The 71,673-nt window shown below is 46.1% G+C and overlaps 1 protein-coding gene across 1 annotated transcript; it reads left to right on the top strand.

Annotated features, from left to right (window-relative positions):
• On the top strand, positions 20,947 to 66,958 carry NOX5 (NADPH oxidase 5). Its single transcript, XM_018053590.1, has 17 exons — positions 20,947 to 21,078; positions 33,925 to 34,048; positions 35,600 to 35,750; positions 40,190 to 40,400; positions 41,670 to 41,904; positions 43,290 to 43,443; positions 43,621 to 43,799; positions 44,976 to 45,158; positions 46,798 to 46,930; positions 50,451 to 50,593; positions 53,492 to 53,686; positions 55,551 to 55,595; positions 56,008 to 56,132; positions 56,420 to 56,504; positions 57,077 to 57,176; positions 64,533 to 64,699; positions 65,655 to 66,958. Exons 1-17 carry the CDS (start codon positions 21,029 to 21,031, stop codon positions 65,784 to 65,786), a joined length of 2,412 nt encoding a protein of 803 aa, XP_017909079.1. The 5' UTR covers positions 20,947 to 21,028; the 3' UTR covers positions 65,787 to 66,958.

Here is a 71,673-nt window from a genome sequence, read left to right as displayed (position 1 = left end):
GGTGGCAGGAGACGAGTATAGGGCCATATTTCTTACATATTTCCCGGGGGCCACTGATGCTTCTTAAAGAAGGCAGGGGTTGTCAGATGAGCTTTCTGGTCTGGGTCACCTAGATGGGACGTGGGGGATATGTCAACCAGTAGCCTCTGGGCTTCACTTTCAGGCACAAAATAGCTTTCCCTGGCCAAGCTTCATAGATCTGTGCCCATGGAGTGCTGAAAACCAACACAACCTTCAGAATGCCTAAAATATGACAACTTGGGATCATAGGATACCCTAACCCACCAGCCCACAAGGTTGTTTTTAAAAAACATCAGCATGAAATCTCCTAGACTCTCAATGTGTTAAAATTGGAGGAGATCTACAAGCGAGGCTGACTCTAGCCCCTCATTTTACAGATGATAAGACAAGACATCATGAGAGGGGAGACCTTGCTCAGGATCACCCTGCAAGCCAATGGCACAACCAGGACTGCCCCAAGTCCACCCACTGCCCCACCACCAGTTTGGGAATGAAGGTCAGCACATTCTCCTTTTCTTATTCTTGCTGCTCCTTGAAGCTCATCTTTTGAATTCTGCGCCCATGTTCTTTCTTATCTAGTCCTACTACCAATGCCTTAATTAAAGTCTCTTTCCTCTTGCCAGGATGGTGATGATGGTGAAAACAATATTAATGATAGCAGCTTACACTGGATGAGTCCTTCCTGCTCACCGGGCCCTGTTCTAAACTTCACAAGTATGAATGCTTTAAAACTGAACAGCCCTTTGAAGGAGATAATAATATCACTTTGATCTCATAGATGAAGAAACTGAGGCACAGAAAAGCATGAGGTGGGCTTCCCTAGTGGCTCAGTGGTAAAGAATCTGCCTGCCAACGCAGGAGATGTGGGTTCAATCCTTGGGTTGGGAAGATTCCCTGGAGAAGGAAATGGCAACCCACTCCAGTATTCCTGCCTGGGAAATCCCATGGACAGAGGAGCCTGGCAGGCTACAGTCCATGGTGTTGCAGAAGAATCAGACACGACTTAGCGAATAAACAACAGAGATGGTGGTTAAGTGGTGAAGCCAGATTTGAATTTGAGCAGTTTGACTCTGGAGTTTATGCTCTTAACCGTTTTATTAAAGTGCCTTGAGTGTATATTAGCATAATGGATAACATTTCAGACTCCTGTATTACAGACCCCATTTTACAGACCAAGAAACTGCGTCTTGGTGAGATTAAGCAAGGTCACAAAGCTAGTAAGGAGCAGAGTTTGTTCTCAAACCAAAGCTCTGGCTCTTAAACACCAGTTATACTTCCTTCTTGTCATCATGACCTCCCTGCCACCATCAACCTGACAAAATCTAAACCTCCAACAGGAGGGCCCAAGAAGCTGTGTTTTTAACAAGCAAACTTAAGAATCACTGATATCAGGACTGCTATATTTAAAAATAGATAACCAACAAGGACCTATTGTATAGCAGGTCTCTGCTCAGTATCATGTAACAACCTAAATGGGAAAAGAATTTGAAAAAGAATAGATACATGTAAATGCCTAACTGAATCACTTTGCTGTCCGCCTGAAACTAACACACTGTTAATAACTATATTCCAATATAAAATAAAAAGTTTTCAAAAAGGAACTACTGGGATCAATGGTCAAGATTAAGGAATCAAACAACACAGAGTGTGGGATCCTGGGCCTATCACTTTAACCCTTTTAAGCCTCATTTCTCTCTCCTCTAAAATAGGGGTGTTAGCTAGCATTTTAAACCACAGCTAGCATTTATCATCTGCTCACTGTTGTCCAGGCCCAGTGCCTCCCACGCAGTTTCATCCGATCACGCTGCTGTCCCACAAAGTTGTAGAGGCAGGTAAGTGAGACGACACCAAGCATTGAGCCAGTATGGGTTCACACTCAGCAGACAAATAAATATCATCTTAGCCACGATTATTGCTCTTCATCCCTTTTGGGTCTGCCTCCCCTCTGAACAGGAAGATTCTCAGTTATGACACGTGTCTCACTCATTTCTGTGTCTGAACAGGATCAGTCTCATAGCCAGCTTCCAGTTAATCTGTAGATATCTGTTGACATGAAGGCTGAGAGCGTGTCCTCTGCTTGGCTTCCAGACCCTTATTGACTTTTTTGGCTGAAGTGAGCCTCTTGCTTTCCATTTTCTTCCAACTAGTCCCTATTCTTCCACAAACCGGAGCTATGCATGCTTCAAGTGATTATGTTTTTACTTTAGGGATAAGGACAGCACAGGGTGGATTTTTGAGACTTGCAGAAAAGGATGGAAAATCCGGGCAGTTTGGACCAGCCTTCATCACAGTGTAAAGTAAGATGTGAGCTGACATGCTGGTGGCCAAGGTGACCGGTGATCTCTCCACCTCATCTGTCTGCATTTGAGTTCTCAGAAGGCTTATTGCTGCTGCTAGGAGTACATCTCTTGACCCCGTAAAGTGGGGTGACCACTGCTTTGATGCATCACAAGGTCACGGTGAAGATCAGATCAAGTAACCACATGCTAGTGGAGGCTTTTTGCTAACTGTAAAGTTTTGTACTGGGGCTATGCTTCAATCAGGTGGGCATCTGGTTCTTGGTGAGTCTCCCCTCCCCTTGGTGGGGACGTCCCTCTCCAAGACTCAGGGCCTTGCCTTCTCATTGTTCTCTCTTCCTGCTCCTCTGCTCACTTAGATCAAACCAGGCTGGGCTTTCCTCACTTGCTTCTGAATCCCTTTCAGACCCATCTTCCTTATCCTTGTCCCCTTGCTTTCAAATTCTTAACTGACATTTTCATTTTTCTACAGGAACCAGAGTCTTTCCAGCATTCCCGTCTTACTTTAGCAGTGCCCTGTGTCTGCTGGTAAGTGTTATTTGGCAGTCTTGGCTCATGGACCACTGCCTGAGCATGCAGCTGTCTGATGAGCTCCTAGCCATTGGGGGGAGGGAGTCTGTTCCTGTCTTCCTTTATTACACACATACAAGCCTCCTGTCTCCTGGAGCATCCTGTCACATTGCTTGTCTCAAGCCAGGATCTCGCCTTTCAACAGAACCTCATTCAGTTTGTTTTCTTACTGACATCATGTTGTTCCACCCAGATGATCTTCTGGTCTCTTGGTGGCCCTTTCAGTCTCTCCAGCTGGTGGGATCTAACCCAGACTTCTGAGAAATCAAACCTGCTGTTGGAACCAAGAGCTAACAGACGGGGTGCTGTGAGTAGGCCTTGTGCCTGGGACACCTGGTACAGTCCCGGCAGGCCCCACAGAAGGTTCTGCTCCCCGCCAGTCACCCTCAGAAGCCCCGTGCAGAAGGTTGGAGGGCAAGTACCACCACTGTCCAGGTAAGGGGACCAACTGACCCAGGTTGCTTGGGGCCAGGGGTTTTGCAGGGCACGAAACATTCAGTGCTAAACTGAGAAAGTCCTGTTCTCCTTATAGTTGGGACAGTTCAGCCTCAAGAGGCCAAAAGGGGGTCCTTTCACTTCTGTTAAATTTAAAAAAATACAGAACATGAGAGCTGTGAATCAAGTTTTATCTGGGGCAAAATGACGACCGTACCCCGAGAGACAGTGTTTCAGATAGATCTGAGAAGCTGCTCCAAGGAGGTGAGGGAAGGAGTCAGGATATAAAGGAGTTTTGCAACAAAGGGCAGGTAGTCAGAACATCAAAAGATTATTGTTAATTAAAGAAAACTAGATATCCCAAGTTAAGGAATTTAGCACTTTTCAAATGTGTGGGAAGATGCAAGAGTCTGGGCTCACTGAAACTGTTCCTTTGATTTCTCAGCTATCTGGGGCCAGTATCCTGTGTTTTCACATCCTGATTTTTCTCAGGGCTCACCAGCTCATGGTGGAGGATTGGAATCACCAATGACTGTAACATTCCTGTTTACTGATATGCAAGAAATGTTTCACTTCTCACTTCCTATTTGGCTTCAAGACCCATTCATTGATTTTGTTCAGTCAATGAGGATGTAAGCAGTGGTTTTGCCTGAGCCTGAAACCTCTGTCCCAGTCCAGATGAATGGTGATAAAAGGCAGGTCTGGGCAAGCCCATGTTGGCCCCCAGCAGCCTGCTTGATGATGTGGGGAAGTGAGGCTCACGGGAAGAACAGAGAAAGAGCACATCTATTTTAGTTCAGGTGGTAAGCCTCCATCAAGACAAGAGAAACCCCAGGAAATAATGATGCAGATGATTATCAGCTAAGTTTGCTGTTGACCAATAATGCCCATGTGTGGGGTCCTGCAGAATGTACAAATCAGACATTTTCTTCAGGCAAATACAGTGGGGGAAGGATTTAAAAATGTGTTCTTGACGATATAATTCAACTGCTTCCAAATCTTCCTGCCCACCTACCACCTCTTAACACACAGAGGCATGTGCACACACACACGCATATGCACACACACAGCCAGCTTCTTTTCCCCTTACACATCCTTGCAGATCCTTTGACTCATGCTGCTTCTGTATCTAGGCCATGGCTCCCGCTGTGCTTCCAGATCCACAAAGAGAGCTGAGACTCTTGGGCGATGACTTTCAGTGCTAACAGCCTCCCTGGCCTCACAGATGTCCCTAATGTTGCCTGAGGGATTGCTGCCTCTATTCTCCTGCCCTAATCATTCCAGGGTCAGGTACCAGACAGCTCAGGATAGCTCCTGTGCCCCAGAGCCTGCTAGAATTATTTTAAAAACCAGCCCTAAGCCTGCATACCCTGCCTTACCCATCTTTCCCATGGAAGCTGCAATAAAGGTTCTTACCCAGTTTCCTCTGCTGTCTCTGCCTTCTGACTGGGCTCTGGTATTTCCCCGTGTAGACCTCCTGTTTCTAGGGATCTGTGAGTATTACACACTTCTTCCCTTGTGAAAGTTGTTTCTGTTTCTGCATGTCATACCCTACCTGCCAAAGCAACAGGTACTTTTGTTACAATCAGGCACACATCCAAACACTCACTGTGCATGGATCATCTCACTAACCCTCAGCACAGTTTGTGTGTGTGTGTGCGTTAGTCGCTCAGACGTGTCCGACTCTGCGACCCCATGGACTGGGTTCCTCGGTCCATGGAATTCTCCAGGCAGTTGAGGTGGGTTTTATTATATTTTGCAGATGAGGAAATGGAGACCTGAGTACATACAATTAAAATAACAGAGCCAGGATTAAGAAATCAGGCATGCCAATCTGAAAGGCTGTGCTCCCAACTTCCCCTCTGATCTGCCTCAATCATTATTGAGTAGCTGTCTTAATATTACATTAGCAGGCAGGTGCAGGGTAGTCAGAGCAGAGGTCAGTTGGGAGAAATGAGCTTTGTATCTGGTTCTGGTCCTAAGTGGCCCCTCTTGAGAGCTTTAAAAGGCCCATAGAGGAGCTGGGTACTAGGTGGGAGGCAACCTTCTGGGGCATCCTGTCTTGATGGATTTGAAAGGCTCACTCGTCCAGTGATCTGTTTACAATCACCCTCTACCCCCACCATCTGTCAGTCAAGGAGGTTTTAGGTTATGAGCAACAGATACCAGCTCTGGGTAACTTAAGTGACACTGATCAGAAGACTATTGGTACATTAACAGAATCAGTAGAGAAGTTAGAAAACTGGTGTAAGAATCATCACACACCAAAAGGAAACTGGTGGCTAGAACACAGCAAATTCACCTTCAGGAACAGTGTGATCAGGATGCCACCTGCGGCCCGTGTCCCAACACACTCACTGTGGCTACTCCCACATTGCTGTGTCTTCTTGACACTGATTTAAGAATCACCGTCAGTGGGCACTTTGGGGGGTGATGGATATGTTCACTTTCTTCACAGTGGTGACAGTTTCATGGATATATATACAGGTCAAAACATATTGCACATTTGAAATATTTGTAGTTTATTGTATGTTGCCTTAATAGCACTTTTTAAATCATGGAGTCTGAAGACAGCTCTGGTGCCTAGAGCTGGGGGGTGGCAGGGAGGGAAGTGGAAGATAAAATGGAGAATGAGGGGCAAAGGCTGACAGGCCAGTTTCATGAAGACAGGCAAACTGTGGTTTCTCTTCCTCGGTCTTCTAGAGTGTCCCAGATCTCTTACTGGGTCATCGTTTGTCAATAGCAAGTTAAATTTGCAGTTGATGTCAGCTTTGATAGAATAACTACTACTTTTTCCTTCTTAGGCCTTGTTTTCAGCTCCTCTAACCATCTTTTCCTCACCAAACTTCAGCCTGGGAGGGACAACCTCCCTTCCTTTAGGAGCAGCACTGAGACAGGTCTCAATGGCTAGAACCGTTGAGGGATGGCGTTGCTCAGATGGGTTATCCCAAAGCAGATAGTGAGGCATGAATTTGTATTAAGTTCCCAGGGGACACAGGTAAGGGGATGGGGAAGCAGGACAAAGCCTGGGGACCTTCTGATAAAGGCCTATGAGGGCAGCTTCTGCCAATCCCACAGGGTAACCTGGAGTATGAAGAACACATCAGATGCCCTAGACTGGGCTGGGCTCTCATGCTGCTGCCCACCACTCACTGGGAGAAGAGGAAGAGGACACCTACTTCCAGGAATGCCCTGAATTCTTCACTTTAGCATGGGGCCACTTCAGCAGCCAAAGACAGTTTCCCTCAGGAGAGGTGAGGGTCTACCGTGGGAGGAGGGCAGAGGCCCGGGAATGAGGCCAGGTGGTCAAAGCGCAGCACCATCACCGTCCACGACATGCCAGCGTCTCCTTTAAATCCCAGCAAGTCCAGCTTGATTGATAGAGGTGATGGAAAGGCAACCTCATTTGGAGGAAGGTGAGCTTGAGAGCCCAGAGACCCTAGACTTAATTATCACACAATTCTCTTACTTGGCTGTGTGTTTTCAGCCGATAGAGCAAAGCAGGCTTAGCTACACACGTCTGACACATTCTTCCACTGCTCATGTCAGAGGTATTCAGGAATATCAGTTTTCAAGAAGTGCTACACCTTCTGTTTTAGTCACGCTGTATTCTTCTGGAGATGTACAGGGTCTCTGCCCAAGGGGGCTGTGGGGTGAGAGGGAGGGCAGGGGGAATGTGGGGGTCAGTGCTTAGAAAGGCTCTGTTGACTGATCCCAAGGCAGGACCATATGCTGCCTGCACAGAACAGGACATGGAGACTGGAAATGTGAGGATCGTTTAGTTCAGGGGCCTCACTGTACAGAGGCCCAGAAAGGAGAGGCTGTCTACTCCTTCAGTGCCTCTCTGTGCCAGGGCTTGTACCAGAACCTGGGAATAGAATGCCAGGATGTCACAGACCCCAGGCTTTTGGCTGTTCACCTTGAAATAATTATAGATTCACGGGAAGTTGCAACTATGGTACAGAAAGGCCCCATGTGCCCTTCACACAGCTTTCCCCAGTGGCAATATCTGGACTAAAAACCACAGGGTAATATTAAATCAAAGAAACACATAGGCACAGCCACACAGTGTTCACATGTACATGTTCATCTGTGTGTGTTCATGGTGTGTCTGTAGGGGTGTGTGTGTGTGTTCTGTGATACACAGAACTACGTGTCGTGATGTCATGCCCATCATGACGATTGTGATACGGAGCTTTTGTATCACTGCAGAGGAGCTCTCTCTGAGTCTGCTTTATAGTTGTCCCTACTCACCCCCACCCCCACATTCCTGGGCCACTGCTAAACCACTTTCCATCTCAGCTCTTGCTGTTGGTGGGCTCACTCCTTAGGAGGGATAGAGATGCAGATACAAGTCTTGGTAATGCATGGAATATTAAATACCTGCGTAAGTCTAGGAATGAAGTTGTACCATGGCACTCAGCTGCAATTAATGTCACACTCCTGATGGTGTCTGAGTCAGGTTGAATCCATTGAAAGGGGACCAGAAATTTCAGTCACTAAAAAGAACAAGTGGCACTGAGTGAGCTGACGTAGAACAATCTTCAAAGCAGATGACAGAAGGCAAAGTACAGAACAGTACATTCTGGCACACAGGGGTGTGTGTGTGTGTGTGTGGCAGCTGTCATGTGTATACCACCAACGCCACTCACGGCATCCCCTGCGGGAAGTGAGGCAGCAGCTGAGGTGGGAGGGATGATCCTCTCCATGCTTATTCTCTTGTGCTTTTGCAGTTTTCGCTAAATGTATGGCTTGCTTTTATTAAAAGGAAATGGAATTATTTTGGACCCTCCTTAAGTCGGAGGAGTGCATCCTGTATAGTCATATCCTCATATCCTTATATAGTCATATCCTTGCTTTTTCCTCTCCCCCGGGTTTACAGAAGGCCCTCTAGGGACTTTGCATTCTTAAAAGCGGGTTTTGCAGCCTCCAGTTGCCATGGTAGCTGTTGCTCCTGGTGACACAAGAGGCAGGCCTGGCCCTCCTGGCCCTCTGTGCAGGGAGCTTGGAATCCCCACCCAGGGACGATAGCACCCCCACATCACCCTGGGTCCCAGATGTTTAAAAGATGTCTCTATCAATGCTAGTGTGGGAATGAGTCAGCTGTGTCATTTCAGGAAGACATTGTGTTCAGTGATCTGTGCTGCGTGTTGTACTCTTTCTAAAGACAAATTCTCCTCACCTAAAAACACATTTACCTCTATCTTAGAGCACCAGACCCATTCTCCTCCCCTCCAGGCTAATCTGGTTTAACTGCCTCCAGCTAAATATAAGAGTCCTGTTTAGAGGTTGTAGAAGGGCAGCCCATTCTCACACCAGGGTTCCCTCCCAAGCACACTCAACTTCCTCTCAGACCCAGAAACAGGAAGAATTGTTTATTGCTTCTTAAGGGATGGGAGAATGCTTACTGACCATAGGAAGAAAACTGGGTTAACTTCCAGTGGGTGGGATGCATCAAGATAGTTATTGTTCTTTCCCGGTAAGTCAGTAAGAGCTATATATGACGTAAATTAATTTCTTAATAAATGATTGTAGTATATTAAATTCCCATGAAATTCTTCTCCTTCAATAACAGAAAGGTCTTGCTTTTCATAGGTGACACGGTTAGTGGTATTTGTGTGTGTACACATGATATCTGATTACAGAACTCTCTCTCTCTCTCTCACATGCACACACACACCCCCCCCAGAATGTGCCATTCAACATTGTGTGTTGACAGAACAAAAGTAAAGTTCAGTGAGACCTGGAGGAGAGAACCAAGTAAGCTCTTCTCTTGGGGAGGAGTGAGCTGGGGAGGGGAGCATTTGTGGTGGCCCTTGAGGTGGGGTAGGATTTCACCAGGTGGAGATATAAGGAGGAGAGCTATCACATCCTTGGTGCTAAAACTAGGGTCCTGAGTCTGTCCAGAGATTTTCCAAACTATGTCATGCCTCCATGGCCCTGAACCCTCTTCATCTCAAGGATCAAAGGCATAGGTTCAGGTGAACATAAAGCCTGGAGAGAGGCAATGCGTTCTTGTCACCTGACCAGGATATGTTCAGTCCAGATGGAGCCTGCAATACGCTGATGTGCACTGAATTGCCAGACTCCACTTCTTCTCTAGTGGAACCAGTGTCCTGGGGACAGGCTGGGGCTGCTGCCCTAAAGTAAGGCTTTGTCATTCATGCTGTGATTTCTGTGGGTGCAAACTAGATAGGGTTAAAGGAAGGAGAGGGAGGGAAGAAAAGAAAGTCAAGGCAAGGTGGAGAAATCAGGGAAGGCCAGGCAAATCTACTTTGCGGAAGGTCTCAAGCCACGACTCACAGTAGGAACCGGACAGACATCCTTCAAGGCCTGTTTTTTGAGGCCCACATTTCCTCCCTCTGGGATTCCCAAAGCCTAATGGTTCTTGGCACCTCTCAGAAACAAAAGGCAAAAATAATGTTTTAATTTCCTCCAACAAAAGTTTGAGTTATAAATACTGATCTTGTTCCAAGAACCAATTCTTAGGAAATGGGATTAAGACATAAATTAACCGAGTTCCTGGATTCTTTTCCCACTTCGGCCACATGTGCTCCACTCTGCCTTTTTCCTGCCTGTGTCTGAGATACAGAGCCCAGCCTCAGGGTTTGTAATCACCCCCTTAGCATGGAGCCTGGTGGGAAGAGTCTGCGTTAGGGCACTAGGACTCTAGTTCCATCTCCACCAACTCCTGAGTGACTGCCAAGAGGCCACATCCACTCCGAGGACTCTGTTTCCCCATCTAGAAAAGAAAGGTCGGTACTTCCTTGATGTTCTAGTGGTTGAGAATGTGCCTTGCAATGCAGGGCACATGGATTTGATCCCTGGTCAGGGAACTAAGATTCCACAAGCCATGGAGCAACTAAACGCATGTGCCACAACTAGAGAGTCTGTGCCCCACAGCGAAGATCCTGTGTGCTGCAGCCAAGGCCCGAGGCAGCCGGATAAAGAAATGCATGATTTTTTAAGAAAAGAAAGAAAAGTTTATGCTAGATCTTTCATAGAAAAAATTCTGCATACACAATTTTAGGGAGGTGAGTTGGTTAAAAATTTACCCAAGTAAGTAAAAATTAATTTTAAGTGTTTGGAAGTCATGGAACAAATCATCTTCAAGGCTATGTGCTGTGCCATGTTGAGTTGCTGTCATGTCTGACTCTTTGCAACTCCATGGACTGTAGCCCACCAGACTCCTCTGTCCATGGGGATTCTCCAGGCAAGAACACTGGAATGGATTGTCATGCCCTCTTCCAGGGGCTCTTCCCAACCAGACCAGGGATCGAACCGTGGTCTCCCGCATTGCAGGCAGATTCTTTACCATCTGAGTCACTAGGGAAGGCCAAGAATACTGGAGTGGGTATCCCTTCAGTTCTCCAGGGGAACGTTTCGATCCAGGAATCAAACTGAGGTCTCCTGCATTGCCAGACAGATTCTTCACCAGCTGAACTACCAGGGAAACCCCTTCAAGGCCATATCCAGATCTAACTTCTATACGTCTTTAGACTTCTCCACCCTCAAAAGTGGAAGCAGAGTGGGGAGGAGGGAGGTGGCTTGTCTTCCACAGTCAGGTCCCCACAGCAACCCTCCCACCATTGCTCTCTTTTATGAAAGGAGAGTGTCTCACACATGTCTTCTGTCTCTTGGGCTGGAGTGGTGGTGGTAGCAGCAGCTGGCCCTTGTTGCATGTGTTTCTGATGGCTGGAGCAGTGAAGGCATTTCCTGTGCTAAGGGGTGGGAAGAGAGTGGGGTAGCCGAGGACAAGAGGTTCTCGCCCAGCCTCTAGGTCTTTCCCCACCCTCTCTGAAGAACAGCCCCCTCCAGAAAGGAGAAGGAAGGGAATCAGGAGCAAGTAACCTGTGGGACCCCCTGGAATATGTACTTGCAGGGTCTCAGTGGAGCCACAGAACCTCACAGGAGTAAGTCTGGTGTTACTGAGTCCAAGCTCGTCCTGCTTACTGCACAACGGGCCAATCAATAGAGAGATGAGTTGTTAGGGCCAAGAATAGCAATTTTACTCAGAAAGACAGCAGACAAGAAGATGGGGGACTGGTGTCACAAAGAACCATCTGGCCCAGGTTTGGGTGCTGGTTTGTTGTTTGTTTGTTTTTTTTCTTAAATAGAACAAAGAGGGGGAGGTAAGGAGGTAAAGTAAAAAGAAGGTGGTAAGTTGTTGCATATGTTTCCTGGTTCTGGCCAGACTCCAGAGGGAATGTGTTGTTTCTTCTTGCCTGCAGCCATTCACAGGTGGGTCTGGTCAGGGGGTTTCCTGTGAGCTAAGCAAAGGTATTTTAGTTTAATGCTCAAATGTTCCTTGGCAGAGTTCCTTGTTGTTATTTACTGGCTAAGTTGTGTCTGATTCTGACCCTGACCCCCATGGACTCTAGCCTGCCAAGATCCTCTGTCTATGGGATTTCCCAGGCAGGAATGTTGGAGTGGATAGCCATTTCCTTCTCCAATGGGATCTTCCCTATTCAGGGATTGAACCCGTGTCCCCTGCATTAACAGGTAGATTTTTTTTTTTAACCACTGAGCTACCAGGGAAGCCCACAGGGTTCCTAGAGATGGGCAGTTATGTATACTTTAAGCTACAGGCAACATCCCTTTAATAGCAAAAGCAATACAATGCAAAGGTTAAAGTGAAAGAAACATCCAATATGGAGTCAGATTTGTTTTTCCCTATCTCATGAGCAGTCCCTTTCTACAGGTAAGAAAAATGAGGAACAGGGAAAGGAAGCATGTTGGCTTCAGGCATCAAGTGGTGAGCCCAAAATACCCATTCTGAGGGTGGCTGGATGAGCAGGCGCATCGGGACCATGACCCCTGGAGGAGGCAGTTGGGGTCACATGCACTCACCGATTCCTGCTTCAGAACGACTAGCCAGGATGCTTTTTCCGGGAGTTAGGAAACAAAGGAGGTGGTTGGGAATAATGAAAACAGCCTTCTGAACGAGTGAAAATGAACTGAGTGTCTGTTCTGGGACAGGTGCTTCCTCTTATGGTGCTTCATTTAGTCCTCAACCATGTGATCTGGTAGGCAGGGCAGACACACCTCCACCCGCCCTACACAGAACCCTCAGAGAGGGTCAGAGGGCTTCCAGGGAGGGCAGAACTCCAGTTAATCTCAGCCCCTCTCACTCACAGGTCTCGCTCCTATCAAGGGGCCCACTGGCCACAGCTGCCAAACAGCTGATCATCCTGTGTGATTTCCTGGAGTACAGTCAGCCTGCCCCCCATCCCATGCCCAGTGCTGGGTATGGAGGAGACGCTCAGAATCAGAGCACAAGTGTTTTCCAGCCTATTTAAAAGTAATGGAAGCCACTGTTGTGAATTGGTCTCCCCATGCCTCTTTCCACCTGCCAGAGTGTGCCAGAGTGACTTCCAATAGCTAAGTGGGAAAATAACTCTTTCCCTTTTGCAGGAAATTATACCTCAGGGGGTCCTAGGAAAAGAGCATTGTGCTGGGAGTCCTGCACTGGATCAGCCATAAGCCTGCCGGGTGCCTCAGTTTCCCCATCTGGGCCACGAGAGTGCCTTTGGTATGCCTAAAGGCCTCTTCAGAACACACAGCACTGACTCTTTTGTGGTTGGAGCTTCCAGTCTCTCCCAGAAGGAATTCCCTTCTAGGCTTGCCGTCCAGAGGCAGCCCTGCTCAGGCCCCATCTCTGTGGTCCTTCCTGCTTTTCTACTTAAAAATAGTCTTCACTAGGCTATGACCAGATAAAAGAGATGCACAAGAGCTGGAACTCGCTGGCCAGAGAGTGTCACTATTAACTCCTGCCTGCTGGTTACAGATGGATTATAGCAGGTCCCACGGGGAGCCAGAGCAGGCACATAAAGAATAAATGGGCTTCCCCAGTAGCTCAGATGGTGAAGCCTGCAATGCAGGAGACTCGGGTTCAAACCGTGGGTTGGGAAGATTGCCTGGGGTAGGAAACGGCAACCCACTCCAGTATTCTTGCCTGGAGAATTCCATGGACAGACCATGGGGTCACAAAGAGTCAGACACAACTGAGCAACTAACACTGTCGCGATGAAAGAATAAGTAAGGAATATGCGTTCTGCGAGGGCAGCAATCGTGGATCATCTATCGCAAGGATGGCACAGAATATTTCTTAAAGGAAAAACTTGAGTGTACTAGTGAATGAGTGGAGGTGATTCCTACCTACAGCTGATAGGCATGTTGGGGAGAGAAGAGATATATACATGAAAAGTTAAATAATGACCTAAGGACCAAATCCTCCCCCAACCCCCCACCCATACAAAGCAATGGTATGAGATGTTGCAAGACAGCATGTGTTCAGCCAAATCTATGGGCAGAAACACAGTGTAATTAACTCTGGGTTGGGGACAGAAGGAAGAGTCTCCAGAAGAAGGTGGACTTTGGGCCAGCTCTTGAGGGATGAGCCCAGTTTGAGGGGTGTGGTGTCTCCAGATGCTTGCCCAGAAGACCAGGCAGTTCCTGCAAAAGTTCTGTGTTGAAAATGAGCAAAACATGCTCAAGTTTTCCAACAGAGGTTGTGTCTCTGCTTCAAGAGTTGGGATACTGGGCAGGACTGATGGAGCTTAGAGTATTCTGTTCCAGACTCTGCCCCTTAGTTTGTCTAATAGATGGATCTCAGAATATCTGCCCCACTGGGATCTTGTTGGGATTTCCTGGGATGTATTTGCACAAGCATTTTGTGCTGGGAAATGTTTCATAAATACCCATTGTAACCCCAAGGGGAAACCTGTCTCCTGAGGCAGGCACACTGTTGGCTCTCTCCACATTTCCCTCAGGCTGAGGGCAGCTACTCAAGGTCCCAAATGCTGACCAAATCGGTAACCAGCTCGTGGAGCCCCACGGTTGTATACGAGAGGAAGGAAATAGGTCCCACCCTTCCAGAGCTTAAAGAGGAGATAAGAAAAGCTGGTGAAAACTTAATATCCTCTGAGATTTTGCTTATCAGTTTAAAAGAATGATAGAACTTGCTGGAATGATATTAGGTCAACTTAACTGCCCTGTTTTCTATGAGGTCATTTCAACCCCAGAGGGATGACACTAGGGTGGGGGTGATAAGCCATATTCAATCTCATTAAAAAGAGACCTAGTGACATTAGCAGGGAGACAGAGCCTCTGTTTACTTCTCTTGGCCCCAGGAACAGCACCTCATTAGCCTCTCTCCCAAACACAAGCACACAATGTGGATGAAATGGAGTGTTAGTCACTCAGTCATGTCCAACTCTTAGCGACTCCATAGACTGTGGCCTGCCAGGCTCCTCTGTCCATGGGATTCTCTAGGCAAGAATACTAGAGTGGGTTGCCATTTCCTCCTCCAGGGGATCTTCCTGACCCAGGAATTGAACCTGGGTGGTCTGCATTGCAGGTGGATTTTTTACCATCTGAGTCACCAGGGAAGCCCAATGTGGATGAGGTCAGTTTTAATGGCTTTAAACGTGTATATCCCTGTGACTGCTCTAACAGTGTGTCTCAAGGCAGGGAGAACAGGAGAACATCTCCACTGAGCAGATGAGGGACTGGATCTGGAACAGGGGATGTGACTTTCCTAGGCCAGAAAGTGAGTTAAGCTGGCTATGGAAGCCCCTTCTCCTGATTAATGCCTGGAGCTGGTTCGGTGCCTGCTGGCCCTGGTTAGAACTGAGTTGGGCATTGGGAATGGTTGACTGAAGTTGGAGGATTCCTCTGTGGGATGCTGATGTGGCTAGCCCACTAAGCTGCATGCTTGCTTAGTCATGTCCGAATCTTTTCAACCCCATGGACTGTAGCCTGCCAGGTTCCTCTGTCCGTGGGATTCTCCAGGCAAGAATACTGGAGTTGGTAGCCATTCCCTTCTCCAGGGGATCTTCCTGACCCAGGGATCAACCCCAAGTCTCCTGCATTGCAGGCAGATTCTTTACTGCTTGAGCCATTGGTGAAGCTCAGGTTTGCTAAGTCATTCACTAAATATGGACTGACTGACTGTTACAGTCCAAGCACTGCTCTAGTGTTGAGATTCGTTCAAGAATGAAACAGACACAAGTCCCTACCCTCATGGAGCTTAAATTCTAGTGTGGGGGGAGGCACACAAGAAACAATAAGAAAGCACGTTATATAGCACACTGGAAGATGATACATGTCATGCGAAGAAGAGGGTAGATCAGGGTAATGGGAACCAGTAGTTTGGGGTGGGTGAGGTTCAACTTTAAGACAGGATGCTCAGAGTAGACTTCATTAAGAAGATGTGAGATGAGTAAAGGCTTGAAGGAGGTGAGTGAGTTAGCCAGGTAGATCTCTGAAAGAAGAACGTTCTGGGCACAGGGAATGGTCAGTGCAATGGCCCTGGGGCAGAAGTGTGCCTGGTATGTTCAAGAGATACTGAGGAGGCCAGTGTGGCTGGAGCTGAGTGAGCAAGGGGAGAGCCTGAGATGAGGGCACATGGGTCATGGGGTCATGTCATGGTGGGGGTTATGGAGGGCTTTGTGGTTATTCTAAGTGGGATAAGAGCAGTTGAGTACTCATCTAACTTGCATTTGAACAGGATCCCCAGGGCAGCCAAATAGAGAATAGACTCGAAGGCAATGATGGTGGAACAGAGGGTGAGTTAGAAGGCTGTCAGCATGGTCCAGGTGAGCAGTGATGGTGCCTCTGGCTAGGCTGGGACCTGGGGAGGAGCCATGAGATTCTGTATCTATTTCTAATGTAGAAGTGTAAGCTACAAGATTGGCTTGCGGGTTAGATGTCAGACATGTAGGAAGGGAAGGAATAGATGAGTACTCCATAGCGCTGAGGGGGATGGGGGAGGGGTCACTTACTGAGATGGGAATACCAGCTGGCTCGGAGTTAGGAACTGTGAATCCAGTTTTGGATGTGTTAAGTTTTAGATGTAGATTGACAGCCAAGTGGAGATAGTAACTGGCAGCTGGAATTACTGGACCACAGTTCAGGGCCAAGGTTGGGGCTGGAGACATGCTCTTGTAGATGAGCTAGTTAACTTAACAAAGAAATTATTAGTTTAGATAGAAAAGATAGGCTAAACCCAACTTACAAAGGCCACATAAAAGAGCAGAATCTAGGGACTTCCCCCGTGGTCCAGTGGTTAAGACTCCACACTGCCAGTGCAGGGGGCCTGGGTTTGATCCTTAAGTCAGGGAACTAGATCCCACATACTGCAACTAAAGATCTCACATGCCACAACTAAGACCAGGCAGGGCCAAATAAATATATATTTTTTAAAAAGAGCAGGGTATATCAATAAGTTAGGATACTGAAAGGGAGACAGTGAGTGAGAAACCAGGAGAGGGTGGGATTCAGGAAGTCAAGAGAGGACAGAGGTTCAAGAAAGGAACTCACCTTCATCAAATGCTGCTGTGAGCCCTGAGCTTGGAGGGACAGAAATCTGATTGGAATGGGTTCCAAAAAAAGGGGGAAAATGAGACTGAGTATAAGCAACTCTTTCAAGAAGCTTTGCTATTAAGGAGAAACTGGGCACTAGCTGGAGAAAGAACGATCTAGCCGAGAAGGGAAAAACGCTGCAGAAAGCATGGGGTCGCCATCCTCGAATGGGCGAGGGGATGCAGGCTCCAGGGCACAGGGGGCCACAGGGAGGAGCACAGGCACGTGACCTATTGTCTTCCCCACGGCTTGTCAGCGTGTCAGCTGCTTTTCCTGTCTCATCCAGGCGGAGGAAGCAGTGTTCCCACTCTACAGCAAGCAGAGAAAATCCAGGTGCTACAGACTCAAAACTTAACATCAGCCCCAAGAATTAAATCATATGTTATAGGGCTGGAGTGAAGACATCATGCCTTTGACAAAAAATGTAGAAGAAAAATGCTTTCTGGCAAAAAGCAACCAGTTGGGAGCATGGCGTGTAATGAAGTGCTGTGTCCCCTCTACAGGAAATCATGTCCTACTTTACTCAGAAAAATGAGAGAAAGAAGTTTTCATATTTTTCCTTCCATGATGGTGTTTCACTTTGTTACTAATCAGACTAAGGCAAATAAAAATTGAAAGCAGTATTTTTTTGCCAAATGGACAAATATTTTAAAGAATAATTCTTAGTATTCAAGTGTTTGGTAAAATAGACATTTTCTTCAAACATGGGTGGGAGTGAAAAATTGGTTTCAGATCTTTGAGAAGCAATCTGGCTATCAGCTGTAACCAAAAGACTTAGACAGTTTCATACTTAAGTACTTCCTCTTTTGGGAATGCAATCTAGAGAAGTGATTGAAATTTGGACAAAGATTTAATAACAAGATTTCTCAAATTTGTTTATAGTAATGGAATACAAATACGAACGTTAACTGTCCAAACACAGAAAACTAGTTTACAACATTTTGACACGGTCATGTTTAATGGTATGGAGAAATGTAAATGCTGGTATGTGAAAAGAAGTTACAAAATTATTCCAAGTGAATTATTCAATACTATCTTAGGAATTGTACATCTACTCTTCAATTATGTATAGACTAAAAGTTATCTTATTTATTGAATTATTTAAATTTTTAACAACTATATTCTTCTCCACATTTCTAGTTGTATTTTCTAATGGATGTTTTTCTTTCCTTTCTTTGAGGATTCTAAATATGCATAACATCTATTATTTTCACTTCTTATAGAATGAAATCCCCCCACTGTTGGTTTGATTGGCTGTCTTTTTAGTACAGTGCTTTGCCAAAAGACTTACTTTTGGTTTTAGGTTAAGAGGATTCATCAGCAAAACACCACTCTGCACTTAAGTAAATAAGAAGTAAGTATTATTATACTGATAGCCAGACATCCTGGAATGTTAAGCCAAGTGGGCCTTAGGAAGCATCACTGTGAACAAAGCTAGTGGAGGTGATGGAATTCAATTTGAGCTATTTCAAATCCTGAAAGATGATGCTGTGAAAGTGCTGCACTCAATATGCTAGCAAATTTGGAAAACTCAGCAGTGGCCACAGGACTGGAAAAGTGAGTTTTCATTCCAATCCCAAAGAAGGGCAATGCCAAAGAATGTTCAAACTACTGCACAATTGCACTCATTTCACATGATGGCAAAGTAATGCTCAAAATCCTTAAATCCTTCAAGCCTTCAATCCAGGCTTCAACAGTATATGAAACAAGAACTTGCAGATGTTTGAGCTGGATTTAGAAAAGGCAGAGGAACCAGAGATAAAATTGTCAACATCCACTGCATCATAGAAAAAGCTAGAGAATTCCAGAAAAACATCTACTTCTGCTTTATTGACTATGCTAAAGCCTTCAACTTTGTAGATTACAACAAACTGTGGGAAATTCTGAAAGAGATGGGAATACCAAACCATCTTACCTGCCTCCTGCGAAACCTGTATGCAAGTCAAGAAGCAACAGTTAGAACTGGACATGGAACAACAGACTGGTTCCAAATTGGAAAGGAAGTACATCAAGGCTGTATATTGTCACCCTGCTTATTTAACCTATATGCAGAGTACATGATATGAAATGTACTGGGCTGTATGAAGCACAAGCTAGAATCAAGATTGCCAAGAGAAATATCAATAACCTCAGATATGCAGATGACACCACCCTTATGGCAGAAAGTGAAGAACTTCTTGATGAAGGTGAAAGAGGAGAGTGAAAAAGTTGGCTTAAAACTCAACATTCAAAAAATGAAGATCATGGCATCCAGTCCCACCACTTCATGGGAAATAGATGGGGAAACAATGGAAACAGTGACAGATTTTAAGGGCTCCAAAATTACTGCAGATGGTGACTGCAGCCTTGAAATTAAAAGACACTTGAACCTTGGAAGAAAAGGAATGACAAACATAGACAGTATATTAAAAAGCAGAGACATTACTTTGCCAACAAAGGTCTATACAGTCAAAGCTATGGTTTTTCCAGTAGTCATATATGGGTGTGAGAGTTGGGCCATAAGGAAGGCTGAGCACTGCAGAATTAATTGATGCTTTTGAACTGTGGTGTTGGAGAAGACTCTTGAGAGTCCCTTGGACAGCAGGACGATCAAGCCAGTCAATTCTAAAGGAAATCAATCCTGAATATTCATTGGAAGGACTGATTCTGAAGCTGAAGTGCCAATACGTTGGCTGATGTGAAGAGCCAACTCACTGGAAAAGACCCTGATGCTGGGAAAGATTGAAGGCAGGAGAAGGGGATGACAGAGATGAGATAGTTGGATGGCATCACCGACTCAGTGGACATGAGTTTGAGCAAACTCTGGGAGATGGTGAGGGACAGGGAACCCTGGCGTGCTGCAGGCCACAGGGTCACAACTGAGCAACTGAATAACAAAAAAGCTCAAATATTTCAGTAAAACTTACTTTTTTAAATTGAGTGAACTCTATGACCCCGAAGTCTCTCCAGTCCTGAGTTTAAGAAAAGCAAATCAAATCTAATAAGCTAAAACCAAAAGACTGAACTCCTAGATTGTTGTCATCACATCATAAAACCTGGACAGTTCCCCCTGAAGGAAAAACAGATGCTCTTTATCCTTTCTGATACTCTGTCTTAAACCATTTGGACCCAATAGATTTGATCTCTTGTCACATTGGAAGGGAAGCACTTGCCAAGGTCACCAGATAAGTTCCACAGAACTCGTCTTCCCTTGGGACTTAGTCAAATGAGACCTGCTGAGCCTGTGAGCAGAGGAGCATGTGGGCTACAGCAGAGGGATTTGAGGGAGCATTTTAGGTTCAGAGGCTACCTTGACTGTCACTCAATGAGCCCTTTAAATATCCCGCCAGGGGCCAAACAATTGGAGAAACTTCTTTAAAACAAAGCAATAATTATTTCCCTCATTTTGGAAATGAACCAGGAACATCTGAGATAACCAATAGGAGGTCCTAATGCGCAACAGATGTCTAGGAATATCAGCCTGAACTGACATCTTACAGACAGGAGAAAAAGTGAAAAGCACTTGGCATTTTAATTGCAGGGTGGCCTTATCTAAATGACTGCACAATTTCTTTCTGTGTTTTAACAGAGCTTACAGACCACCAATTTCCCCCAGACCCCTTGGACAGAAACCCCTTACAGATGACTGTTCCAACACTGGGTCCAAGTTGCACACCCCACATGGTTAAATGCAGTCTCCAGATCGAATTCTTGCCGAGCCGCCTGGGCATGTTACCTCACTTCTCTGAGCTTCACTTTCCACATCTGCAGAGTGATGATGCTAACACCCCCAAGTAGGGCTGGGTTACATATTCAATCAGGCACCATGTGTGAAGTCCTCAGCATTTTGGTTGGTAACTGATGGGACTGTGGGCCATGAAGTCTCATGGAGCACTTTTTTTCATGGTACATTTCTAGATCTCCTGCCTGTCCAGTCTCCTTGAGGGAGGGAAGGTGGAAGGTACTGGACTAGATGGAACATAGCCAACATCATTCCTAGGAAAGGGCTTGCCCCACTCTGTACCACTTGAACCACTTGCCCCACATTCCCAGGAAAAGGCTTGCCCCACTCTGTACCACTTGTACCACTTGAACCACTTGCCCCACATTCCCAGGAAAAGGCTTGCCCCATTCTGTACCACTTGTACCACTTGCCCCACTCTGTACGCCTTCTTAAATTTCTCTGAAACAAGCTGGCCACCAGCCAGCACATGGCTCAGTGAGCAGCTGTGGGCGTGAGCAGCTTTGTAGGAAAGGCAGGAAGAGTAGCTGGGGAGAGATAAACTGTGGGCTTCAGGATGCGGGCTGCTGTACGGACAGCAGCCTTTCCGGGACCAGTGGTCTAAAAGATAGTGAAGAAGATGAGTGCTCTGGGAGACACAGCCTGGACAGACTCTGAAGGCTTCAGAGGGTGAGTGGCTCATTTGTCTCACATTCCATGCCAGGGACAAGGGAAAGGCAGGAGTGCTTATTCCTTTGGGGGTCCACAAAGGGTAGACTACCTGTGGCAGAAGTAAGTAGACTCGAGCATGCTCTTATCTGGTTACTAGCAAGCTGTACAGTCTTGAGCAAGTCACCTGCCCTCTCTGGGCCTGTTTTCTCATCTATAAAATAAGGAATTGGCCAAGTCTAATAACCAGACTAATAACCATACCTAACATTTGCGCAGTGTTCACCAGTTTCACTTTTGAAATAGAATCTCATTGGGTTCCCGTGGCAACCCTTGTTTGAAGGATTGACTGTCACATTTACAGGTGAAGAGGGATTCCCAGGTGGCACTAGTGATAAAAAAAAAAAAAAAACCCACCTGCCAATGCAGAAGACGTAAGAGACACGGGTTCAATTCCTGGGGTGGAATGATCCCCAGGAGAAGGAAATGGCAACCCACTCCAATATTCTTGCCTGGAGAACCCCATGAACAGAGGAGCCTGGCAGGCTACAGTCCATGGGTTTGCCAAGGATTGGACACAACTGAAGTGACTTAGCACACACGAACACACAGATGAGGAAACTATTACACACTGGGGCCAGTGGACCTAAGAACCGGGTCTCCTGGGGACAGTTCTGGGCTCTCGTCAGCACCAGCTTCCCCTTGAGCTCTGAAACCTGCAGATTCCCGGTTCCTTGTCGAGGACCACCTTGTTTTCCCCACCCTCCCTCACTCTTTACTTCCCACCAGTTGTCTCTTCCCCAGCCCCTTTGCAGAGTTTCCTTTCTCATCCTGTAGGCCAGGCACACTAATATTTCTGAGACGAGGGAGGTTAATATTTGATACCCTGCCCCCATGCTCCCTGGGTTAGCAGTTGTGTGCAGCCTGTTTCCTAGAATTCGCTCTGCTTTGTGGAATGTCTTCCTGTGGGGTCCCAAGAGAAGTAGTAGGTGAGGCTGTTTAATCTTTAGGGCCGTGCTTCTCCAGGTGTGAGCCTGGGCCACGTTGTGTGGGTCACAGACAGTCAGGGTGCTGCTTACATATGCAGATTCCTGGGCCCCACCCCAAAGTTGGTTAATATGCAGATTCCTGGGCCCTGCCCTAAATTTCCTGAGTCAGAATGGGCATTTCACCAGCTTCCCCTGTTTCTGACAAGCACTAACCAGGGTCTGAGAACCATGCTCTTAGGAGACTGCCCTGTTGGGCTGCAGAGGGCTGTTGATAGACTTCTTAGAAGTGAGCCACACTTATATTACTAAAGTAAGTCCTTCCTGATGATGATGATAATTGATTTTTACTTTCTGGCCATGCCATGTGTCATGTGAGATCTTAGTTCCTCGATCAGGGGTGAGAACCCCCTGTAGTGGAAGCTTGGAGTCTTAACCACTGGACCACCAGGGAAATCCCTAATTTTTAAAGTAAACTTTAAGAATTAACTAGGTTATATTTTAGAGTTTTGCATCTCTGTAAGTGAAACTTGTCCAGAATTTTCTCTTTTTGCATGCTGTCTTCAGTGGGATTGGGTAATGATAGCTTATAAACTAGGGATCTTACCGTCATTTTCTACAATCTGAGATGGTTTGACATTGGACTTATTTTCTGAAGATTAGAGAAAGCTCAACTGTGAAAACAAGCTGGGCCTGACATTATTTTATTTTATTTATTTATTTTTTTAATTTTTATTTTTACTTTATTTTGCTTTACAATACTGTATTGGTTTTGCCTTACATTGACATGAATCCACCATGGGTGTACATGAGTTCCCAATCCTGAACCTCCCTCCCACCTCGCACCCCATATCATCTCTCTGGATCATCCCCGTGCACCAGCTCCAAGCCTCCTGTATCCTGTATCGAACATAGACTGGCGATTCGTTTCTTACATGATAGTATACATGTTACAATGCCATTCTCCTAAATCATCCCACCCTCTCCCTCTCCATCTGAGTCCAAAAGTCCATTCTATACATCTGTGTCTCTTTTGCTATCTCGCATACAGGGTTATCATTACCATCTTTCTAAATTCCATATATATGTGTTAGTATACTGTATTGGTGTTTTTCTTTCTGGCTTACTTCAGTCTGTATAATCGGCTCCAGTTTCATCCATCTCATTAGAACTGATTCAAATGTATTCTTTTTAATGGCTGAGTAATACTCCATTGTGTATATGTACCACAGCTTTCTTATCCATTCATCTGCTGATGGACATCTAGGTTGTTTCCATGTCCTGGCTATTATAAACGGTGCTGCGATGAACATTGGGGTACACGTGTCTGTTTCGATTCTGGTTTCCTTGGTGTGTATGCCCAGCAGTGGGATTGCTGGGTCATCAGGCAGTTCTATTTGCAATTTTTTAAGGAATCTCCACACTGTTCTCCATAGTGGCTGTACTAGTTTGCAGTCCCACCAACAGTGTAAGAAGGTTCCCTTACTCCACACCCTCTCCAGCACTTACTGCTTGTAGACTTTTGGATCGCAGCCATTCTGACTGGTGTGAAATGGTACCTCATTGTGGTCTTGATTTGCATTTCTCTGATAATGAGTGATGTTGAGCATCTTTTCATGTATTTGTTAGCCATCCACATGTCTTCTTTGGAGAAATGTCTATTTAGTTCTTAGGCCCATTTTTTTATTGGGTCGTTTATTTTTCTGGAATTGAGCTGCATAAGTTGCTTGTATATTTTTGAGATTAGTTGTTTGTCAGTTGCTTTATTTGCTATTATTTTCTCCCATTCCGAAGGCTGTCTTTTCTCCTTGCTTATAGTTTCCTTTGTTGTGCAGAAGCTTTTAATTTTAATTAGATCCCATTTGTTTATTTTTGCTTTTATTTCCAGTATTCTGAGAAGTGGATTATAGAGGATCCTGCTCTCAGAGAGTGTTTTGCCTATGTTCTCCTCAAGGAGTTTTATAGTTACTTATCTTACGTTTAGATCTTTAATCCATTTTGAGTTTATTTTTTTGTATGGTGTTAGTGATCTAGTTTCATTCTTTCACAAGTGGTTGACCAGTTTTCCCAGGAACACTTGTTAAAGAGATTGTCTTTAATCCATTGTATATTCTTGCCTCCTTCATCGAAGATAAGGTGTCCATAGGTGTGTGGATTTTTCTCTGGGCTTTCTATTTTGTTCCATTGATCTATATTTCTGTCTTTGTGCCAGTACCATACTGTCTTGATGACTGTGGCTTTGTAGTAGAGTCTGAAGTCAGGCAGATTGATTCCTCCAGTTCCGTTCTTCTTTCTCAAGATTGCTTTGGCTATTTGAGGTTTGTTGTATTTCCATACAAATTGTGAAATTATTTGTTCTAGCTCTGTGAAAAATACCGCTGGTAGCTTGATAGGGATTGCATTGAATCTGTAGATTGCTTTGGGTAGTATCCTCATTTTCACTATATTGATTCTTCTGATCCAGGAACATGGTATATTTCCCCATCTATTAGTGTCCTCTTTGATTCCTTTCATCAGTGTTTTATAGTTTTCTATATATAGGTCTTTAGTTTCTTTAGGTAGATATATTCCTAAGTATTTTATTCTTTACATCGCAATGGTGAATGGAATTGTTTCCTTAATTTCTTTTTCTAGTTTCTCATTATTAGTGTATAGGAATGCAAGGGATTTCTGTGTGTTGATTTTATATCCTGCAACTTTACTATATTCATTGATTAGTTCTAGTAATTTTCTGGTGGAGTCTTTAGGGTTTCCTATGTAGAGGATCATGTCATCTGCAAACAGTGAGAGTTTTACTTCTTCTTTTCCAATTTGGATTTCTTTTATTTCTTTTTCTGCTCTGATTGCTGTGGCCAAAACTTCCAGAACTATGTTGAATAGTAGCAGTGAAAGTGGACACCCTTGTCTTGTTCCTGACTTTAGGGGAAATGCTTTCAATTTTTCACCATTGAGGATAATGTTTGCTGTGGGTTTGTCATATATAGCTTTTATTATGTTGAGGTATGTTCCTTCTATTCCTGCTTTCTGGAGAGTTTTTATCATAAATGGATGTTGAATTTTGTCAAAGGCCTTCTCTGCATCTATTGAGATAATCATATGGTTTTTATTTTTCAATTTGTTAATGTGGTGAATTACGTTGATTGATTTGCAGATATTGAAGAATCCTTGCATCCCTGGGATAAAGCCCACTTGGTCATGGTGTATGATCTTTTTAATGTGTTGTTGGATTCTGATTGCTAGAATTTTGTTAAGGATTTTTGCATCTATGTTCATTAGTGATATTGGCCTCTAGTTTTCTTTTTTTTTTAGGCATCTTTGTCAGGTTTTGGTATTAGGGTGATGGTGGCCTCACAGAATGAGTTTGGAACTTTACCTTCCCCTGCAATTTTCTGGAAGAGTTTGAGTAGGATCGGTGTTAGCTCTTCTCTAAATTTTTGGTAGAATTCAGCTGTGAAGCCGTCTGGACCTGGGCTTTTGTTTGCTGGAAGATTTCTGATTACAGTTTCAATTTCTGTGCTTGTGATGGGTCTGTTAAATTTTTCTATTTCTTCCTGGTTCAGTTTTGGAAAGTTGTACTTTTCTAAGAATTTGTCCATTTCTTCCACGTTGTCCATTTTATTGGCATATAATTGCTGATAGTAGTCTTTTATGATCCTTTGTATTTCTGTGTTGTCTGTTGTGATCTCTCCATTTTCATTTCTAATTTTATTGATTTGATTTTTCTCACTTTGTTTCTTGGTGAGTCTGGCTAATGGTTTGTGAATTTTATTTATCCTTTCAAAGAACCAGCTTTTGGCTTTCCTGATTTTTGCTATGGTCTGTTTTGTTTCTTTTGCATTTATTTCTGCCCTTATTTTTAAGATTTCTTTCCTTCTACTAACTCTGGGGTTCTCCATTTCTTCCTTTTCTAGTTGCTTTAGGTGTAGAGTTAGGTTATTTATTTGACTTTTTTCTTGTTTCTTGAGGTATGCCTGTATTGCTATGAACTTTCCTCTTAACACTGCTTTCATAGTGTCCCACAGGTTTTGGGTTGTTGTGTTTTCATTTTCATTCGTTTCTCTGCATATTTTGATTTCTTTTTTGATTTCTTCTGTGATTTGTTGGTTATTCAGAAGCGTGTTGTTCAGCCTCCATATGTTGGCATTTTTAATAGTTTTTCTCCTGTAATTGAGATCTAATCTTAATGCATTATGGTCAGAAAAGATGCTTGGAATGATTTCGATTTTTTTACATTTATCAAGGTTAGATTTATGGCCCAGGATGTGATCTATCCTGGAGAAGGTTCCGTGAGCACTTGAGAAAAAGGTGAAATTCTTTGTTTTGGGGTGAAATGTCCTATAGATATCAATTAGGTCTAACTGGTCTATTGTATCATTTAAAGTTTGTGTTTCTTTGTTAATTTTCTGTTTAGTTGATCTGTCCATAGGTGTGAGTGGGGTATTAAAGTCTCCCACTATTATTGTGTTATTGTTAATTTCCCTTTTCATACTTTTTAGCATTTGCCTTACATATTGCGGTCCTCCTATGTTGGGTGCATATATATTTATAATTGTTGTATCTTCTTCTTGGATTGATCCTTTGATCATTATGTAGTGGCCTTCTTTGTCTCTTTTCACAGCCTTTGTTTTAAAGTCTATTTTATTGGATATGAGTATTGCTACTCCTGCTTTCTTTTGGTCTCTATTTGCGTGGAATATCTTTTTCCAGTCCTTCACTTTCAGTCTGTATGTGTCCCTTCTTTTGAGGTGGGTCTCTTATAGGCAGCATATATAGGAGTCTTGTTTTTGTATCCATTCAGCCAGTCTTTGCCTTTTGGTTGGGGCATTCAACCCATTTACATTTAAGGTAATTATTGATAAGTATGATCCTGTTGCCATTTAGTTTACTGTTTTGGGTTCGGGTTTATACACCCTTTTTGTGTTTCCTGTCTAGAGAATATCCTTTAGCGTTTGTTGGAGAGCTGGTTTGGTGGTGCTGAATTCTCTCAGCTTTTGCTTGTCTGTAAAGCTTTTGATTTCTCCTTTATATTTGAATGAGATCCTTACTGGGTACAGTAATCTGGGCTGTAGGTTATTTTCTTTCATCACTTTTAAGTATGTCTTGCCATTCCCTCCTGGCCGGAAGAGTTTCTATTGAAAGATCTGCAGTTATCCTTATGGGAATCCCCTTGTGTGTTATTTGTTGTTTTTCCTTGCTGTTTTTAATATTTGTTCTTTGTGTTTGAACTTTGTTAATTTGATTAATATGTGTCTTGGGGTGTTTCTTCTTGGGTTTATCCTGTTTGGAACTCTCTGGGTTTCTTGGACGTGGGTGATTATTTCCTTCCCCATTTTAGGGAAGTTTTCAACTATTATCTCCTCAAGGATTTTCTCATGATCTTTCTTTTTGTCTTCTTCTTCTAGGACTCCTATAATTCGAATGTTGGAGCGTTTCATATTGTCCTGGAGGTCTCTGAGATTGTCCTCATTTCTTTTAATTCGTTTTTCTTTTTTCCTCTCTGATTCACTTATTTCTACCATTGTATCTTCTACTTCACTAATCCTATCTTCTGCCCCCATTATCCTACTATTTGTTGCCTCCAGAGTGTTTCTGATCTCATTTATTGCATTATTCATTATATATTGACTCTTTTTTTATTTCTTCTAGGTCCTTGTTAAACCTTTCTTACATCTTCTCAATCTTTGTCTCCAGGCTATTTATCTGTGATTCCATTTTGATTTCAAGATTTTGGATCATTTTCACTATCATTATTCGGAATTCTTTCTCAGGTAGATTCCCTATCTCTTCCTCTTTTGTTTGGTTTGGTGGGCATTTCTCCTGTTCCTTTACCTGCTGGGTATTCCTATGTCCCTTCATCTTGGTTATATTGCTGCGTTTGGGGTGGCCTTTTTATATTCTGGTAATTTGTGGAGTTCTCTTTATTATGGAGCTTCCTCACTGTGGGTGGGGTTGTATCAGTGGCTTGTCACAGTTTCTTGGTTAGGGAAGCTTGTGTCGGAGTTCTGGTGGGTGGAACTGGATTTCTTCTCTCTGGAGTGCAGTGAGGTGTTCAATAATGAGTTATGTGATGTCAATGGTTTTGGAGTAACTTTGAGCTGCCTGTATATTGAAGCTCAGGGGTGTGTTCCTGTGTTGCTGGAGAATTTGCCTGGTATGTCTTGTTCTGGAACTTGTTGGCCCTTGGGTGGTGCTTGGTTTCAGTGTAGATATGGAGGTGTTTGATGAGCTCCTATCGATTAATGTTCCCTGGAGTCAGGAGTTCTCTGATGTTCTCAGAATTTGGACTTAAACCTCCTGCTTCTGGTTTTCAGTCTTATTTTTACAGTAGCTTTAAGACTTCTCCATCTATACAGCACCGATGATAGAACATCTAGGTTAAAGATGAAAGTTTCTCCACATTGACGGACGCCCAAAGAGGTTCACTGAGTTACATGGAGAAGAGAAGAGGGAGGAAGGAGTTAGAGGTGACCTGAATGAGATGAGGTGGAATCAAAAGAGGAGAGAGCAAGCTAGCCAGTAATCACTTCCTTATGTGTGCTCCACAGTCTGGACAGCTCAGAGATGTCACGGATTTATACAGGGAAGAGGAGAGGGAGGAAGTAGACAGAGGTGGCCAGTAGGATAAAAGAGAGAAATGAAAAGGAGAGAGACAGATCCAGCCAGTAACCAGTTCCCTAGGGGTTCTCCATTGTCTGGAACACACAGAGATTCACAGAGTTGGTTAGAGAAGAGACGGGGGAGGGAGGAGACAGAGACAACCTGGTGGAGAAAACGGAGAGTCCAAAGGAGGAGAGAGTGGTCAAGTCAGTAATCTCGCTCTCAGGTAAAATTGGGTACTGAAGATTGGGTTTTGAAATGTACAAAATTGACAACAAATACCAAAAAGCAAAGATTGAAAATCTAGAGTAGAGGTTGGATTTTCAAAAATACAGTATTAAAGAAAAGAAGAAGAAGGAAAACACAAAGTCACAAGAACTATTTTTTAAAAAAACAACAACAACCACAAAAATATATATATATACAGTGTTTGCTTTAAAAATAGGGTCTTTTTTTTTTTTTATTTAAGTAATAGCCAGTCTGTCAGTCAGTCACTCAGTCGTGTCCAACTCTTTGCGACCCCAGCATGCCAGGCCTCCCTGTTCATCACCATCTCCCGGAGTTCACTCAGACTCACGTCCATCGAGTCCATGATGCCATCCAGCCATCTCATCCCATGTCGTCCCCTTCTCCTCCTGCCCCCAATCCCTCCCAGCATCAGAGTCTTTTCCAGTGAGTCAACTCTTCGCATGAGGTGGCCCAAGTACTGGAGTTTCAGCTTTAGCATCATTCCTTCCAAAGAAGTCCCAGGGTTGATCTCCTTCAGAATGGACTGGTTGGATCTCCTTGCAGTCCAAGGGACTCTCAAGAGTCTTTTCCAACACCACAGTTCAAAAGCATCAGTTCTTCGGTGCTCAGCCTTCTTCACAGTCCAACTCTCACATCCATACATGACCACTGGAAAAACCATAGCCTTGACTAGACGGACCTTAGACGTCAAAGTAATGTCTTTGCTTTTGAATATGCTATCTAGGTTGGTCATAACTTTTCTTCCAAGGAGTAAGCGTCTTTTAATTTCCTGGCTGCAGTCACCATCTGCAGTGATTTTGGAGCCCCCCAAAATAAAGTCTGACACTGTTTCCACTGTTTCCCCATCTATTTGCCATGAAGTGATGGGACCAGATGTCATGATCTTCATTTTCTGAATGTTGAGCTTTAAGTCAACTTTTTCACTATCCTCTTTCACTTTCATTAAGAGGCTTTTTAGCTCCTCTTCACTTTCTGCCATAAGGGTGGTGTCATCTGCATATCTGAGATTATTGATATTTCTCCTGGCTATCTTGATTCCAGCTTGTGCTTCTTCCAGTCCAGCGTTTAGATTAAAAAAATAAAAATTAAAGGAGAAATGGAGGCCTTAAAATTTTTTTAGAGTTAAATTAAAAAAAGAAGAAAAAGAAAAGAAGAAAAAACAATCAAACAGCAACATCAATTTAAAAAAAAAAGAGAATGATCGTAAAAATAGTAAAGATATATCTGGGACTTTCTCTGGTGTTGTGGGCAGTGTGGGGTCACTTCCAAGGCGGTTCCCTCTGCTTAGCTTCTTCTTGTTTTCTGGTCTCTTCAGTGTCTGATTTCCGCCCCGACACAAGGGGGATGGTGGTGGACACTTTTTTTTTTCAGGCTCACTTGTTCAGTCGCGCTGTTGGGAGGGAGGGATACTGCAAACAAATAACACTGGCGTGTGCTTGCAGTGTTTCAGCCACACATGCTCACGGTGCACACCGCTCAGGCTCTACTTTGCTCCGCCAGGAACCGTCTGAGGCCAGCCCTAGGCTGCATGCACCTCCCTGGTCTAAGCTGCTCAGGCTCGGCGCTCAGGTAGCCCTCAGAGGCGCAGATTTGGCTGGGCCTGCGTTTTGGGCCCTTCCAGGTCCGAGTAGCTCAGGTGTTTGGCGAGCGCGGTCGCTGCGACTTATCGCCTTCCCTGTGCCTGCTGCTCAGTTTTCCGGGTGGACCGCTGGCGCCCCTTGTCAGGCGGATGGTGACTGTCAGGACCCCAAGAAGTCTTAGCAAAGAAGCCTTCTTACAGTTTGGTAGGAGATGTCTCTCCGGGGCTGTGATTGCTCCCTTCCAGCCCTTGCGGCTCTGGTTGCCTGTCACCAGAGGGGGATGGTCTGCAGCCAGCTATTTCTGTTCCGTCCTTTGTTCTGTGGGCGGTCCTGGCGGTGTCTTATGTTAGCGCTTTTCGCGTGGTAGCTGTCCCACCGTCTGGTATGCTAGCCCAAGGTAGTTCGCTCTGGTTACACTCGCAGCATTCTGGCCCGATTCTTAAAAAGCACTGCAGCTCGCGCCTCCCTGCCCAGCCCCCACTTGCTAGTGACGGATGCAGGCATCTGCGCTGCTTCTTCGCTGGGGGAGTTACCGTTGGGCTCATAATCTGTTGGTTTTAATTATTTATTTTTCTTCCCTGTTATGTTGCCCTCTGTGCTTCCAAGGCTCGCCACAGACTCGGCAGCGAGAGTGTTTCCTGGTGTTTGGAAACTTCTCTGTTTTTAAGACTCCCTTCCCAGGACAGGACTCCCTTCCTGGGACGGAGCTCCCGCCCTATCTCCTTTGTCTCTTTTTTTGTCTTTTATATTTTTTCCTACCTGTTTTTGAAGACAATAATCTGCTTTTCTGGGTGCCTGATGTCCTCTGCCAGCATTCAGAAGTTGTTTTGTGGAATTTACTCAGTGTTGAAATGTTCTTTTGATGAATTTGTGAGGGAGAAAGTGGTCTCCCCGTCCTATTCCTCCGCCATCTTCCTGACATTATTTTAAATGTTCACATTTAACCCCCTTACTATTTAAATGATTATTGGTCTGTTCAGAGTGTAATTTCTTGAAATTAATTCATTTCTCTATGTTCACCAATTGGTTTCACACAATACTCATATTTCTGTAGCTGTTTTCTGGATTCTATTGCCTTTCTCAATATTAATATTTTATTTTTTCACTTTCTCTAATCATGCTTTTTTACTTAGTATTATCATAGAACCAACTTGTTTTTTCACTATGTGCATGCATGCTTAGTCACTCAGTCATGTCCGACTGTTTGTGACTCCATGGACTGTAGCCTTCTGGGCTCCTCTGTTCATGGGATTCTCCAGGCAAGAATACTGGAGTGGGTAGCCATTCCCTTCTTTAGAGGATCTTGCTAACCCAGGGATCAAACCTGGTTCACCTGCATTGCAGGCAGATTCTTTATCACCTGAGCCACTAGGGAAGAAGCCCTTTTTTCATTATACTGAGGCATAATTGATGTACAATTATTAAAATGAACAATTTGATGAGTATTGACATATGCATGCATCTGTAAAACCATTGCTGTAACCAAAATCAGTTTACCATTTTGACCTTCTTTTTCCCCCAGTATTCTAGTTTCTTAATTTCAGATTTTATACTTGAGTCTATCCTTCTATTTGTGTATGTGTGTGTTTTATTCTTTTTCTAGTTTCTTAAGTGAAAGCCCATTTATTTCATTTTTCTAAAGGTTATACTCCATTTATAGTTAAAAATATTGGCTACATTCCCTGTGTTGTACAATATATCCTTGTAGCTTATTTTATACATTGTTTGTACCTCTTAACCCCTTACCTCTATCTTTCCTCTCCACCTGTCCTCTCTCTATGCGTAAACACTAGTTTGCTCTCTATATCTGCGGATCTGTTTCTTTTCCATTATGTTCATAGTATGTTTTAGTTTTTACATTCCACATATAAGTGGTATCATAAAACATTTGTCTTTCTCTGACTCATTTCACTTTAACTCATTTATTTTTAATCTTATTTATATATACAATTAATTCTCATTTTTTGTGGTAGTTGTATTCTGTAAAGTCACCACAAACCCTGAATGAGGAAATTCTGTACGTTTATTCCTAGGGTAAATAAATACAGGATTGGATTCCTACCAGCTGATGAGCACAAAGTTTCATATAATGATCAATACATGATTTTGCTTTATGTGTGTTTCTGGTTAAAGACTCCTTTAAAAGCAGAAATTGTTGACTCGTTAACATAGACTTTGCGGTCAACAGCACTAGAACTCGTGTCTGAAGAAAGTTTATCTAACAATGTAATTTCTGCATAAGGCAGATCACAGCCTTTTGTGCTGAGGAACACTAGACAGTGCTTTGTATTACTCCTGGGGGCCACTTTACAGAGTGAAATCACCAATGAAGAGTGCAAAGATGTGAAACACACAATGCTAAATAGATTGTGGGAAAGCCATTTGTTTATAGTCTGAGAGCTGAGACAAGTAGGCAGACTGTTGCTTGTGTTGACCTCAATAGGAAACATGCGCGTCGAGCGACTCAAATGCATTCCCACCTTACCCATGTCCACGGTGACCTCAGAAATGCTGCAAGTATCGATTTGGGGTTACAAATAAATTTAGCAAGTAGGCTTATTTCCATATATGGAATCTGCAGATAATGAAGATTGATTTAAAGTTATATTAAACTCATGAGATATAGACAAAAGCCATTCTCACAAAGGAAGTTTAGAGAATAAGATGACATAAATTCTCACTCACTGACTCATCATTGACTCAAGTTTGGATTGCTGGGTTCTGATGCCACAGAAAGTGTTAATCTCTATTCTCATCACAGTATAGTTAGCCCATCTGTGAGGGTTTAAGATGACTGATGCCCTTGTGACATTGCTGATACATCCTGGACCTGGAGAGTCAAGCTCTCGGTCTCAGCCCTTGCATGGCTTATACTTGAAATGTTCAGGCAGAGGGTGGAGGTTCTTGGGTTTGATGGGAAAAGCACTGGCCTTGGAGCTGACCTGCTGAATAAAGTCTGCTAAATAACTGAAGTGCTCTGAGCCTGTTTCCTCCCTGTAAAATATCTTAGGGAGGAAGGAAGCTCAGAGCAGCCGAATATTTTACATTCGATAACAAGGACCAAAGCAAAGAATGAGTGAGAAGGACTCGGAACACAGTAAAGAGCTGGGTAAATGTGAGGTGGGATGTCACTGTCACCATATTAATAATATCCATGGAGTGAGCCATTCCCTGAACTTAAGCCCATAGTCTGTGGCCCAGTTCACTGGGGCCCTGTCATCCCAGAACTTAAAGAGACTTAAGCCTGGGTCAGCCAATGCCCTAGATAGAAGGAAGAGACTTAAAGACATCAAGAAGCAGCTGTGGGGAAGCACTGCTCCCACCCTGAAGCTAGTTCAACCACATGGGAAGCCCGAGACCCCAGCTGTAGGAAGACAGAGGTCCTGGGGCCACCGTGAGGCCCCCTGAGCCCTTGAACGCCCCAAAGCCACACACCTGTCTCCTTTGTCTTCCAGCACCATGAATGCCGAGGAGGACGCCAAGTGGCTTCAGTGGGTGACGCACCAGTTTAAGACCATTGCAGGAGAAGATGGGGAAATCAACCTGCAAGATTTCAAAAAAGCCCTGAAGGTGAAAGAGGCAAGTGTCTGCTGCAGAAGTGGGTGCTCTGTGCTCATATTTTGTAGAGGAGGAGCAAGCTGGTTTGCAGGACACAGTACCTCACAAGGAAGGAAAAGTTGCTTCTCAGATTCCTTTGGGCTTGAGGCTCTACTCCTTAGCAGGGCCAGAGGATATTTCTGGCCAGGGCCCTTCCATCCATGGTGGTAGCCATGGCCTCCTGGGATCTTCCAAACAACACATGAAGTTGGAAATCAGTAGCTTGTCAAATCTTAAGAAATATTATTGACCTTACATTTACCGCCAGCCTCATGGGCAGAGGTGATGCCAAGACTTAAGTTTCCTGCCAAAATCCAAAATTTTCCATGGCTTGTATCCATTAAAGTCCTGTTGGCACTGCCACACCATCCCTAGTCCTCTCTCTTGGTGTCCTCTGCCCATCCCCATAACATTTGAATGCCCCTGTTTGGATAGGAGGGCCCCTCACTTGCTGGTGGTACCAGGGGCACTGCTTTGAACTCTAAACACTGTCTCCTTTCATAGTCAATATGGGGAAGGGAAAAAAGGCCTTCTGCCTAATAGGGGCTGTAAGATATCTTAAGATGAAGGCCATTCAGGATGGTAGAATGATATCAGGAGAGTGACAAAGGCATTACTAAAGGGACCCAGGTGAAGAAGAGTGAAGCCAAGGCAGGGTTGACTGGCCACAGAAGACCTCATGCTTGTGAATTAGATCAGACACTAAAGCCCTCAGGCTCCTCTCCCTGCCTCAAGGAGTGGATCTCGGCCTGGCATATCTGACACTGACCCTGCCTGTCTTCTTAATTTCTGTGTTTTCAGTGCCTAACACAAAGCCTGCCTGGCAAGCAAGGGCTTGTGCTGATATGATTCTTGAATGAATGAATGGTTGAATGATGAATGAAGTGAGTGCACCAGCAACTGAGAACAAGTGCTGTTAAGAACAACTCTACATTAAGAACATTTACCTGTAGGCTATAGGCAGCCCAAATGAGGCAAAGACACAGGTATTCAAGTGGCACCTTCTTCATAAATCCTTCCTGGCTTCACTGTCACCGGGGTCACCTTAAGGGGAAAAAGACAGGACCTGGGAGGAGCCTGCAGGGGGACACTCAATCTGACCTTTTCCCCATGTTGAGTAAGGGGCCACCAAAGGTCTGGACTGCAAGGCTGATGAGAGCGGTGGGTTGTGGAGATAGGGAGCCTTTGCAAATTGCCAGGCCTGAGAGCCAGAAGGGGGCCCAGGACCCAGACACAAGCCTATCCTCGCTACAGGGATCTGAACAGTTCTCCTACCAGAGCCCAGAGTTGTTCTCAGCCAACAGGATGGGCCATGGACACTGTCCCCTAGTGTGGCTTCATTGGGCAGATCGCAGGCTATTTTCAGTCACTTGAGTCCTCCCTGAATCCCGCCACCCCATGGCATGTACACACACACACACACACACACACACACACACATGCATGCACGCACGCACACACAGAGTGAATGAATTCAAAGCCCAGGCTCCATGGCCACATCTGTACCCATCTCCCGTCCTCCTCTGGCCACAGTCTTTCTTTGCTGAGAGATTCTTCATCCTGTTTGACTCGGATGGAAGTGGCACCATCACACTTCAGGAGCTGCAGAAGGCACTGACCCTGCTCATCCACGGCAGCCCCATGGACAAACTCAAATTCCTCTTCCAGGTGTATGACGTCGACGGTAAGCATCTTTTGTGGGATGGGAGGAGGACTCAGAGGGAGGGACAAAGGGAGCGGGCCCATCTCAGTGACTACCCAGCACTGGGCTAATGTCTCCAGGGGACGCTGACAGCTTCCTCTCCCTCTCTCTGTGGGTTCCCTGCCCAGTTTCTCGTCCTCATCCCCCTTTTGTTGGGGGAGAGGGTGGGACACTGGCAGGCAGACAAATGCCCTTGATTCAACTCACGAGAAGCCAGAACTTTCCTTTGTTATTTTCCATGTTTGAAAAAAGAAATTGGTTTGTTGCTTTTTAATAATAGTAATAGCCCACTATGAACATTTTAGGCAATATAGAATGGTTTTAAAAAGAAAGCAAAAATCACCCATTGCATTTTTCTAAACTACCTTATAACTGATCACATATACATATTCATCACACGTTTTTTAAAAACAAAATGGGATTGTAATACTATATACACTGCCTTTCTTCACTCAACAATATAAACAATTGTTCATATAAGACTGTATTGCTTTACAATGTCATTTTTTATAGTAAAATAGTCATAATATTAAATTTATCACTTTAATCATTTCTAAGTGTATAGTTCAGAAGCATTACGTAAATTCACATTGTTGTGCAACCATCGCCACCATCCATCTGCAGAACTTGTTCATTTTTCCAGACCGGCACTGTACCAACTAAACAATAACTCCTTACTGCCCCCTTCTCCAAGAATTTGACTATTCTAGCTACCTTATCAGAGGCAATGGCACCCCACTCCAGTACTCTTGCCTGGGAAATCTCATGGATGGAGGAGCCTGGTAGTCTACAGTTCATGAGGTGGCTAAGAGTTGGACACGACTGAGCAACTTCACTTTCACTTTTCACTTTCATGCATTGGAGAAGGAAATGGCAACCCACTCCAGTGTTCTTGCCTGGAGAATCCCAGGGATGGGGGAGCCTGGTGGGGTACCGCCCATGGAGTCACACGGAGTCGACACGATTGATGCAACTTAGCAGCAGCAGCAGCAGCAGCAGCCACCTTATATAAGTGAAATTGTATAATAGCTGTCCTTTTGTAACTGGCTTATTTAACTTAGCATAATGTTCCCAAGGTTCACCCATGTTGTACCGTGTGACAGGACTTCATTATTTTTTTAAGACTGAATATGACCTGTTGTATGTATATACTACATTTTGTTTATCCATTCATTTATCAATGGACACTTGGGTTGCTTCTACCTTTTGGCTATTGTGAATAATGCTGCTATAAATATGGGAGCACAAATATCTCTTCAAGACCCTGCTTTTGGTTCTTTTGGGCATGTACCCAAAAATGGAATCACTGGATCACAGGACAATTCTTTTAGTTTTTTTGAGGAACTACCTGATTGTTTTCCACAGTGGTTGCACCATTCTACATTCACACCAGCAATGAATAAAGGTTCCAATTTCTCCAATACTTATACTTTTCCTTTTTCTGTTTTTCTTTTTTTGATAACAGCTATCTAACAGGTGTGAAGAGGAAACTCAATGGAGTTATAGCAGCATTTGTAGTGACTGTGTTATATGCTACTGTGTGACTTTGACCCACTGATTCCATGAAGCACAGCCTAGTAGTTAAGATCTCTGACTCTGAGACCAAGTTACCCAGGTTCAAATCTCAGCTCTACCAGTTGTTGACCCTAGACAAAGTGCTTAACTTTTCCATGCTTTAATTTCCCCATGTATCACATGAAAATAATGATCATCATAAGAGTACGTACTTGTGAGGTTGATAGAATTAAATTAGTTATGTAAACTCAAAACAATGCCTAGCTCAGGACACACCTTTACAGGGGTCAGTTGTTGCTTATTTACTCAAACACCATTTCCAAAATGGAGACTTCCATTGTTCTCCGTCCTTACTTTGGCATCATAAATGACACTGCAATAATTATCCTGGTTCTTACATCATTGGCAACTTTGTGGCTTAAAGAGTCTCTGAAAGCCCAGAATCATCAAAGGAAGGGCGTCTGAGTGGGAAAAAGGCACTCAGTGAGACTGGGGTGGTTGGTGAAGCCAGACTGGGCAGGTCCCAGAGGTCATGGTTTGGATCTCAGTACAGTGAGTAAGTGGGGAGCCACTGATGAGCACTGAGGAGTCACAGGGCTGGATTTGCACCCGGGAAAGCTCAACGCAGCTGCTGTTGTGCTCCTGGGCACGGCCCTCTGGCCTATGGGGTTTCTCTAGCTCCTGTATGATTTTGGCTACGAAAAAAGGCCTGTTATCACTTTGGAAGGACTTTGGAATTCCAAATAAAGGAACTGTCTCTTTTAAAAGAGACATACAGACATCCATAGCCTTTTTGGATCAGATAGGGAAGGCTTCAACCCATCCTGTGCAATAGTTGGCCTTGGGGTTGGGGGGCTCCCTCTTTCCAGGTTTTAAGAACCTGGTCCTTGGATTTCTTTGTGAAGGAACGGCTCCTTCCTTTGCATTTTTAGTGGGAGCTTGCAGTGCCTTTTGGGCATAGTCATGGATCGCCTTCTGAATGTGTCCAAGATTAATAATATCTGGACACACCCTGGTTCACACCCTCATCCCTTAGAATTCGTCAGTAGTAAGAAAAGGCCTCCATAGGTCATTTCAAATGGGCTAAATCTCAGACTCCTCCTGGGGGCTACATGGATCCTGAGGAGTGCGATAGGAAACAAGTTGGTCCAGGGTTCACAAGTTTCTTGGCAGACCATTACTAAGGTTTTCTTTAAAGTATGGTCCATGATGGCTCTTGGCTTGGGCTCTTGCCTGAGCTGAAGGACAGGAGGTGTGACTGGAGAGTGGTGTGTTAGACTCTGCACTGTACTGTGATTACAGGCTTTGGCTTTGGCCCAAGTATTGATCACAGTACCAATAAGACTTTCATTTATGTGTCGCTGCTTTCTTCCAAATACTGCATTGTTGTTGTTGTTGTTCGGTTACCCAGTTGTGTCTAACTCTTTGTGACCCCGTGGACTGCAACATGCCAGGCCTCCCTGTCCCTCACCATCTCCTGAAGTTTGCTAAGTTCATGTCCATTGCATTGGAGATGCCATCCAGCCATCTCATGCTCTGATTCCCTCTTCTCCTCAATCTTTCCCAGCATCAGGGATTTTACCAATGAGTTGGCTATTCGCATCAGATGACCAAAATACCAGAGCTTCAGTTTCAGCATCAGTCCTTTCTGCTTTATAATTATCTATTATCCTTGAACCAACACTGAAAGGGAGGAATGCTGCTGCTACTGCTGCTAAGTTGCTTCAGTCGTGTCCAACTCTATGCGACCCCATAGACGGCAGCCCACCAGGCTCTGCCGTCCCTGGGATTCTCCAGGCAAGAACACTGGAGTGGGTTGCCATTTCCTTCTCCAATGCATGAAAGTGAAGTCGCTTAGTCGTGTCCGACTCTCAGCGACCCCATGGACTGCAGCCTACCAGGCTCCTCTGTCCATGGGATTTTCCAGGCAAGCCCCATTTTAGAGATGAACAAAGTTACAAGACTCTAAAGGACTTATAGCCCACCATCACACAGTAAGGGGCAGAAGCATATTGCTACCTCATGTGTGTCTATATCCAAAACAAGTCAAGAAATTTCTAATCAAGTGTCCTACTACTTATGAAGAATGAAAATATACACAGAAAAAAAAAATGCCTCAGATCCCATCTCAGTTGATACAGTTGTTTCTCAAGTTAATCCCAGGATCCCTGTGGATACCCAAACCCATGGATGTTCAAGTCCTTTATATAAAATGTAGACGTACAGTTGACTCTTGATAACCTGTGGATTCATGCATCCACAGATTCAACCAACTGTGATCAAATTTGCAGATGAGGAACCTGTCTATACTGAGAGGCAACTGTACTTTTGGCTTCCTTTTCACATCACTCTTAGCCACTCATGTTTACATAAGGTCACAACGCTGGACTTGAGGGACCAGCTGTGGCCTCCCAGGACAACATGGAGGGATGAGCAGAATCTGCTACACGTTGGGGAACAAAGGGAAACCTCTTCACCACCACCTCATATACAATCTGCCTCTGAATAACTGGGGCTCTGGGCACATAGCTCCTTATAGATTAAGTAAGCAAGTGTATCTTCTGGGCAGATGGTCTTGGAAGTTGAGTGGTACTTAGAGAGGAGGCTGCAGATTCTATAGGAAGGCATGCACTGAGGCCAAAGATTCTCCATGCTTGGGAAGGTGTTTGCCTCTGTTGAGCCCAGAAGTAGGGAGCCATGGAAGGTTTGTGAGCTGGAGGTGCCATGTGTCCTTTGATTGCCTGGTCTTTACTCCTAAAGACATCACGTTGGCAAAAACCTGAACGAACAGGAAGTTAACCCCACGATGTGGGGTTGTGCAAGGCAGAGGGGAGTTTGCAAGTACCGAGTGAGGCGGGAGGCGGGTGGGTGCAGGTCCCCACTAGGCTTCACTTCACCTGAAACAGGCAGCGGCTCCATCGACCCTGACGAGCTGCGCACCGTGCTGCAGTCGTGCCTGTACGAGAGCGCCATCTCGCTGCCCCAGGAGAAGCTAGACCAGCTGACGCTGGCGCTCTTCGAGTCAGCCGACAAGGACTGCAGCGGCACCATCACCTTCGAGGAGCTCCGAGACGAGTTGCAGCGCTTCCCCGAGGTCATGGAGAACCTGACCATCAGGTACCGCCCTGTCTGGTGCAGGGACACAGCCCGTGCCGGGATTAGACTCCAGGTGCGAAGTGTGGCCTGAGCACAAGGATGATCCCTCGGCCTGGCCCTGCCCCGCCCTGGTCGGCGCCACCCAGCCCCGCCCCTCGGGCTCCCTCCCTGGCCCAGCTTAGCTCCTCTGCCTGCTTTCTCTTGGGGCCAAAGGTCTGTCCTGCCCTCTGCAGGGCAGCTGTTGTCATGAGTGCATTTTCTACAGGGTTCCTTAAGAATCAACTCCATATTAAGCACCAACTATGTGCTGGGCATTTTTACAAGTGTATCATTGCAAGCATGGAAAAGGAAATTGAGGTTACACAAAGAATGAAGTAACAAAAAGACATTAAAGTTATTTCACCTGAAGTAACACGCCTGCTGCTGCTGCTGCTGCGTCACTTCAGTTGTGTCCAACTCTGTGCGACCCCATAGACGGCAGCCCACCAGGCTCCGCCGTCCCTGGGATTCTCCAGGCAAGAAACTGGAGTGGGTTGCCATTTCCTTCTCCAATGCATGAAAGTGAAAAGGGATAGTGAAGTTGCTCAGTCGTGTCCGACTCTTAGCAACCCCATGGACTGCAACCCACCAGGCTCCTCCATCCATAGGATTTTCCAGGCAAGAGTACTGGAGTGGGGTGCCATTGCCTTCTCCGAGTAACCCGCCTAGGAGCACACAAATAATTAGCAAAGACAGTTATTTATTCAACTTGTTCGAGCAGCTACTCTGTACCAAGCCTTGTTCTCAGTAATGGCAGAGCTCTGCTGGGGCTGCATTCCAGGCTGAGACGGGTAGTTTATACCAATAAACAAGTACATAAACTAGACAAGTACAAATTTGATAGGCACTGTGGAAAAAATAATATAAAAAGGGTGTAACAACAGACCTAAGTTTGTCTGACTCCAAGTTCTGAATAGTGCCGCTTTTGTACTTCATTCTTTCTGTGTATTAAGTTCAAAAATTTCTCAGATTCTTCCATCCGTTATGATTGTCTCCCCACTCGAGATAGTAAAAAAAAAAAAAAAAAGTGGTGGGTGTGGTATCAGACAGACAGGAGATTGATCCCAGTTCTACCTCGCTGTGTGACTGTAAGCAAGTCACTTGACCTCCCTTTCCTGATGTAAAAGCGAGCCGGCCTGTTTGCCCCGAGGCTCCCAAGAGTTAGTGGCTGCAGAGGGAGCGCGTCTCCAGGTCCCCACTCCGGTGGTCCCCGCCGCCCCGCGTCCCCCTGAGTGGAGTCCTCTCTTACAGTGCTGCTCACTGGCTAACGCCTCCAGCTCCCCAGCGACACCGGCGCCAACCTCGCCCGCTGACCTCTGCCTACTGGCACAACCACCGCAGCCATGCGCTCTGCCTGGCCGTCTTTGTGGGCCTCCACGTGCTGCTGTTTGCCCTGGCAGCTCATGCCTACCGGGCCTTGGGAGCCAGCATCATGGTGGCCAAGGGCTGCGGCCAGTGCCTCAACTTTGACTGCAGCTTCATCGCGGTAGGGCTCTGTGGGCACAACACAGGGAAGCAGGCAGGGGGACTGATGTAGGCTCCTCTCAGACTAAATGACCCACACATGGACACCTGCATTGGCAGCACGGGATGGCACCTTAGAAATCCACTGGGCCAACACTCAGTGGTGGGGACTAAGACTCAGGGAGGGGCAGTGAGTGGTCTGTTGTTACACAGCAGGTAAATAATACAGCTGGCATTTTTGTGTGCTTGCTATGTAGCAGTCACAGTGCTAAGCACTTTCCATAGGGTTACTGACTCTCACAATACCCCTATGGTAGACCCAGAGGAGGTCAGGCTAGCTCCTGTGCAGGGCTCCAGCCAGAAAGAGAATACTTCAAGAGGCCTTGAATGCCAGAACGTGATCCTCTGGACCAGAGCCTGAGGTCTCCAAGTGTATTTGATAACACACTTCTACAACTGGAATGAAATAAAACACAACAAAAATAAACCAAAAACAAAAACCCCTTCCAATTACCCAATATATGCTCACTTATAATTGTATGCATGTCCTGTTATTGTTAGCCAATAGGTTTAGGCACAATATAAGGCAAGGTTCATCTTTAATAATCAGAGATGTACATCTCTAGTTCAAATACTCCTTTTGACACTATCATCTTCTTACTAGAGTGGGTTTTATTTTTAACCTCATAACTGGCTACAAAGAATTCACACCAGGAATGGGACACACATGACTCATTTTTGTGGTCACTTGCCCTTCCCTTATTAACACTATTTTCAATCTGCATTTTCTCTGTGGGGAATCTTTTTTAAGCTACTTGTCCTTTCTGAGGGGTAGTTAGCTTACTTAAATTAAAAGCAGTTAATGTAATCCGCAAATTCACACAATAGAACAGGCATAAATTAAAGCAAATGAGTAAGGGAGAGGGCCCGCGCCGTAAGCCCCTTGAAAAGTGCCGTCTCCCCTCAGGACATCTCAAGAACTACATGGGACATGGTGCCTGCCTGACCTATGACTAAATGAGGACTCCATGTCTACACAGAGCCTAAATATTAGTAAAATCTTATGTGCTTCCCACGTGTTGAGATAAAAGGAATACAAACAGACATTCCTAAGATTTTCTACTTCCCTGCCCAGTTCTGGAGGTCCTACTTTGGGACCCCAGCTATGAATCTAGGGCAGCAATTGAAGACTTGAGGGCAGGGGAGGTGGTGATGTCCCCTAGCCCCGCCCGCCTCCAGCCCCCACCCGTCTCCAGCCCCGCCCGCCTCCAGCCCTGCCCCGCCTCCAGCCCCGCCCACCCGTAAGCACAGCCGTCTCACGGGGAGGCAGGGAGACACTGCTGCGAAGGGGAGGGCCTCAGGTTAGAGAGCGAGACAGATGGGCTCTCTACTGCTTTGCTCGGCCAGGTGCTGATGCTCAGGCGCTGCCTCACGTGGCTCCGGGCCACGTGGCTGGCTCAGGTCCTGCCGCTAGACCGCAACATCCAGTTCCACCAGCTTATGGGCTACGTGGTGGTTGGGCTCTCCCTGGTGCACACCGTGGCCCACGTGGTGAACTTCGGTGAGTAGCCTGGGGCTGCGGTTGGGGAGGAATCTGGGCTTTCCACAAACCACTAATTTATCCCGCCCGTGTGTCCCGGTGGGCAGAGAAGGGTGTCCTGGATAAGCTGGATGGGGAGAAGTGGGAACCCCAGCCGGAAGGTGCAGTGGGCCGAGCTTGTCTTGTGCTCGTCCCCAGCGCTCCGGGCTCAGTCTGAGGCCAGCCCCTTCCGGTTTTGGGAATTCCTGCTCACCACGAGGCCTGGCATCGGCTGGGTCCACGGCTCGGCCTCCCCGACTGGCGTGGCTCTGCTCCTGCTGCTGCTCCTCATGTTCGCCTGCTCCAGCTCCTGTGTCCGCAGGAGTGGCCACTTTGAGGTGCCCCAGCCTTTCCCCTTTGCCTCGCCTATCTTGGGCTCCCACCTTCCTTTCTTCCTTTTTTTTAAAAAAATTAATTTTTATTGGAGTATAGTTGGTTTCTGTTGTTCAGCAAAGTGAGTCACCCACCTTTATTTCATGCTGTGCCTCTTCCAACTTATAGAGCCCAGGAAGTTCCAGGTGGTTTGCATACTGTGGACATGTGACTTGGGTTCTGCCACTGAACTGTGATGTATGTCTGGCGAGTGAAAATGTTCTGCTCTGGAAGATTCTACCTTTTTTTCTGGCTTATCCTCTTGCTCTAATTGGATTAAACCAGGCTCAAGATGGCACAGAGAGGGCAAGAAACAAGCTCTTGAGAGTTCTAATCCCCACCCCACTCCTTATTGGTCATTCCACTGCCCTCATCTGTAAAGCGGAGCTGTGATTCTCTATCTTTGCAGTTACTTTAGAAATTAAATGAGATAATACAGGTGAAGTCAGTAATGATACACACCTGGCACGTGGGTGCTCTACAGGTGTTAGGTCTAGCCTTGCTTCCCTCTCTCTAGCCTCCTGGAGATATAGAAGGTCCCAAAGGATCTATTTGGAGAGTGTGTCCCCTGGACTGATTTGGTCATAGCAGAAATAGACATACATATATATATATACACAATCACCTACTCTGAGCCAGCAATGATCCATTGAAGTCATAATCAGCATCCTCACTTGACCCATGAGGAATCTGACTCATAGAAGTAACTTACCAGGCCGAGGCCACACAGCTAGTAGCAGAGCAGGTATTAAAACTCAGGGCTTTGCTCTTTCTTCTCTACTGCCAGAACATCATTGCTCTCTTTCCTTCCTTCCCCCTGAGAAAGGGTCAGTGGGTTGGGACACTGGTGTTGATGAGCCCATCAGAGGGGACAGTTCACCCTGCCCATAACACATCCAGGCAGATGTTCCAGGTGTTTGTCACTAGCACCAAGAATCTTTACTTACAGACTCTCTGAGCCAGGCCCTCAGAACAAAGAGGCAACAAAGCTTCCCACCCCCAATCTTCTACACAAGCCTGTTCCCAGGAGAGGGTGTGTATAGCCAAGGCTCTGGGCACAGTCCTGGCTTTGAAGGTGACCGTGAACCTTGGCTCTGTCCCACCCCCATGCCTTGACACCTTTACTCCCCCATCCCCCACAGGTGTTCTACTGGACTCACCTGTCCTACCTCCCCATGTGGCTCCTGCTCATCCTGCATGGGCCCAACTTCTGGAAGTGGCTGCTGGTCCCTGGCACGTTGTTCTTCCTGGAGAAAACCATCAGCCTGGCAGCGTCCCGCATGGCAGCCCTGCACATCGTGGAAGTCAATCTCCTCCCTTCCAAGGTACAAAGGGGGCCTGAGGTCAGCCAAGAGGTGTCCCAGGTGGTGGGGTGCAGCAGCTGGGTGCTCTGTTAGACCTCCACCCCCAGGAAATAGGGAGCACAGTGGAGGAGACAAGTGCAAGACGTGGTCCAGCCCTGCAAGAGTGACACTTCTGGAAGGGGAATGGCGGGTAGGCAGGGCACTACTAAAGGCCAGGCATGTGTAGAACACCTTCAGTAAGTATATATTACATGTCTGCAAGGGGCAGACATGCGCTTGGTGACAGAGATGCAGAGAAAATGGAGGCACTCTTCTACTCTCCACAGACACACAGGGTAACAGGAGAGGCAGCCCTTTCATCAGTGCAAGGCTGTGTTGGCAAGAGAAGAAAATCTCAAGGGGCGTTAAACTCTTTGAGAGATCAGAGAAGCTTCAGAATGAGAAGGGAGCTGTCATATCAGGGTTTTGAGAGATGAATAGAAGTTTGTTGGATAGACAAGACAGGGAAGGGTATTGCTGGGAGAAGGAACAGCATGGGCAAAGGCAGAGAGTAATGAAAGGGCATACTGTACTGAAGGGACTATAAGTAATTTGGAGCCAAGGTGCCAGGGAGAAGCTGGAGGGGTGGGCAGGGCCTAATGGTGAGTGGCCTCACTCTGCAGACCGTGGGAACCTTGAGCAGGGTGGGAAAAGGATGGTAGTGTTGAGCTGGTGTATACTCCAGCTGGATTTCTTCAGTTGCTCTGTGGAAGATGGCTTAGAGGGGACCACTGGGGAGGCTGTTGCACATATGCTCATGAGAGAGCTCATGAGAGCCTTGACCTTGACCAGGGTGGGGAGGGGCATATCACAGAAACACTCAAGAGGTAGCTGGCTGCATTTGGGGTGGGGGGGTAGAGGGAGGAGTCTAGGCTGTCTTGCAGGTGTCTGAGTAATTGGGGGCATTTTTGGAGAAAGGACAGGCAGTTTTGGAGGGATTGACTCTGGACAACTTGAAAGTGAGGACACGGAAGCTGGGTAAGAAACTGAGGTTTGTGTCTAGGCCCTGGCATCAGACAGGGTGGTTAGCTTCAGATCCCACGGTTTCTTAGCTGGTGCTCTTGAGCAAGTTATTTAACCTCTCTAACTCAGCCTCTCCTCTGTAGAGTGGAGAAAGGTTCGTCCCAGGGAGCTGTTGTAAGGACTAGAGACAGCACTTGCAGTTGCCCTTAGGACAACTAGAGGTAACACTTAAAGCGCTCTGCACAGCTCTGGCGCCTGTAAGTGCTCAGTAAACCAAAGTTACTCTCCAGGAGGCTGTTGTATCCTGGGAGAAATGCCTGTTCCTGGTTGGAATGCCAGCCAAATGCCACAGCAGTTCCAGAAAAGGGGCTGGAGCAGTCAGGGGGCTTCACAGAGGAGGGGGGACACTCAGAAGCAGTATTTACACCAGAAGAAGTGGGATCACACCATGAGCCCCGCTTCAGACATAGCCTGCCTTCCCTTCTCTGGTGGCCACCTACCACCCACGTGCAGTAGGGTGAGTGCCACTCAGGGACACAGAAGGTCTCATGCCAGGCTGGCCTGGGTGATGGTGGAAGAAGATGGCCCAGCCTGTGGTCCTGGGGCCCCTGGCAGCTCTGGGTCTGCACGGATGACCCTGGTCTCTTTCTCTCCGCAGGTCACTCATCTCCTCATCAAGAGGCCCCCTCTTTTCCACTACAGACCTGGTGACTACTTGTATCTGAACATCCCCAGCATCGCACGCTATGAGTGGCACCCCTTCACCATCAGCAGTGCTCCTGAGCAAAAAGGTAGGCCTGCACCAACTCTACCAGTCCCTCGGGGGGTATTACTGCGTCCTTGCCATGTGCCAAGCAAGGCTGTGAACCAGGAACACAGAGGCAAACAAGATCCGAGACACAAATTCGGCCTCCCAGATCTCCCTCTGGAACACGGGGGCAGATGTGCAGATGCTGACTAAATGGGGTGATTGGGGCTATACTGGCTTCTGTGAGGGTCACTGGGGAGGGCCTGATCTGGTTGGGGAAGTGGGCAGGGTGGCATTTCAGCTGAATCTTGAAGGGTTTGTAGGAATTTACTAGGTAGGGAAGGGCATCGGGGTGGAGGCTAAAGGGGAAGCATGAAACCTGCAAACGTAGAAGGGTCTGATGTCGTTTGGGCTGAAGGTCAGATGGAGTAGGGAGGAAGGAAGCAGAGGTGAGGGGGAGGAAGAGAAGGTCAGAGAGAGGACCAAAGTAGCCGGCAAAATTGGTAAGAGGAGTGTGGGGTCAGGAAGGTCTTCGAATGCAGAGTGAAAAGTGGAATGGTGCAGGCAGGTGGGAGCCTGCAAGGGTCTTAAGCAAAGGAGTAGTGGCTCAGATGAAGGGGCACCAGGGCATTTCCAGAGGGCTGTGACAGGAAGCCAGGCTTCCCCAATCCATGTGGGCATGAGATCTGGGGAGCCCCAAGGCAACAGAATCCGTCCCATCCTTCTCCCCCATCCCTGACCATCCTCTGTGCCCAGCACCCACAGAACTACTCAGCCAACCTTCCTTTGCCCAGCTGTCCTCTGACCCCCGCCCATGCATGTGGCTGCGTGCCCGCCTTCTGGTCCTGGGCTGTTGGTGGGGCCACAACCTGGACCTCTGATCTCCAGGCCAGGCCAAGGATTGGCCTTCCCATCTCAAGTGCTGCTTTTTTTTTTAATATTTATTTTTATTTATCTGTTTGGTTGTACTGAATCATAGTTGTGGGATGGGAACTCTTAGTTGTGGCACATGAGATCTAGCTCCCTGACCAGGGGCTGAACCCAGGCCCCTGCATGGGGAGCACGGAATGCGCTGGGCCACCAGGAAGTCCCTCAAGAAGTGCTTCTGACCGGGGAGGCCTTGTATGGCCTGTTGCAGCCAGACCCTTGCTTGGCTTCATGAGAGGTAAAGGTTTCTGGTTGCCAGGGTTCTCTGACCCTCCTCCATGAAAAACTGTAGCTCCATTCAGGATGCCTCCCACCCCAGCCCAGGCCCCATCCCTGGCCCAGCTCTCACAGCTCAGGGCACAGACCCAAGGCCAGGGTTCCCCACAGGAAGCTGTATACACCTGCCCTGGAATCACATGAGTGGTAGCCTGGATTTACAATGGGTTGGGGGTGAGGATTAGAGAGGGTGGATTATTTTCTTCCTATTTTTATTTCCGCCCCCCCCCTTTTTTTTTGCTGTGTCCTAAAGAACAGATATGCTCCCAGAAAATTCAGACAGTATAGAAATAGGTGCCAAAGAAACTTAAAATCCCTCAAATAATTCTACCCAAAGAAAACTATTGTCAATCATTTGGTGAATAGCTTTCCAGATCTTGATGTATCTCCATGAATAATCAGATATAGAGATAATTCTGCATATAAGGGATTATGGTTTTGCATATAAGAGATTACACTGTTTTGCCATCCACTTTTTCTCCATGAATAATATGTTATGAAGATCTTTGCATGTCAGTTCTTTTAAAAGAAGAACTTTTCCTTTTCGTGGCTGCATGCTATTCCAGTGTATTAATAGTAACAGGATTATAATGTAGATGTGTAATTTATTTGACCAGTTTTTTGAAGTATTTATTTATTTATGTGGCTGCACTCGGTCTTAGCTGTGGCATGTGGGATCTAGTTCCCTGACCAGGGGTCAAATCTGGGCCCCCTGCATTGGGAGTCTTAGCCACTGGACCTCTCTTGGGAAGTCTCTATTTGACCAATTCTTGAAGGGTTTCTTTAGGGTCTCTGCTTGGAATCTCTTAGTCCTGAGTCCCCTGCAGTAAATGAGTCCACGTAAATAAATCCTCTGATTTTGTAGAGCTGGTTTCCAGGATCAAGAGTGGGACTTAGGCTGGCAACTCTGGCTGACTGAATTCAACTGACATTTACGAGTCCTCCTCCATATGAGTCACTGTGTGAGGCAGTTCAGGGTGCATCTGTGCAGAAAGGGCACAGCGCAGCCCTCCTGCTGCTTTGCACCTTGAAGAGGGAGGAAGCGCCAGGGAGGCTCCTGGGAGCTGGAGTCCCAGGACCTGACTTTTTCAGTCCCCTCCTCACAAAGCTGTGAGAGCGTGAAAGTGAAAGTGGCTCAGTCATGTCTGACTCTCTGAGACCCCATGGACTATACAGTCCATGGAATTCTCCACTAATAGTGGAGTGGGTAGCCTTTCCCTTCTCCAGGGGATCTTCCCAATCCCGGGATCGAACCCAGGTCTCCAGCATTGCAGGCTTATTCCTTACCAGCTGAGCCACAAGGGAAGCACTATGAGAGCATGCCTCGCCTCATTCAGGAATGCAGATGGGCAAAAAAAATGGGACACATTTGTTTTTACCAACCTCTGACTGAGCTTTACCATTTTCTTCTGTTATAAATGCAGGTTACAAATCACAGTAGCATTACCAACCCCTGTGACTTTTTCGAAATGAAAACCATGGATTCTTCTTCATATCGTGTTATGGTTGTTGTCCATACTTTGACATGTCATTCATGCTCATCGCTAATTCACATCACCAGTGACCAGGCAATTCCTGCTGCATCTCATTATTTCATGTGTTAACAAAAAAACACATGTATTTTTAAATCAAAATTTTAAAAAAATTTATTTTGGTAACTGTCTCATTATAATTGGTTTCATTCATAATTTCTACATATATTGTTCAAAGTATGTAAAAACCTTATTCTGAGAAGGAGTTTATCCTTGCCTTCACAGGACTGCCGAAAGAGTTCATGATTTAAATAAAAGAAAAAGGATGAGCACTGCAGACCAGGAAGTCTCTTAGGGGCCTCCTTGCTCTAATGTGTGTTCTTTCTGGTACCCCTCAACAGCCTTCTACCAGTCATCCCCTTAATAGGGAACCTAAACAAACACCCACTGTCTCCCAGACACTGAGGGCAGTGAAAGCTATTGGTCCCACTATTGACTGAGCACCTAATGTGTGCAGAACCATTGACAGGCATCTCATAGAATGTGGGAGAGAGATGGTCCCCAACCTTGGTGAGACCCTGGCTTGATGGAGGAGGCAGGGCCCCCACCTCTAGGGAGCCCCCAGTGTGCTCAGGGCCACTCAGACCCCTGCCTTGGCAGAGGAAACTGAGCCCTTAGTTGATTTCACTGAGAAAGATTACAAGGTCTGCACCAGAGAGGCCAGCTCTCCCGGTCTCATGGCTGTGGCTGCTAGTTTGGACCTGAGGAAGGGCGTTCAGAGGAGAGCGTAAGGGGTTGATGCCAAGTCCCAGTCCCTCCAGTGAGACAGGCCTGTCCCTGCTGGAGGCCAGCACTGACCCCTTTCCTCCTGCCCTGTCTCTTGCTCAGACACCATCTGGCTACACATCCGGTCGGAGGGTCAGTGGACCAACAGGTTGTTTGAGTCCTTCAAGAAATCAGACCCAGTGTTATGTGGTCCCAAGAGGCTCTCAAGGAGCTTGGAGATGAAGAGGAGTCAGAAGAAGCCCCGGGTAAGTGACCGAAGGGGAGAAAGGGTCCACCATGGTGACAAACCCATGGGGACCAAGTTGCCTTTGTAGCTGGCAAGCCCTGAGCAGTTGTGAACACTGGCTGGGACTGCACAGAAGGTAGGTCAATTCAGAATGTGTGGTCCAAGAGCCTCCTTGAAGCTGGACCACACCTGATCCTTTCTGGTCCAGTATACTCCGTTAGAAGGCAGGGGACAAGGCAAAGAGGGAGAAATTGAGATGAGAAAAATCCATGTCTACTTCTCTGCTCTAATACTTTCTAACTGTATGGACTTGGGCACACCCTTTAGCCTTACTAGCCTCAAGTTGTTCACCTGTGAAATAGAGGTGGTTCCTGTCCTTGGCTCTCCTTTCTAACATGATTGTTTTAAGGACCCATGGAATGTATGCATGTAAAGTATTGCATGAACTGGGCAGCGTGGTCCAAGTGGACCATTCATTATCCCCATCAGCACTACCACCCCCACCATCATCATCACCACCACGAGTTTAACTATCTTTTGAGCCCTGATGAAACCCATACAATTGACAAGCTGCCATTGGATACAGGCTCTGAGAGGTTTGGGAGGAATGCAGAAAGATCAGAGCAGTGCTTGAAGAAGCAGGAATCAATGTAGAAGGCTGAGGGTGTCTGAACACTAGTAGGCTGAGCCACCAGGCCTGGAATCAGGTTAATACGTGGAAACCTTGCTGAAGGTCAAAGGAAGAGATTCTCCCAGGCCTGATCCAGCCCTGCCTTGCCCTTGTGGAATATAAAGTCCAGAGAAGAAAACCACGTGGAATCCTGCCTGGCCAGACCAGAGGGCCCTTCTAGAACAGTGCCAAGAGCAGAACTTGGGGAAATGGAGAGGTAGGTAGAAACAGACAGGGTGTTCTTTCCTGTTAATCAGGGGAAATCTGCAGGAGGAAGCTGATTTTCAAAATCAGGCGAGTCCTGGCACGCTGAGAATTGGTAGGCAAATATACTAAAATCTGTGTTTCCTTGGGGTCTTAGGCACCACTGCCAAAGAGTAAATTGGCACAGACTCTCTGGTGGACAGTCTGGCTATATGTGTCTGCATTTTAAATATCTAAACACAGTGACTTAAAAGTGAAAGTGTTGGTTGCTCAATCGGATCTGACTCTTTGTGACCCCGTGTACTGCAGCCCACCAGGCTCCGCTGTCCTTGGAATTCTCCAGGCCAGAATACTAGAGTGGATAGACATTCACTTCGCCAGGGGATCTTCCCCACCCAGGGATGGAACCTGGGTCTCCCGCATTGCAGGCAGATTCTTTACCATGTGAGCTACCAGGGAAGCCTTCCTACCCAATGGCTTAGCAATACCATTTTTAGGAGTTTAATCCTAAAAAGCTATTTGGACATGTATGCAAGCTCCTTAACCACTTCATTCCTTCATTCACTTTTAGGGCTTCCCTGGTAGCTCAACTGGTAAAGACTCCACCTACAATGCAGGAGACCTCAGTTTGATCCCTGGATCGGGAAGTTCTCCTGGAGAAGGGAAAGGCTACCCGCTCCAGTATTCTGGCCTGGAGAATTCCATGGACTCCATGGGGTTGCAAAGAGTCAGACACGACTGAGCAGCTTTCACTTCACCTATTGAGCGCAGGATCTACTGTTTTCCAAGTACTATTCTAAATGCTGGAGATTCATCAATAAGCAAAATACCCATTGTCACTGCTTCCAGTCCGGAGGGGGTGGTGGACAGTACATACACAATAGATACATAATGTGCCGCATGGTAATAAAGGCCGTGAAGAAAATCAGTCAGAGTCAAGAGAAAGAGCTGTTTTATACACCATGGTTGTTAACAGTAATGAGAAAATGAGTATAATCAAAATGCCCAACAATAGGGAAGCGGTTTAAAAAATTACCAATCACCCTTCTAATGGAAGAGTAAGTTGCCTAAAAAAGATTATGTAAATTTATATGCATTAGCATGTAAAGCTAGCCAAGATGTAGTAAGTGGGAAACGCCGAGTTACAAAGCAGTATGTTCTGTTTATGTAAAAGTGTGTGTGTGTAAGTCTGGAAGGACAGAGAAAATGGTTAGAGAAGTTGTGTTTCTGATTCAGGGTGCTTTTTTACTTTATCCTTTAAAATTCTGTAGTTTCTGAGTTTTTTAAAAAAAATTGTATTGATTTATAATTTATTATTTTTAAAAAATTTTTATTTTTACTTTATTTTGCTTTACAATACTGTATTGGTTTTGCCATACATTGACATGAATCTGCCACGGGTGTACATGAGTTCCCAATCCTGAAATCCCCTCCCACCTCCCACCCCATATCATCTCTCTGGATCATCCCTGTGCACCAGCCCCAAACATCCTGTATCCTGTATCGAACATAGACTGGAGATTCGTATCTTACCTGATAGTATACATGTTTCAGTGCCATTCTCCCAAATCATCCCACCCTCTCCCTCTGCCAGAGTCTGAAAGTCCGTTCTATACATCTGTATCTCTTTTGCTATCTTGCATAGAGGGTTATCATTACCATCTTTCTAAATTCCATATATATGTGTTAGTATACTGTATAGGAAGTCTATTTAAATCATAAATCATATATATGTTATATATGTGTTATATACTGTATTGTATACAACACATATATATGATTTATGATTTAAATAGACTTCCTAGTACCTCAAACAGTAGAGAATCTGCCTGCCATGCAGGAGACCAGGGTTTGATTCCTGAGTTGGGAAGTTCCTCTGGAGAAGGGAATGGCAATCCACTCCAGTATTCTTGCCTGGAGAATTCCATGGACAGAGAAGCCTGGTGGGCTACAGTCCATGGGGTCGCAAAGAGTCGGACATGAGAGTGACTAACACACACATGACTTAAATAATAAAGCAATATTTGTTTTGAAACCAAGCAGGACTTGCAGCGCCAGCCCATCGATTTCGGAGCCTCAGCACAGGGTGCAGTAGCCTCCAACAAGGAGGTGATTGTGGAGCTGACATCCTACCGGCCGCGGGGAGCTCCGTGGCAGGGACACGAAGGCCTGGTGAACACGGGGACAAAGGACAGGACTCAGGCACAGAGAGAAGCTACAGCCCAGGACCCGGCCCTGGTAAGGCTGAAGAAGCTGGGGCTGGAGGTTGGAGAGCCAAAGATTTTTCTCCCAGGAATGGTGGGTGGGTCCTTGGAACCTGGAAGAGAGGGCCACAGTCAGGAGGGACCCCATGCCACATGGTGTTTCTGCAGCCTCTCACCTGTATGGCAGGCACCTTTGTAACTTTTACCATATTTACTTCCCATAGGTAATATTTCCCACTGAATATTTCTCCTTACATCCCAACATTACTTTAAACTTAATTATATTTTAAAAGGACTCTTTAGATTAACATGTTTAATGGAAAATAAATATCATGTGCCATAAAAAAGATAAGTCTAAAAGCAAAAACAATGTTATTAAATTCTTGCCAGATGTTTCTGCCTGTTAAATGAGGCTCTGAGCCTGAAGCTGCTCTCTTCGGCTTGTTCCTTCTCTGTCATGCTCTCCATTTCTTTCTTTCTCACTTTGTTAAAAGGAAAAAAAAAGAAGAGGGAATAGTAAGTGTTAGAAGTTAAGAGGATATAATAACCATGATGTAAGGCTTTCTCCTTGCAATAGGAAGGATTTTTTAAAAACTGTCAGAGGAGTAGTCCTCTCACAGTGCACCTCCTAAAATAACCATCACGTAGTTATGTAGTTCAAGGCCAGCACCGTGCAGGACACAAAATTCAGTTGCTGCTGGACAAAGGAGCAACGTGGTGTGACGTGGTGAGCGCAGGACAGGCAGACAGAGAGCCAGGTTCCACCCCAGCTCTATGGGAACTTGAGTGAGTCATTGTCACACTCCCAGATTCAGCTGCTCTTCTGTGAAAGGAGGGGTTTGCCTGGATGACTGTGAAGGTCACTCCTAACCAGAAAGAAGCTATCACAGGCCTCTGAAGCACTTTAGCAGGTCTGTTTTCTTCATCTTCAGGAAGGAAGCACATGAACCTCAAGGACTCTGGCCTGCCTGTGCTCAGGGCTGGAGGAGTCAGGCAGAGTAGACAGAGGAGGCTGTTCCCTGTCCTCAGGTGGCTCCCCATCAGTGAGCCACGAGCAGGGTCCCCAGGGCAGGGGTGAGCTGTGAGCCAGGCCAGCACCTGGTTTTTCTGCCTGGAGCCACTGGGCAAAGACTCTAGGAAGGTGGCCACTCTAAGCAAGGTGCACACTGAGGGATGCGCAGGGATTTGCCAGCTGAGGAAAAGGAAAGTGTGGTGTGCTCTAGGCACAGGGAAAGGATGTTCAAGGCCAGGGGTGTGTCTAGAAACATGAAAGCAAGCGGATGTAGCTGAGCCCATGAGGCAGGCTGGGCTGAGTGTTCTGTCACAGCTGAAGCTGACTTGTATTGGACCATAAGAGCGATTGTTAAATTTTCGGGAATTTTGAGAGCCTGTTTGTTTTTTTTTTTAATTGTTGTTATTATTTATTTTTTATTGTTGGGTCTTCATTGCTTTGCTTGGGCTTTCTCTAGTTGCGCTGCCGGGACTTCTCATTGTAGCGGCTTCTCTTGTTGTGGAGCACGGGCTTACGGGCTCAGTAGTTCCAGCGTGCCAGCTCAGTAATTGGGGCTCAAGGGCTCTAGAGCATGAGGTGGGTCGGGGGGAGCCAGTTATTAAAACCAGCCATTGGTGGGAGCCACGATGACAGCGTTTACAGCAGAAATCTCGACACTAACGAACAGGACTTTGGTTCTGGTAGACCTTTCTTCTGAGGAGGCAGTTTATCAGCACATCACTGATGTTTTCCCTCAAGAGCACCCCATGCTCCTTGGAATGGTTTGCGGGGAAAAGGCAATCCCCTTTTTGTAAGGTTGCTCAGACTGCAAGGGCGAGTAAACCTCTGAGAAATGCCTGGCCCACCCACTCCCAAAGACCCACTCTCTCTGCTCTGTGCTCTGCAGGTCTGTGAGATGCCCTCTGAGAACCACCAGTTCTGTAACATCAAGGTGAGAGGTTCCGGGGGTGGCTGTGACCAAAACCGCTGCCCCAAGCAGAGGAAGCAAAGCCTCTGCCCACGGGGAGGGCTTGCTGGGGTGCTCAGTTCCTGGGCTCTTCAGTCCCCACAGCCTGACTGCTAGGTCTCCAGATAATGGGAATCAGACCCCTGCCCACCCTCGCAGGGTACACGGCTGTGCTGGTTGGACCCTGCTCTCCCCAGATCTGCACGTGGGAGTTCTAGGGTGCCCCCAGACTCGAGCTCAGAGCGCAGTGTGTGAACAGTGCTCTGAGCAGGAGCCACTTACTCCCGGGTTCCAGCCCAGGAGACAACTGCCTACATATACAGGGGGTCTGATGTGTTGGGGTCCATTTCCCACCCCCACCCCCCCGCCCCTCTCTTCTAACCCCTTCTGTGTGCAGTGCTACATCGATGGCCCTTATGGGACCCCCACTCGCAGGATCTTTGCCTCCGAGCATGCTGTGCTCATTGGTGCAGGCATTGGCATCACACCCTTTGCCTCCATCCTGCAGAGCATCTTATACAGGTGGGTGGGCAGGCTGTGGTCCTACCTGTATCCTGGGGCAGAATCCTGAGAGATGCCCGCCCCTCCCCGCTCCCTTGTTACCTGTCTCCATCTCCCGTTTGACCTCTTTCCTCTTCTATTCCTCCTCCTGCTCTTTTTTTGGGGTCTCATCCCTCCCCCTCCTCATGGGCTCATCCCTCCCCCTGCCACCCCACCCTCCCTCCCTGTCCCCTGCACTGTTCTCTGGGGTCCTGAGAAATCTCATACTCACCCCAAACTCAAAATCCCCTCCTCTCACCTCCCCTCAGACACCAGAAGAGAAAGCACGTTTGTCCCAATTGCCAGCACTCCTGGATGGATAGTGCTCAGGACGAGGACATGAAACTCCACAAGGTGAGTGAGCATTGCCTCCTACAGGCGGGACTCCAGAGCTTCTCCCCAGACACCAGAGCTAGTTCCTGCCCGCCACCGCCCCCGCCCCACCAAGGCAGGCATGTCATTAAAGAACACAGAGCCTGAAGGTCAGGCAGCCGGGATGCAGTCACAGCCATGATGCTTGCTAGCTCTGACCTGATGGTGGTTTTAAAAATGAAAATGTTTGCCATTTGAAAATTCATTGTTCTGTGTAAGCCACTTAAAAGAGTTTCTTTTAAAAAAAAAAATGTTCTTCTGGCTTAATAAGCTTAAGAGCTCAGAACACTGCTTGCTGTGAGCAATAGATTATTAGAGAAAATCCTGACCTGGCAGTCTAGAACCCGAGTTCTGGTCCCATGCTGCTCTGTAGCCTCATTCTTCACCTCTGTGAGCCTCAGTTTACACCCCCATCCCACTCCCCTCCCACCACCCCAGTTAAATGGGAATGATCGTGGACAGTGCGTGCTGTGCTAAAAGCAGGGTGGTCACATGAGCACAGATAAGAGTGAATGAGGTAACCCCCCCACCCTGATCTGGGCCCTTCTCCCTAGGTGGACTTCATCTGGATTAACCGAGACCAGCAGTCTTTCGAGTGGTTTGTGAGCCTGCTGACCAAACTGGAGATGGACCAGGCAGAGGAGCCACAGGAGGGTAGGAGAGGTGGAGGATGATGGAGTGCGGGGGTGGGGGGTGGAGGGTCTCTGTAAGAAAGTGTTTATTCTTTCTATCAGAAATGTAGGGGAGAGGGAGCTGCTTTTTCCCCCGATAAAACCTCATAATTTGCGAAACTTAAGAGAGGGGTGAAAAAAAACCCATTTTATAAAAATGTATAGCCTGTTTCCCTGGTAGCTCGACTGATAAAGAATCCGCCTGCAATGCCGCCGGAGACCTGGGTTCATTCCATGGGTTGGGAAGATCCCTGGAGAAGGGAAAGACTACCCACTCCAGTATTCTGGCCTGGAGAATTCCATGGACTGTATAGTCCGTGGAGTCACAAAGAGTTGGACACAACTGAACGACTTTCACTTTCCACCCATTTCTCTTTTTAAAATGACATTTCTTTTTGTTCAAAATGAGCACTTATTAAAAAGTTAGATTCCCAGCCCTCATTCCAGACCTTCCAAATCAGATTCTCTGGAAGTAGGGCTAGAGAAGTTACATTTTAACATGCTTCTCAGATGATTCCTGTTCACACTTCTTTAAGAAATTTTTTGAGGGATAATTTATGTACAGTAAGATTCATCAGTTTAAGTGTCCAATGAATACAATGGCACTTTGACAAATGCGTCCAGTTATATAACCTTAAAAGCAGGGTGGTCACATGAGGGAGCCTAGGGAACACCGTCAAAACATGGACCATTTCTTTTACCCACCAAAGCTCCCTTGTCTCACTCTGCATCAACACCCTCTCTCCAATTAACAGCCCTTGGGAACCAGCAATCTGCTTTCAGTCACTATAGTTTTGCCTTTTCTAGAATTTCATAACAATGCATCTTTCAGTAAGTAGTTAATTCCTTTTTGTTGTTGAGAAGTGTTCCAGTTTGTGGACATACCACAATCTGTTTTTCCATTCAGTTGTTGGTGGATATTAGAGTTCTTTCCACTTTTTAGCCATTTTTGACTATGAAAGTTTTTGTGTGGACATATGATTTCCATTTCTCTTGGGTCGATACTTAGAATTGGGGTTGCTGGGTAGTATGGAATGTGCTCAGCTTTACTTTATAAGAAGCTGTCAAACTGTTTTTCCCAAGTGGCTGTACCATTTTGTATTTCCATCAGTAATAGACTTCCAGCTGCTCTACAACCTCAGCAGCTACAGCCTTATTTGATGTTGGCAGTCTTTTTAATTTTAGCTCATCTAGTGGGTGTATAGGGGTGTCTCAATATGCTCTTTTTTGTCTGTTTTGTTTTTAATTTTTTGAAATTGGAGGGTAATTACTTTCCAATGTTGTGTTCGTTTCTGCTGTACAACAGCGTGAATGAGCCATAAATATCCATATATCCCCTCCTTCTTGGGCCTCCCTTCCCTGCCCATCCCACCCCTCTAGGTTCAAAATACTTAAAAAAACTTTTTTTAATTTATTTTTTATTTTAGGTTCAATATACTCTTAATTTGCATTTCCTTAATTACTAATAATGTTAAAGATATCTTCATGATCTTGCTGTGTATGCCTTCTTTATAAAGTGTCTGTTCAAATATTTTGTTTGCTCTTTAAATCCAATGTTTTTCTTCTTTTTATTAAACTCTGGGAGTCATTTATATATTCTGGAAACAGGTCCATAACCAGGTGTGCATTTTATAAATACAGTCTCCCAGTCTGTGGTTTGTCTTTTCATTTTCTTAAACTCTCTTTTGAAGAACAAAATTTTGAAGTTTTAATGATGTCCAATTTATCAGATTTTTTTTTCTTGTAGAATTCATGCGTTTTGTGTCTTATCTAAAATCTTTGCCTTACGTGAGGTCACACGTATTTTCTGTTTTCTCCCAGGAGTTTTATAGTTTTAGCTCTTTATTTAGATTAGTTTTATAATGAGTTCAACAAGGTCCAGGATATAAGGTCAACATGCGAAAGTCAATTCTATTTTTATTTGTTGCTGTTGTTCAGTTACTCAGTCATGTTCAACTCTTCATGACCCCATGGATTGCTGCACGCCAGGCTTCCCTGTCCTTCACCATCTCTTGGAGTTTGCTCAAACTCATGTCCATTGAGTCCATGATACCATCCAACCATCTCATCCTCTGATACCTCCTTCTCCTCCTGCCTTCAATCTTTCCCAGCATCAGGATCTTTTCCAACAACAAATAATTAGTATTTGAAAATCTTTAAAATAGTAAAAGCATGAAATGCTTATGGATAAACTTAGCAAAATACAAGCAAGGTCTGAACACTAAAAACTATAAAACATTTCCAAGAAATTTTTTAAATATATATTTCTTGTACTTGGAGTTTATTGAACTTCTCGGCCGTATGGACTTAGAGTTTTCATCAAGTTTGGATAAATTTCAGCCATTCTTTCTTTGCATATTTTTTTCTGTCTCCCCTGCCCCTTCCTGTCACGTCAATTACACAGGTGTTATACTGATATCTCACAGGCTATTGGGAATCTGGTTGTTGGTTTTTTCCTCTCAGCCTATGCCACATTTTAGATAGTTTCTATTGCTGTGGTTTCAAGTACATTTTTCTTTGGCAGTATAGTACAATACAGTGCGGTGCTCAGTCCTGTCTGACGCTTTATGACCCCATGGACTGTAGCCCTCCAGACTCCTCTGTCCATGGGATTTTCTAGGCAAGGATACTGGAGTGGGTTGCCATTTCCTTCTCCAGGGGATCTTCCTGACCCAGGGATCGAATTGGATGTCTCTGGCGTCTCCTGCATTGGCAGACAGATTCTTTACCACTGAGCCACCTGAGATCCTTCTAATTCTAGTAAAAGTCCCAGCAGGTTTTTAAAAGTAGGTTTCGAGAAGCTGATTCTAAAATTAATAGGTAAAAACCAAAAGACCTGGAATAGCTATGCGTCCTAACCACTGTGTTTTTCATTTCTGTGATTGTGTTTTTCTTCCACAGAACTGGTATTTGGGTATCTTTTATGTCTCCTGCTGCTCTCCTCATCACGGCCCTTTGTTTCGTCTTTACATTCTCAAGCGTGTTTATAATACATGTTGTAACATCTTTGTCTAAGTCCATCATCTCTGACATTTCTGGATCTGTTTCTAATCACTAATTTTCTCCAGGTTATGAATTGTATTCTGTTTTTTTGCATGCTTGATAATTTGTTACTGGATGTCACGCATTGTGAATCATATGTTGTCCTGTTCTGGATTTTGTGTATTTCTCCAAATAGTACTATACTGTGTTCTGGTATACAGTGACATTATTTAGGATGATTTGGATACTTTCAAGCCTTGCTTTTAACTTCTGTTAGGGTGAGTCCAGAGCAGCCTTTACTGTGGGTCTAATTCAGCCCCAGAGCTAAGGTGCTGCACCTCTGAGGACTCATTCTATTGCCTTGTATATTACAAGCTCTCTGCATCCCTGATGGTGGAATGCAGATTATTCCCAGCTCTGTTTGAGCCCCAGGCACTGTGGCGCCTCTTGTTTCCTGGTAGCTTTCTTTCACGTGTGTAATAGACTAACACTCTGCCGAAGACTGAGGGGGAACTTGATGCAGTTTTCTAAAGCGAGTGAGTCCCCGTCCTCTTCCTCTTTCTCTTCGTTTTCTCTCTCTGTTTGTGTGCGGGTGCCTTTCTTCTAGTTTTGTGCCTGGCACGTTCTAGCTGTCATGGCCTCTCTGAACTCCAGTATCTGTCTCCTCAACTCAGTGAGGCTGACACCAGTTGGTTGTAAGGCACACTTCATTATTTCCTCTCTCAGCAAAGACAGTTCTGCACAACTTGTTGATCAGTGTCTGGAAACCATTGTTTTATATATCTTGCTCATATTTCTGGTTGTTCAAGGAGAGTGTTAAGATTCCTTTTACTCAAATATGTTTTTTTAAAAAAATACTTCTTTTATTAATTATGTATTTGACTGTACTGGGTCTTAGCTGTGCATGGGGTCTTTTCTCTATTATGGTAGGCAGGCTTCTCTTGTGGAGCCCCGGCTCTAGAGTGTGCGGGCTCAGTAAACACAAGTGCGGGCTTAGTCGCCCCACAGAATGCAGGATCTTAGTTCCCTGACCAGGGATCAAACCCACGTCCTCTGTACTGGAAGGCAGGTTTTTAACCACTGGACCACCAGGGAACTCGCTCCAATATTGATTTTTAATAGATTTAACCTGTAAGTAGAGATGAACATATATATTTATTTGTGGTGTGTGCTCAATATTTTTCCTAATGAGGTAGCAATCAAAAAGTTCAGAAAGTGGTCTAAGATAAAGACTATCTTGCTTGGCATGTACAGATTCTTCTGTGGATGGTCCTTTCTTTTATATGTTTGTTAAATTGGAGTGTTTAAAGTCCTCCTCCAGCCCCTGCAGTCTCCCCTCCCCACCCAGCAAGTGTTGTACCCCACGTTTTTTACTGAGCACTGTATGATAACATGTTTCTCTGGGATACATAGTAGTCCTCTTGGGACATTTTTGTGGATACTGAGGTTTTGTACTGTACTTAAAGTTAATCTGTTAGTCATTATTTTGTTTTGTTATGCTTTACTTGTGGAAAATCTTATAGAAGGAACATTTTTAGATATGTTTCTAACTTCAAGAGAATTGGTGAGGTTTTTTTATATTGTTGAGTTCACTGGAACTAGATATTATTTGGCTGTTTAATTATCACAGGGTTGCCATGAGTAAATTCAAAGTCCTATGATAAACATAGTTTATAAGCTCAAGTAATTAAACACAGTTTTCTACAAAAACATTCCAACACATGTAGTTTACTATAACAAACATCCAAAGCCTTAAAGCACAAGTCAACAGTCTTTGGAAGATGACAATTAAACCCTAGATGTTGCAGTAAAGCTTCTTGCCCTTTCTTGTAAATAATAATTAAAGCAAATATTTATATAGCATTGACTTTGTTCTAAATGCTTAAGTATTTTAATTCATAAGAAACTTACTTTTATGATGATAGCCTCAGGGGAAGTTTAGATTTAATTTAAATTTTCTGGTTGCTGGTATATAAATATTTACTGTTTGCTTCTTCCTAATCTATGTAAGCAAAGGGTAACAGTGAACCCACTGCTTTGCATTCTCAAAGTCACTTGAGTCAACAGCTTTGCTACCTCAAATTTTTTGCAAGGTTTCTCATTCATTGCAGCTGAAGCACATGGCCTCTGATTTCAACTTTAATTATATACCAAGGTTTGGGTTAAAGAATTTGTGGCTTATAATTTTTAATGTCTATAGCTTAAGCTTCAGTCATTTTGTTTGACTTGAATCTTCTACTCTAACCCAAAATAACTCTAGAACCTTGAGCACCTTGTTTTGCCTCTACTTCCTGATCTGAAAAATATGGATACTAAGTCCCTACCTCATAGGATTGTCATGAGGATTGGATGAGAGATCATCTGTATAGCACCTAGAACAGGGGCTGGAACTTAATACCTGCTCAGTAAAGTTAGCGGTAGCAGAAATAGTACTAAGATTAGGAGCAGCAGTAGTAGTAACTGCTCAATAAATTTAATATTAGAAGTAATAATAGTCATAGTAATTGCCCCATAAATTTAATAGTAGTAGGTATCAGTGCTGCTGCTGCTGCTGCTAAGTCACTTCAGTCGTGTCCAACTCTGTGTGACCCCATGGACGGCAGCCCACCAGGCTGCCCTGTCCCTGGGATTCTCCAGGCAAGAACACTGGAGTGGGTTGCCATTTCCTTCTCCAATGCAGGAAAGTGAAAAGTGAAAGTGAAGTCGCTTAGTCATGTCCGACTCTTAGCGACCCCATGGACTACAGCCTACCAGGCTCCTCCATCCATGGGATTTTCCAGACGAGAGTACTGGAGTGGGGTGCCATTGCCTTCTCCTACTAGTATTTAATGACTTATCTAATGAATAGTACAGTTAATGGTTTGCCATAAATTATTCAACCACGCCCCTACTACGGAACATTTTATTTATTCCTAATTCTTTATTATCGCAAGTAAAGCTACAATTAATATACATGTGCACATAGATTTTCCCCCCCTTTCTTTGGATGATTTCCTTAAGGGAGTGTCCCAGAAATGGGAGGACTGTATTGAACACAAGTGTCTTGGAGAGTGAAGACCTCCACAGCACCTCCTTCTCCCTCCCACCCTGGTGTCTCCTCATCTCCTTTTTCACCCCCATGTGGGGGTCGTGACTGTGCAGGAGGGGGAAGAAGGATCAGGGTTCTTTCGGGTGGGCATCCCTTATGGTGCCTCTCTTTCCCTCCTGCGCCACCAGCACTGTTCAAGTTCAGTGATGTGTGAAATAAAATGTGTCCCTCTTAGGGTCATTTGCATTAAATTTTTTTAATTGGAGTATAGTTGCTTTACAATATTGTGTTAGTTTCTACTGTACAGCAAAGTAAGTCAGCTATATGTGAACATATATCCCGTCTTTTTTGGATTTCTTTCCCATTTAGGTCCCCACAGAGCACTGGGTAGAGCTCCCTGAGCTGTACAGTAGCTTCTCATTCAGTTCAGTTCAGTTTAGTCGCTCAGTCGTGTCCGACTCTTTGCGACCCCATGAACCGCAGCACACCAGGCCTCCCTGTCCATCACCAACTCCCGGAGTTCACTCAAACTCATGTCCGTCGAGTCGGTGATACCATCTAACCATCTCATCCTCTGTCGTCCCCTCCTCCTCCTGCCCTCAATCTTTCCCAGCATCAGGGTCTTTTCAAATGAGTCAGCTCTTTGCATCAGGTGGCCAAAGTATTGGAGTTTCAGCTTCAACATCAGTCCTTCCAATGAACACCCAGGGCTGATCTCCTTTAGGATGGACTGGTTGGATCTCCTTGCAGTCCAAGGGACTCTCAAGAGTCTTCTCCAACACCACAGTTCAAATCTATTTTATACATAGTAGTGGATCTATGTCAGAGAGCTTCCCAGGAGGCACTAGTGGTAAAGAACCCACTGCCAGTGCAGGAGACATAAGAGACACAGGTTTGATCTCTGGGTCGGGAAGATTCCCTGGAGAAGGGAGTGGTAACCCACTCCAGTATTCTTGCCTGAAGAGTCCCATGGACAGAGGAGCCTGACAGGCTACAGTCCATAGGGTCGCAAAGAGTTGGACACGACTAAAGTGACTTAGTACGCATGCACACACTCAAATATGAGGTCTCGCTCCTGGGGTGGTTGTAAGGCTTACATTGGACAGTGGCGATAAGGTAACTCGTGTATGCTGTGCATAGGGCCTGCCCAGCTCAAGCAGCCCAAGGTGGCCATCTTTCCCTTCTATGGTGTTGGTCAGATGGAGGTACTGGATGAACACGTTAGCTGATGGTATTTGTATGAGCCCTGGGGCAGAGTGGCTGGCGTCCTGCCCTCTCCCCGTCACAGGTGCTGGCCCCTCAGCCCTGCCCTCTGCTCCCACCATGTAGGCCGATTTCTGGAGCTGCACATGTACATGACCTCTGCGCTGAGCAAGAACGACATAAAGGCCCTTGGTCTGCAGATGGCCCTCGACCTCCTGGCCAAGAAGGAGAAGAAGGATTCCATCACGGGCCTCCAGGCACGCACCCAGCCTGGGCGGCCTGATTGGAACAAGGTAAAGGCCGCCTGGAGTCCTGAAGCCTGTGGGGACTAGTGGAGCTGAGAGCCTAAGGCACTGGCTAGGGAGATTTGGGCCAAGCAGCCAGAGTCCAGCTAGGACCTCAGGGCTGGAATGGGAAGCAGGGTACCTACATTCTGGCTCCATCACTACCTCACTTTGTTCTACCACTAGCCTCTGTTTCCCCATCTGATCACAGAGGAAGTTAGTCCATAGGACCTCCAAGGCCCCTCCCAGCCTGCAAACACCCTGCAGACCAGAGTCCAAAGGCCCTAGTGGACAGAGTTCTGGGGAGATATCAGGCCTTATCCCAGTCTATTATATTCCTCAGATTGGTTTTATTATTATTTTTCCTCCCTGAGCACTTACCAACTGGGGTGTAGTGTTTGCCTGAAATGACCAGACTGTATTGCATTTCAAACTACTGTGGTGATCCATGTTTAGATGGTAAGAGCTGATGGGGAAGGGATGCCAGCAGGCCTTGAACTCCAAGAAAACTTTAGGCAAGGCAATTCTTAAGCGGAACTTGGGGTTAAAAATGGTCCTCCCTGAGGGAGAAAGCCTGACTTCAGGACAGAGGCATTTCAATGGAGGCCTGTGAGCTGGCGTGAAGTTGGGGCGTTGGAGCTCAGTGAGCCTGCTGGGCTCTGCCATTGCCCCCAGCACTGCGGCTGGTTAGTACATGTCTCCCCCATGGATGCAACTCCTTGAGTGGAGGGCCTGGGTCTTATCTGCTTCTGGTCCAGCCCTCCCTGGGGTCTGGATCAGGTTATGCATTGAGCATATTGCCTCTAAGCTAATGGCCAGAGCCAAGCAGCTATGCCCTGGAGCTCCTCATGGGGAAGACAGCCACCCTGGCCCATTATATCCTCAGCCCCACTAGGTGAGTCACTTGGTGGGTCCGAAGTCCCCCTCTTCTCCCTCTGCTCTTCCCCAATTCTGTGGACTCTAGGTGTTCCAGAAGGTGGCTGCTGAGAAGAAAGGCAAAGTGCAGGTCTTCTTCTGTGGCTCCCCAGCTCTGGCCAAGATCCTCAAGGGCCACTGTGAGCAGTTCAGCTTCAAGTTTTTCCAAGAGAACTTCTAGCCCTGCCCCTCCCAGCTCTGCCCCAACCCACTGCCTGCCAGCCTGATCAGACTGCTGCTAGTGCCTTGCAGGGACCAGCCTCAAGAGGACCCAGCGAATCCAGCTTCACGTGCAGAACAGGAGGCCCTAGGAGGCAGACGGACTTCCTTGAGAGCCCAGGGAGAGGGCGGGGCCTTGTGGGGTGCTGCTGTGAGTTTGGGAATTGCTGTGAGGCTGGGCAGACTTGGCTGGGGGGTAGAGGGGTGGAGGTGACATGGTTGAGGGGTACAGGGGGCCTTCCCAGACCAACCCCTTCTCCAGAAGTCCTCTGAGGACATCTTCCCTCCTCCTACAGTTGTCCCAGACCCACCTGATCATCACGGTCATTCTGGAACTTACACACACACAGCATTTTATTATGAAAACTTTCAAACATACAGAAATTTAAAGACTTGTCCAGGGAACAGTGTTACCCACTGTCCGGATATCCTCAGTTAACATTTTGCTATATTTGACTTAGTACGTATTTTCCATCTCCCCTTCCCTCTGTTCATCCAGGCTATCCTATTTTTCTGATGCATTTCAAAGCACACCTTACTACTCAGAGGAACTTTCTTTAAAGGTAGATTCCTGGGACCCATGCCCAGAAATTCTGATTCTGCAGATCTGGGGTTGAGACCTGGAATGTGTGTTTTATACAGAATCCATGTCCATAGGGAGTGATGAGCAGCTAATTTTCCCTTCTCTTTATGTTGTTGTCTTCCCATCTCTCTTTATATTGTGTCCTTTTTCTTCTCTCTGCCTATCTCTTTGTATCTCTCCCCTGTGTGTGTCCCTTCCTTACTCGGCATGATGCTTTTCCCTTCTCTCTACACACTGAGTCATTAGAGAAGTGGGATGGAGACAGAGTCTCTCTCCATGGAGGTCACAGAGAAGTCCGGTGCCTGAGAATCTGACAGGTTGTAACTTGTAGCTCAGTTCTGCTGTGCCCCAGTGGTGTGGCCCTGGAAACCTCCCCAAGCTTGTTTCTTCATCTGAAGGATGGGCCTGATGCCCCACCTGCCTGATCACTGTTGCTGGGGGTGAAATGAGACATCACCAGTAGTGCTCAGGACGTTCATCCTCTGTCCCTGGGTGGCTCTTTATTGCTCCAGCATCTGAGTCTCTGCATCTTCTCTCTACTTCATGAAAGTGAAAGTGAAAGTCGCTCAGTCGTGTCCAACTCTTTGCGACCCCATAGACTATACAGTCCATGGAATTCTCCAGGCCAGAATACTGGAGTGGGTAGTCTTTCCCTTCTCCAGGGGATCTTCCCAACCCAGGGATGAAACCCAGGTCTCCCACATTGCAGGCGGACTCTTTACCAGCTGAGCCACAAGGGAAGCCCAAGAACACTGCAGTGGGCAGCCTGTTCCTTCTCAAGGGGATCTTCCCGACCCAAAAATCGAACCAGAGTCTCCTGCATTGCAGGCGGATTCTTTACCAACTGAGCTATCAGGGAAGCCCATTCTCTACTTCATAGCTTCCTTTATGTCTGTGTTGGAGCCTCTGTTTCTTTCACTGTCCAGACAGGAGTCGATGGCAAGGACAGCAAATACAGAAGCTCCCCTGGGAGACTCTTTGGGGAGGAGATGTCCTGGGTGGTAGGCAGGGGCAGAAGGGCTGGCCTCACCCCTCAGATCTGAGCTGGGTGTTTTCTCTCTGCCCCACACTGCAAGCCTCTGGGGACTTCACAGTTGCATGTCCTCCGCCTTGGCAGCTGGTCTTGCTGTGTTCCATCTCTTCTGTGACAGTCTAAACTCTCCTCCCCAAAGCGGCTTTCCAGGGGTTGGAATCAGGCGCTTTCCAATGGGACTGTAGAATATACCTTTCTTTTCTGTGGGTTAGAAGTCCTGGGCACAGAACAGGTAAAGGTGACAACCACGATGGTGACACCTCTTATAAAGGGCTGGGCATCAGAGAGGAACCTGGGACACAGCGGGTGAGGGGAGTTCAGAGGACGCTGGAGTCATCTTGTGGGCGACAATGAAATGGCATGGGTGAGAGAAGTTCTTTTCAAATAGCAGCAAAAGGGGACTTCCCTGGTTTCCCCATGGCTAAGACTGTGTACTCCCAATGCTGGGGGTCCAGGTGTGATCCCTGGCCAGAGAACTAAATCCCACACGCCACAACGAAAAGTTCCCATTCCACGACTAAGATATCCCACATGCCACCACTAAAACCCAGCACAACCAAATATTAAAAAAAAAAAAAAAAGCAGCAGCAAGAACACAGGACTGGTGGATAAGGATGCTGAAGCACAGCTGGGGGCAGAGGGCAGAGCACAGCAGGAGGACTGGGACAGAGAAAAGAGGGGACCCAGGACGTCGTATTCCAGATGCAGGAGGAGCAGGAGGAAGGGTGTGAGGGAGAGTGGGACCCCGCTGGCAGCCTGGAGGTGGAGGAGGCAGCCACGCGAGCCGCACGGAGGGCAGGAAGGAAGGCCACCAGGTTCACAGGGCCTCTCCTGCGGGTGGGCGTCAGCGTATCTGAGAGGCCTTGTGTTGGCGCCTCTGTGCACGATTGTGTTTAATTTCCAACAAGCCTGGGATAGACATCTGCCAGGAGCCACCACGGGAGATCCCACCCATGACAAGGTCATGTGGAAGAGAACTGTTAAGCAAGGCTTCAGGACTCAAGGGGCTCCCTAGGCTCTCTCGAGCATCTACCCCAAAACCAGAATCTGTCTGTTTTACTATTTCATCACTTTCTCCAACTCCTCTGACATTAACAGGGGGCTAACCCTGATCACCTTTCTCTGGAGAAAATCAACTTAGGGCTATAGCTAATAAGTCTCCGGGACATGAGAGGATTATTTCAAATCAAACCCCCTCTTAGCGTTCTAGCTTGCTTGGCAGGTATATCCAGACTCTTGCAGCTACACATATGATTATTTACAGCCTCCCAACTGTGAGAGGCATGGAAAGCCTAAACCATACAGCCTTTCAAAGAGTTATAAGTTATTAGAGTAGTGCTAGTGCTGGTGTAGGATTTCATTATTGGGCCAAAGCTTGTTGCTAAGTTCCCATATCTCTTATCCACCGTGCACCTGGGAGTGCATTAGTTAACATACTGAGAATGTAAGAAAAACAAGTATAGCCTTGAAATTAACCACATCAGAACTTTGAGCTAATTGGTTCTTTCTTGTAACTCACTGCACCTTTGCTCTGTAAAAAATGTAACTCTGTTTAGCATTTTCTGAGGCTGACATAGATTAGAAATATAAAGAAAAAACACTTTGAGGGAAAATAAGTTTTCTGGTTGAGCAGCCTTTATCAAAAGAGGGTCATAAAATGTTCACAGGCCTCCAAGGCCAAAAGATACTGTACACAACATCATTCGTGGGAAAGGTATGCAGAAAAAATCCTGGTTTCAATAAGGGCAAAACTGCTGGAATGTTTTGGCTGACTCTGTATGACCTTGCATCTTTCATTTCCCTCTATGTATAAGGCAAGGTAACCTTTTAAAAATAAAGCTATTGGGCCTCACTCAAAGAAGCTTGGTCACCCCGCGTCAATCATTTTCTCTCTCTCTCTCTCCCTCTCCCTCCTTCTCTTTTTCAGGCTGATCCCTTGGAGCATAGAGGCTCCCTGCGTTCACTTATCTGCCCAGGTTTCTAAGACCTGAACGGGAAGACGTTCTGCGTCTTCACTCCCTCGGGAGACCGAGAGAGCACCTGTGGCCTCTGTGAACAGGGCAAACTTCTTGTCTCGGAGTTTTATTGGCTCTCTATGTAAACCAAGGAATATCAGCCTCTTTCTCTCCTCTATTTTCTTATCTTCAACATTCTTTCCTTATTTCTCTCTAAATCAATTGCCGACGCCATTTCTCCTTCGGATTTCCCTGGATCCTGCGGGGGCTGGACCCCAGTGGACATCTAACTCCCATGGAGAAACTCGGACCAAGAACAGTTAACTTACCAGCCTGGGGTCACACTCTTGGAGCCCATTTCTTCCTGTTGAGTCTGTGTTTTCGCCTTATCATCAGACTTGGGAAAGCTCGGGGGAAAAAGCAACTGTCACTCAGTGGAGTGTAGATGTAAGCTAGGAGGGTGTCCTGATGGGGGGCTGGTAAAGAGAATATAGCAAAGTCATGTGGCAAGAGTTGGCAGAGCATTCTAGTGTGTGCTAACAGGACTTCACACACACACACACACACACACACACACACACACACACACATGCACACACAGTCACCACTATCTTACAGCTTGCCCAGGACAACTGTTCATACTTCTGAAACACTGGTCCCCCAGTCTGCAGTCCTTTGCTTTCTCATTACAGATTTCCACTGATCTACCACTGTATGCAAATAGCCAACTCTTCATATAGAATTTTATCTTCCAAAGGGCATGGGAGCATGTGGAGGAACTTGCACCTAGATTCTAAAATCCTTGAAGGATCCACAGGCGTGACTTGTGACCATGTGTGTCCAAGGCTTTCTCTCCAGACATATTCTAGTTACCCACTGGAGGGCACTGCGGAACCAGCGATCTCAAGAGGGTTTGTTTTGCTGGGAGGGAGACTGGTTTCTGAATGGCAGTGAATCCAAAAGAGCCAGGGAAGAAAGCCCCACCCCAAAGCTCTCTGCTAGAGGCAACTCTCCCTCAGATAGAACCATGAAGTCAAGAAACTTCGTTTTCAAGACCACTTGCTGGTGGTCCAGTGGTTAAGACTCTGTGCTTCAGAGTCTTATGCACCCTCAGAGTCTTATGCACAGGGTGCATGGGTTCCATCCCTGGTCGGGAACTTCCATGTGTTGTGAGGCATGGCAAAGAAAAAAAAATCAATTTCTCTAGCTGCCAGTCTCTTACCCCAACACACAAACACACAAATCCACACACAGCCCTCCACCTCCCCACCCTCTGCTACACACCCACACCACACCCCTCCCATCCCTACACCCAGTGTACAAATTCTGGGCTTTCCTCTTTTCCAGTTGCAAGGTCAGAGCAGATCTGGGGCGGCGGGCTGGAGGGTGGGGGGAGTTCATTGGCCCAGGCTCTGCCACCTCACATCATCATAGGTGACAGGATCGAATATGTGGGTGTACAGATTAGCCGGGCCGTCCATCTGGATATTTCCTAGATGCTCAGATGGGGGCTAACCTGCCGTTAACCAGAAACAAGCGCATCCCCGCGACTGGCTGACTTTTCTCCTTCCACCCAGGTGTTGGCAGTCCTCTACGCGAACAGAAGGGGACTGCAGGTGAGCTCGAGATCAGGGCAGGTTATTAGGGTGTGTACCACCCACTCCATCAAGTTGGGAGCTTCCAGAGGTCAGGCCTGTGGCCCCAGGGCCTCCTGTAGAGGGGAGGGGCCTCACGGGGATATAGCTCCCCCCAGGGGAGGGGCTTCTTCTCCTCGTGTACCTGTCGCGGTAATCTGGGAAACAAAAGCGAGAACACAAGCCCACTGAACGAATCGCCTTGTCAGCCTCCACGACACTGCTCTGCTGTGACGCCAGCTCTGGAGGGGACAGCAGCATCAGAGACACAAACCGTCTGACAGCCCCCGCACGTGCAGTCTATTAATACACTGAGAGCCGGCGGTGCTGAGGAGTGTCGCCGCCTTGCAGACAAGGTGGAGGTTGTTCAGTCACTCAGTCCTGTCCAACTCTGCGACCCCATGGACTGCAGCACACCAGGCTTCCCTGTCCACCATCTCCCCGAGTTTGCTCAAATTCATGTCCACTGAGTCCGTGATGCCATCCAACTATCTGGTTCTCTATCCTCCCCTTCTCCTTCTGCTTTCTTTTTTTTTTTTTATTTGTATTTCTTTATTAAAGATTATTTTTTCATATGTTTATAGATATTGGTGTTTCTTTATTTTATTTTATTTTTACTTTATTTTACTTTACAATACTGTATT

Source organism: Capra hircus, chromosome 10, assembly GCF_001704415.2.
Source record: "Capra hircus breed San Clemente chromosome 10, ASM170441v1, whole genome shotgun sequence".
Lineage (NCBI taxonomy): Eukaryota > Metazoa > Chordata > Mammalia > Artiodactyla > Bovidae > Capra > Capra hircus.
The sequence above is the reverse complement of the archived record's forward strand: the minus strand, read 5'-3'. Positions and strand labels throughout refer to the sequence as shown.

Bases quoted from the DNA above. Each gene is read 5' to 3' on its own strand.
- NOX5 (XM_018053590.1), top strand. From the start codon at position 21,029: ATGAGTGCTCTGGGAGACACAGCCTGGACAGACTCTGAAGGCTTCAGA. The intron at 21,079-33,924 runs GTGAGTGGCTCA...TTTGTCTTCCAG, and splicing joins GACTCTGAAGGCTTCAGAGG to CACCATGAATGCCGAGGAGG. The intron at 40,401-41,669 runs GTACCGCCCTGT...CCTCTCTTACAG, and splicing joins ATGGAGAACCTGACCATCAG to TGCTGCTCACTGGCTAACGC.